At 44.7% G+C, this 71,656-nt stretch overlaps 1 protein-coding gene across 3 annotated transcripts; it reads left to right on the plus strand.

Moving 5' to 3' along the window:
- Positions 1–15,666: 15,666 nt before the first annotated feature.
- On the plus strand, positions 15,667–56,226 carry ANXA2 (annexin A2). Of its 3 annotated transcripts, XM_036440137.2 has the most exons (14): positions 15,667–15,737; positions 18,254–18,304; positions 25,243–25,301; positions 28,604–28,703; positions 42,812–42,906; positions 45,880–45,993; positions 48,990–49,080; positions 49,527–49,606; positions 50,994–51,053; positions 52,410–52,503; positions 53,036–53,131; positions 53,423–53,481; positions 54,541–54,663; positions 55,851–56,226. In XM_036440137.2, exons 3-14 carry the CDS (start codon positions 25,254–25,256, stop codon positions 55,908–55,910), a joined length of 1,020 nt encoding a protein of 339 aa, XP_036296030.1. In that variant the 5' UTR covers positions 15,667–15,737; positions 18,254–18,304; positions 25,243–25,253; the 3' UTR covers positions 55,911–56,226. The 3 variants fall into 3 exon arrangements, with proteins under 3 accessions (XP_036296030.1, XP_036296032.1, XP_036296028.1); XM_036440139.2 differs by lacking the exon at positions 18,254–18,304 and having other exon boundaries at positions 15,676–15,737; XM_036440135.2 differs by lacking the exons at positions 15,667–15,737; positions 18,254–18,304 and adding an exon at positions 19,423–19,512.
- Positions 56,227–71,656: the final 15,430 nt, after the last annotated feature.

The following is a 71,656-nucleotide window of genomic DNA, read 5'->3' on the forward strand; positions in this document are numbered from 1 at the left end:
AAACTGCCTCGTTCCCAGATGCAGAAAAGGAGCACCGGTCGATCCGTGTCTCTCTATTACAGTCACACAGTACAGTAAAACTTCGATATAACCGACTAATTCCAGCGAACGTCCATTATATAATCAAGTTGGTTTCTAGATGCGTATGTTAAAAAAATTGACAAATTAGTTTACCTGTTTTCACTTGTGTAGACATATTTGTGTAATGAAAATTATGTATGAAAACTTTAATCTCACAGAAAAATTTTCTTCATTTATTACATTAATTTTAAATTTATCCTGAATAGATCTAATAAATGCATACATTCACCAGTCACTGAGAGGAAACAAATGCACACAGCTGGCTGTGGCTTAGGACACGTGGGAACATCTGCTTGGAGGCATTCAAACTGCTGCAGAAAGTCACGCCACGTGAAAACAGAACCAGTTACTGTGTCCAATGCAGTGTGATCACGAGCTAATCATTCGCCCAACTTTGTTTAAGAGTGGTGACTCTTAGATATGTAGACTGTAGTTGTAGATATGTAATATTTATTTATGCCAGCAAAATTACTGCAGTATTTTTCCAAAATAATAGCCTATTCACTAAAATTTATTAAAAATAACAGTGAATTAATAACAAAAAATGACCTATTAATTTAATTATAAGCAAATCTTCATTGAAAGCATTTTAAAATTAATAGGGTGTTAATTTTCACATGACATATTGACTGGAAATTTTGTCTGTTAAATCTGAAGTCCATTAAATTGAGGTCCACAAAATGGAGGGTTTACTATTGATATATCCTCTTCCTCCATGTTCTCTATTATGTTGTTCTTTCAAGAAATAGCAAAGCTGATTTAGCATCCTTATTCCCTTCACATCAATCAAGCCTGACCCCCAGGCATTACTTGTCTTTGAGCCACAGAGACAAGGACACTTCAGCCCCACTTGCAGTCCCTCCACCATTTTCCTTGCTTCCCTCGGACTTGCTTCTGTGTTGTTCCTGCTGCAGAATCATGGCTTCATCTCCTGTTCAAATTCTGCTCCTGTCTTTTGGACTTTTTAACAAATCTCAATGTCCATAGCTCCTCTCTTGGTACTTAGTTTAGCTCTACCCCAGCTTCCAATGTCCTCTCATAGCATCCCTACCCCAACCTCTTGGCTTGTCAAACCAGCACCATGCCACCTGCTTTTTGCCAGTGCCCCCTTACAGTGAGGAGGGATGATTGTGCTACATGGATGGTGATAGCATCTACATTTTTTTTTTAAGTTTTTATTGTTCATATTATTACAAATGTTCCTTTTCCCCCCGCACCACCATTGCTCTCCTCCACCAGGTTCCCACCCCACCCTCTGCCCTTTCCCCTCTCCCCATTGTCCTCATCCATAGGTGCACAGTTTATGTTCAGTCTCTTCCCACATCCCCCTCTCCCCTTTTCCCCAAGAATCGTCAGTTCACTCCCCTTCCATACCTCTGATTCTATTATATTCAACAGTTAATATTGTTCATCAGATTTTTTTATTTATTTTTATTTTTTTATTTTTTATTTTTATTTATTTTTATATATTTTATTGATTTTGTACAGAGAGGAAGGGAGAGAGATAGAGAGTTAGAAACATCAATGAGAGAGAGTCATCGATCAGCTGCCTCTTGCACACCCCCTACTGGGGATATGCCCGCAACCAAGGTACATGCCCTTGACCGGAATCGAACCCGGGACCCTTCAGTCCCCAAGCCGACCCTCTATCCATTAAGCCAAACCGGTCTCGGCATGTTCATCAGATTTTTTTAATTTCCTTGGTTTTTAGATTCACTTGTTGATAGTTATGTATTTGTTGTTCATAATTTTTATCTTTGTTTACTTTCTCTTCTGAAAGAACCCCCTTCAGCAATTCATATAATTCTGGTTTGGCGGTGATGAACTCCTTTAGCTTTTTTTTATTAGTGAAGCTCTTTATCTGACCTTCAATTATGAGTGATAGCTTTGCTGGGTAGATTATTTTTGGCTGTAGGTTCTTGTTATTCATCATCTTGAATATTTCTTGCCATTCCCATCTGGCCTGCATGGTTTCTGTTGAGAAATCAGCTGACAATCGTATAGGTGCTCCCTTATAGGTTACTACCTTCTTTGCTCTTGCTTCTTTTAATATTCTCTCTTTGTCTTTTGCTCTTGGAATTTTAATAATGATGTGTCTCGGTGTGGTCCTCTTTGGATTCCTTTTGTTTGGAGTTCTGTGCGCTTCCTGGACTTGTAAGTCTAATTCTTTCACCAGGCGGGGGAAGTTTTCTGTCACTATTTCTTTCAGTATGTTTTCGATATCTTGCTCTCTCTCATCTTCTGGGACCCCCATAATTCTGATGTTGGTTTGCTTAAAGTTGTCCCAGAGGTTTCTTACATTATCTTCAATTTTCTGGATTCTCTTGCCTTCTAGCTTCTGTGGAGGAGTGTCTTCTGGCTCTTTATGTTCCAAATATTTGACTTGATTCTTGCGATCTTCCCTTCTGTTTTTAGGACTCTGTAAAATATTTTTTATTTCAGACAATGTATTCTTTATTTCTTGTTGATCCCTTATCATTTCTTGTTGACTCCTTATTAATTCTAGTTGATCTCTTTTCATATCCTCATAGGCCTTATCCATCTTTTCTAGGAAATTCTTGAAAAACCTTATAAACGTAGATTTGAACTCTATATCCAGATGCTTTTTGTCCTCCATTTCTTTCGTTTGTGATCTATTTTGTTGTCGAATTTCGCAGTTACAGATGGGACGGGGTTTCAGGGTGGAGCCTGCAGCTTTGGCTTCCTTCAGCCCCGCCCTATGCGGGTCCTTCAGTGCTCGCTGCTGGCGCCTCTGAGAGAAAGGTGCCCTCAATTTTTGCCTGCTGCCAAACAGTCTATGCTCTCCCACAATGAGCCCGGTACTGGGGTTCAGTTCAGTTGGAAGTGGAGTTGGAGGTGGCGTTCAGAGCAGTCTGGAGCCCCAGTCTCCTTCCCGTCAGGGCAATCCCGCGGCACAGCCGACCGTCCCTTCTCTGCATGCAGTGTGTGCACCACCACCACTGGGACCTCCTTTCGCCTCTCCCTGGGGTTCCGCCTTACAGCCCAGCTCCCTATGGCTGAGCCTGAGTCCCTGGGGTCTGGCCTAGAACTGGGGTTCAGAGCAGTCGGGGGCCCAGCACAGTCGGAGTTTTATCTCCTTTCCGCTAGGGAACGCCCGCCAGGCACTCGGCCTCCCTCCTCTCCGGCTCCGTCCTCTCTGCAAGCGCCGTGTCTCTGTACCTTGGGCTTTTCCAGCTCCTCCGTGCCTCCTTCTGGTTTTCTCCTTGCTTCTCGCTGTAGAATTTCCAGTCAGTCAACCTTCCTGTAGTTCTGGGCAATGTCCGTTTTATATTTTAGTTGTATTTTATTGAAATTGTTGTGTGGGGCTGTGGCTAGGTGTTCACCTGGGCGCAGCCATCTTGGATCTCCGATAGCACCTACATTCTTGAGAGCAATCCCGTATCTAGCTACCTGAGTGTTAGCACAGGTTCACATTATTAGAAGTCTAAGTTCCTTTGCAACATTAGAGATATTCAACAGTTGCCTGTGGTTTATTTGTATAATATTCTGGACAGCCTCACTTTTCTTTAAAGTGGTATTTCTTGATCACAGCTCTACATTTGGATAATGTAGGGATTAAAACCATGCTAAGGTCCCATGATCCAAAGAGTCTAAATTAAAGTAACAATTTTATGTGGATATTTTCAGTTTCACAAGGGCTATTCATCCCATTTTGGGAAAAAAAAAAAAAAAAAGGAAGACAGAGACATAAGGTCAATAATATTTGATAAAAATTATTTCTTGATCTTCTTGTAAAGAGATATAATTTGGTAATTCCAAGTACTTACATTTAGAAATTTTATTGGGCCTTTTCTAATCTACATTAATAAAAGACTAAGATGCAAATTGGCTGTACCTTTGAAACACCCACCAATCAATCAAAGAGTGAGTATGCAAATTAACCCAAACAAAGATGGTGGTTTAATTTGTGTATGCAGGCCATGAGGGTGGTGGGAGAAGCGACAAGGTGTTCTGCACCATCCTAGTTATTCCAGGCCTCTGGGCAGCATGGGAAGGTGGAAAGGCAGCTCTGGCTGGAGCAAAGGCTATGCCAGCAGCCAGGGGAAGGAAGGTGCGTTCTTGCTTGAATCTTTGTGCATTGATAAAACATGTTATGTTTGGTGATATCCATGTGCATGTATATGATAAATATACTTAAATGTATTACATTTGCATATTAAGGACTGAATATTACAGTTAAAAGGGAACTTAAGATTTTCTAGTCAAAACCCCTCATTTTTGCTCCACCAGTGTGGCACAGTAGTTGAGTATCTACCTATAAACCAGGAGGTCACAGCTCCATTCCCAGTCCAGGCATATGCCAAGGTTGTGGGCTCAATCCCCACTAGGGGGTGTGCAGGAGGCAACCAATCAGTGATTCAATCTCATCATTGATGTTTCCATCTCTCTCTCCATCCATTTTTCCTCCTCTCCAAAATCAATTAAATATATATATATCATCCTCATTTTCCAGGTAAGAAACTTACCCAGAGAGCCTAGGTCAAGCATGTCAAACTTGGCCCACAGGCCACATGCAGCTCACAACGAATATTTTTGTGGCCCAGCCAATATAATGGTATGTAAGAAATGTTTTGATAAAAATTTTGTAGCTTAATTTTTACAATATCCTCTTATACATAATTATTAATAACAAACTACAACATTCGCTAATGACTGATTACTCTAATCATGTTGCATTCATTTCCCTTACGCACCTTACACACAGGTGTACCATTTCTTTCCACTAATACTAGCAGTGACTATTTTAGCAGCTGATTGCCACATCATTAGTCTTGGACTGACTTGTTTGGTGTGTGAAACAGGAAATATTTTGCTTTCGGAGAACAGGAAAAATAGGTTTATTTGCATTATGCTTATTAATTTGTACAGTTATTCAGTGTCTGGTAAGTTAATGTTTTTATATATATATATATATATATATATATATATATATATATATATAGAATATATGTGAAAAATATCATCAAGAAAATTAAAGTTTTCCCTAAAGCATGGCATGGACTATCAATCTTAATTTGTAAGAAGGAAGTTTTTTTTATACTAGCTATATATCTTTTTTTTCAATTGTTTAAAATTATAGAAGTAATATGTATTCATTGTTAACAAAGCTCAAATAATACTTCTAAAAGTGTATATAATAAAAGGTGAACATTCTCCTTCACACAAATAGATCATTTTCTTTCCCCAAAGTAACCAATATTAGTTTGGTGTATATCCTTCCAAATATTTACATATACACACACACACACACACACACACACATACACACACACATACACACACACGTATACACCAACACATACACACACACGTATACACCAACACATACACACACACGTATACACCAACACATATATAAATGTATATAACATAAATATTAATATAGAGTCAAAATAGTCATATTAGTCTAGTTGATTTTTTTTTATTAACTCAGCTGACAAAAGGCCTTCAGAGTTTTAAAATATCCAAAATGGTCCACATGTATATCTAGTGGTTACCTAGTAAAGATAAAAACATTCAAATTGTAGCTACCTTTGTGTGGGTATTTTCATACTCATGTTACATATTTTATTTTATGAAAAATACTGTCCTCTTTTGAGAAAATGCTTATAATTAGATATATCTTTTATTACAGAATTCAGATTTTTCCACTGATAACAGACACTTAGCACTTAAGTATTTGTACATTTTTTTGTGCAACATTATGTGGAAAATGTTGCTTAAAGACATGAGAGAGTCTGGCAGAGTTTAAAATGTCCATCCTCTGCCTTGCCAAACCACAAAAAATGTGCTGAGGTAAGAACTCAGATGCTGAGGGCTCAGAAAGCATCCCAGTATCCCAGCGAGTGAACATGAGGATAATCACAATGCAGTGGGCATTTTTAACAAAATTTATTTTCATAATGTTTTTAAAAAAATATATTTTATTCATTTTTTTTTAGAGAGAGGAAGAAAGAGGGATAGAGAGTCAGAAACATTGATCAGCTGCCTCCTGCACACCTTCTACTGGGATGTGCCCTTGCTCGGAATCGAACCTGGGACTTTTCAGTTTCCAGGTCGATGCTTTATCCACTGAGCCAAACCAGTTAGGGCTTTTGTAATGTTTTTTTATACCAGCATTGCCACCCACGATGCCAGCAAGACACCATCAAGCCCACATTCTGCTTGTCCTTCCAGTTAACACTATTTTTTAAATTCATCCATGTTAGAACATATTGATCTATTCCATTCTCTTCAGCAACTTAATTTTAACTTGGCCTCACTCCTGAACACTAAGAGTCTTTAAACTTTAAAATGCTGCAGTAAAAATCCTTATACACATACTGTTGTGGTCATGTCTGACCACTTCACAATAGCTTTCTAGATTTCAAGGACATGGACATCTTAAACATTGAGAGATACTACTGCATTGTCTTCCCACCATAGCATATGAGAATTCCCAGCTCACCCATTGCCAACGGCACTGGATCAACTTCTTAATTTTTGGCAGGTGAGTGTAAGGAGGAATGAGAGCAATGTAGTTAGTGAATTTGTGGTGAGAAGTCCAGTAGTAACAGGTACTGGTAAGACAATGTCAGCACAATAGGAAACAAGCAAATGGCTCTCCTTAGGGAGCTCCTGCCTGGTTACAGAAACCAATAAATAAAATACAATGGTGCAAGGTGACCCCTGAGAGAGGAGAGGTTTATGAAAATTGCAAAGAGAAGCAGATTAGAGCCACATCTGCCTGAAGGGCTTGGAAAAGACTTTCCTTCATGAGAAAATAATATTTGCTCTAAGCCTGAAGATGAGGCAAGGTTCATGGGAAAGGCATTCCAGGCAGGGGAATAGCATGGAGAAAGGCATGGAGTATGAGTGTGCTTGGCAGTGGTGCATGATGGGAGTGAGGGGGAAATGTGGGAAATAAGACCACCAGGAAGGTCAGACCCCATGGAAAGGGTTTCAGGGAGGAGTCATATAATCAGAACTACTTTTAAGAAAGATAATTCTGGATGCCTTGTAGAGCAAGAATTGAAACGAAAGGATCAGTTACCGCTGGAAAAGAGAGGTTGGAGCTGCTATACTTGGTTTCCATGAAAATAGACATTGGGATTTGTCCACACCAAAAGCTCCTTGTGTGATTTGGGTCATGATACCTTAATTCAACAATAGTTTATTGAATAGTTTACCACGAGTTCAACAGGGCTAGATGCTGAAAATACCCAAAAACTAATGAAATAACCACTGTTCCTTCAATACCTGCCAGGCACTTTTTATACGTTGTCTAATCTTTACAATGGTCCTGCCATATCACAAATTAGAAAACAGGCTTTCAAAACTCCACCTGGCCAGGAAGAGGCAGAAACAGAATGAGAACCTGGGACCAGCTCAGTCCAAATTCCATGTTGTGTTCACTCAGTCTCTGATTATCTTTCCATCCTTTTCTTCTTTCTTTCCTTCCTCTGTTAATTTTTATCTTTAGCCAAGTTATACATGTGAATATTTTTAAAAGCCACATATTTACCCAATAAGTCTATATAGTTGTATATCAGTTAGAGTTAAATTTGTTAGTAACAGAGACTGGAAATAATTTAAATAAGGCATATATAAAATACTAGAAGCCTGGTGCACAGGATTTGTGCACAGGGAAGGGGGTGTCCCTCAGCCCAGCTTGTGCCCTCTCCAGTCCAGGACTCCTCGGGGGATGTCCACCTAAACCAGCAGTCAGACATCCCTCTCGCAGCCCAGGGCTCTCGCAGCCCAGGACCCTTGCTCCTTACCATCTGCTTGCAGAGGAGGCAGGAGAGACTTCTGGCTGAGCGGTGCTCCCCCTGTGGGAGCACATTGACCACCAGGGGAAGCTCCTGCTTTGAGCATATGCCCCTGGTGGTCAATGTGGGTCATAGTGACCAGCCATTCTGTTGTTAGATCAATTTGCATATTATGTTTTTATTATATAGGATATCTGAAGGAAAGCAGTTCAGAGTTGAATTGATGAATTCACAGTCATCAGGGAAATGGTCTCCCCCTAACTTTCCTCCTGTGCTTTTGTTTTTATCCTCAAGTTTTTGGTTTTTCATCCTTCATACCTTTCAGTTTTTCTCAAGGTCCACAGTAACGGAGAGAGCTCCAGCCATCACATCAAGTAGTAGGCAAAGGAAATAGGAGGAAATATAATGAGGGGTGGGGAAGGGAGGAAGAGCAGGAAAGCCATGTCAACTGTTTTCTCTTTAAAGTGGTTTTATTGAAACTATACTTTATAAATTTCATTGGCTTCTTCTTGGCCAGAATTTAGTTAAAGCAACATATCTATTATAATTCCAAAAGAAGCTGAAGACTATAATCTTTAGCTTAGTACATGATAGCTACTGGGGGGGAAAACAACACTGTGTTCGTTGCTAAGAAAAAAAAAAAAGAAAAAAAAAATATATATATATATATATATTGAGTGGGGAATCATACTTTCTTTCATAGCTTAGACACACACACACACACACACACACACACTTCCAAATAGCAGTTACCTTGATCCACAATACCCACAATTTCTGCTCTCCAAAGCCACACATTTTCAACACTTGTAGCTATTTCTTATGGAGATTCACTAATATATTTCTAAATAACATGCCAGGACCAGTGTTTTCCAATTTTTCAGTTTTAAAAAGTATCTATTGTCTACTATGAAAAATACATATTTTTATGTACATACCCACATACTTTAAAAATGGTTGCATCAATTTTATCTAAATATTTTTACAGAATTTTGATTATAGAAACATAACCTGAGCCTTTTAATGTACTATGTTTATATTTCCCTCTCATGTTAACTGTTTCAGTTATATATTGCTGCATAACTATCCAACTCTGAATTTAGTTTCTTGTAACAATAAGAATGTATTTTGCTTGCTAGTGTGCAGTTTGGCTAGAGCTTAGTGGGGGGATGCTTTTCTTTGCTCCATGCAGCTTCAGCTGGGGCGGCTCAGGAGAAGGCTAGACGATCCACTTTCAAGGTGGCTCACATAGCTGGCAAGTTGGTCCTGGCTGTCAGCTGAGGACCTTGGTTCCTCTCCACAGGCTGCTTGGGCTTCCTCATAGCATGGTGGCTGGATTCCAAGGCACATCTCCCAAATAAACAAGATAGAAATGCATCCATGATCTAGCCTCAGAAGTCACAGCGTCACTTCTGCTGTATTCTGTTGGTCAAATAATTCACAACAGGTCATGAAGTTCAAGGGGAGTGGGCATAACTCCTTCTGCTGGGAAGTGGGGAAATTCTAGAAGAGCATACAAGATGGAAAATATCATCATGGTCATCTTTGGAGACTGTAATATGTTGTGTCTTAGTCTGTTCAGGCTGCTACAATAAATCACCATAGATTGCATAGCTTCTAAACAACATAAATTTATTTCTCACAGTTTTGGAGAATGGAAATTTCAAAATCAAGGTCTGGTGAAGACCCACTTCCTGGTCCATGGACAGTCATTTTCTCTCTGTAACTTCACAGTGGCTGGGGTGAGGGTACTAATCCCATAGGAGGCCTAATCACCTGCCAAAGGCCCCCCTTCAAATACCCTCCCATGAGGAGTAGGTATCCATGTGTGAATTTTAGGAGGACACACACATGCAAGGTGGAGCATTCTGCAATAAATTTTTGTTTTCCTTGAGCTTTTCATATGATACTTTTCTTGTCACTCTTATTCATTCCAAAATTATCCAATAAAGCTGTTTATTTCTTCTCAGTACCTTCAAACTCATTGAATAATTTCTTCCTCCTACTCTACTTTGATTATCCTTGTTAGAGCTTCAGTTCTCTTCTCCAAACTAGACTGGTCACTCTTTGTACCTCCTGAACAGCTGTGGGTCCAAGTTCTCTCCTCCCATCATTCTGGGAATTCTAATTTAGTTTTTTATAAAATGTTATTGATTTGAGAAAAGAAGGGAGAAAGAGAGAAGGGAGAGAGAGAGAATCATTACTGGACTGCTTCCTGTATTCTCCCTACTAGGGATCAAGTCTTCAACCTGGAAATGTGCCCTGACTGGGAGTCAAATTGTAAGCTCCTGGTTCATAGCTTGATGCTCAACCACTGAGCAACACTGGCCCGGCTCTACTCACTTATTTTGGAATAATTCCATTTTCTGGATTCAGTGCTTCTTGGAAAAGCTGTATACTAGAATGAGTGGTGGCCCCCAAACATCCTAAACTTCAGGAATTGTGATATATCCGTATCTGGAAAAAGGGTCTTTCCATATATATTGAAGTTATGGGTCTCAAGATGAAATCATCCTTGTATGGGTCTCAAGGTGAAATCATCCTTGATTATCCAGTTTGTTCCTAAATCTAGTGACAAGTGTTCTTGAGACAGAAGTGGGAAGACACAGACGCTGAGAAGAAGGCCGTGTGAAGATGGAGGCAGAGACTGGAGTGACGTGAAGGAACAGCCATGAGAAGCTGGAAGAGACTGGAATGGATTTCCCTTAGAGCCGCCAGAGGGGTGTGGCACTGTTGATACCTTAATGTCAGACTTCTGGCCTCCAGACTCTAAGAGAATGAATTTCTGTTGTTTTAACTACCTGGTTTTTGGTCATTTGTTATGGCAGCTCCAAGAAATCAATACAGGGCATCCTGGCATAAACAGCATCTTTGAGACATATTTATTATGTATTCATTCTTGGTTTATAGTTTGGTTAGAAATGGAATCTACTTGCAAAGTAATGATTATCTTTTCAGATACAGGTAAACGGTAAACGTTGGCATTATTTTGCGAATAAGAGCTTTCCCTATCCCATCTTTTTGTGTATTTTTTTTTTTTACTATCAGTTTAGACTAGTCACTATGATATAATCAATTCCTATTATTATCCAATGCTAAATTATTCCAAATTTTAACCCATGAGAGCCCCTTCAAATTGGCTTTTGTGCCTTTTCCACATGTTCCCATCAGTTGTTTAGCACAAAGCTCACCATGTCTTTTCTGTCTGATCTCTGAGGCCAGCTGCTTCTCCAAAGAGAACTGACTCATTTGCTGGGAATAAGATTTAGAAACCAGGATCTAAATATTGAGTATAATATCATTCCTATTTCTTACCCTTCATATAAGACTATTTTTTCATCTCTCTCTGGAATCTTTCAGGACCTTGCCCCTGTCCACACCCAGTATTCTAAACTTTCATGATAATCTGCCTTGGGACTGTTTTCTATTTATTGTGGCTTTTTCTTCAATCTAAAAACTCATAGCCTTGAGTTCTAGAAAATTTTCTTTAATTATTTCATGATGATTTTCTCCCCTTCCATTTTGCCTATTCTTTTTTGCTAGAATGCTTATGATTTGGTTGTTGGATTATCCAGATTTTTTTGTTCCTCTTCTGGCCACAATTTCAAGTACCAGACATTATTATATACTGATTGCATATAACAAGGCTCAAGGAAATAACAACTTGGTGGTTACTGAGAATCTAACGCATAGAAGGTAGAAGACTTGGAGGTAATTGTGTCTCCCTGAAGCATTGGTGACATGTGAGAAATATGGTGTAATGGAAAAAGCAATGTATTGAAAGGCAGAAAAATATACTCCACAAAAGTGGCCACAAAAGTTCTACCACTTACTATACTAGTTTAAGGATTGTAGTGGATTGTCTACAAAGGTGGTTGCCAACAATTCCTTCCATCTGCTAGTATGCTCACATGTCACTCCCTGTATGAAGAGGTGGGATCTAGTTCCCCTTCCCTGGAGTCTGGGTTATATGACTTGCTTTGACCAATAAATTTCAGTGGAAGTGACACTGTTCCAGTTCTGTGCCTGCAGCTTGTACTTTCACTCTTGAAAACCAGCAACTGGCAGCTGGAGAGAGGCCCCTTTGGGTCTTCTAGCCTCATCTGGGTCTTCCTGGCCAACGCTAACTGGACCAGAGAAGAGCTGACCCAGTGAACTCTGCCCTTTGTAAAGTCATGAACAAATAACTGATGGTTGTTCTCAGCCTTTAAGATTTGGAGCTGGTTTGTTTCAGGAAACAGATAACTGGAATAGAAATTAGTATGTGGAGTGACTGTTCCTGTAACAAAAACCTAAAATATGTGACACTGACTTTACTGCCAGGCAGTCATAGCAGAGAGAAGACTGTTGGTGGAGGTTGGAAGAGTGAAGAGGAAATTGCTATGGGAGGTTGGGTAAAAGGCAACCTAGGTTGTGTATTGGCAGAATGTTCAACAATACTGCTGCCTATGGTAACATGAAGAATAGAAAATATGCCCAATGAACTGCTAGCCAAGGGGATTTTCAGAACGTTTAAAGTGCCAATGGTCTTTTAGCTGCTTATGCTAAAATACAACAAGAAAAAAAATTACCAATGATATGATTGGTTTTCAAGCAGAATTCTACCCAGTGAAAGATTTACAAATAAGTGGAAATTTACAAAGTAAGTATAGCCTCAGGGAAAAGATCAGATCCTGTGTGGCCACAAAACTTTTTATTATTGAGATTTCAGAAAGATTTAATATTACTTTGAAGATGATTTCAGAGCTTTTGTGAATCTTACATGCATTGTTCAATTACAGCCAAATACGTACAAAGTAGAGAGAGGTCTGCTTTCAGAAAAATTAATGAATGTGGACTTTTGAGCATGGAGTAAACCTCAATAAGATTTACGGAAGATCCAGGATTTCTGAGAAAATTGTATTGGACATGAATTTTAGAGCATGGAGTGAAGCTTAATAAGATTTATAGAAAGTCCACATCGTTTTAAAGAAAATTGTTTTAATTAAGGACCTGCTATCTTGGACAGAAAAAAAGTTCAAAATTTAAAAAGATTTCTGGATATTTGAGTTTCTACTGGCATGAAGCAGAGAGCTACCCAGCTACAAACCAGGGCCAGTTGTAAGGAAAAGGAAATACTATCTCAGAGACTGGAGCCAAGACTCCAGAGGGCAAAGCCAAAATCTGATCAGACAATGAATTAAAGCAAAGATCAGCAAACTGGAGCCCACAGTGCCAATCCAGCCTGTTGGCTATATTTATATGGTCTCCAAGCAAAGAGCACTGATAGCTTTTGCTTTTGGAAAGCCAGCTGCCATTACTAACTACCCTGGTACAGAGAGAGAGGAGGACCTAGAGGATGAGAGGTCAGAGAAGAAAAAGATCCAGGCGGCTCTCAGCCATTCTAAGAACTCCAGCTGAGGCCCAGACAAATGAGTGAAGCTACTTTCCATCCTCCACCAGGGGTCTTCAAACTACAGCCGGCCAGCGGGCCACATGCGGCCCGCAGAGGAGTCTGATCCGGCCCGCCAGGTTTTTTGGGCAGTGAGCGCAGCCAAGGTGTTACAGTAGGAATTAGTAGTTCATATAGTCCGGCCCTCCAGCTCTCTGAGGGACCGTGATCTGGCCCCCACTTTAAAAAGTTTGAGGACCCCTGCTCCAGACCCTACTTAGCCAAACCGGCCAGGCCAAATTCTTTTACATTAGCATAATTGGCCCCAGATATCTCCCTTAATTCTAAACCATGACTTCTAATTGCTTCATTTTTATAATAACATTAGTGTATGTTCCGTAGCATGAAGCAAAGTCTGGCCACTGCAAAGATCTGTTTGGATTTGCTGGGTGCCTAAGATACACAGAAACACTTTTATGTGTACATGGTGGCTTTCAAGTATTCCACATGATTTGACTTAGATCTTATCTTCTGCACAATTTGAGTAAGAGGCTCTGCAGTCTGCCTAGAGGAGTAGAGAAAGGTGGTGGAATCCTGTCCAACCATGACTGTCTGTCCCAGAATGTTTATAGAAGTAGGCAGTTTCTGTCCTGGAAGGCTTATGACTTAAATTGAAGAGCTATAAATGTAAATCAGAAATTGTATCAAAATTACTTTCTATTTGTCCTTCTGGTAGGGTTTATCATGGATCATCCCAAGTGAAAGAACAGGGTTGCAAGGAGCTCTGGGTTAAGTGACCTGAGACCCCATTTGCAGTCTGGACTTTGCAGCTAAGTGGCATGGCCATCCATGTCTTTTGGCTTTGCTATCACTTTAGATTCCCAGGAGTGAAATGATGCGCAATTGGAAAGTGAAAATGAATGTTAAGATAGATGGGCGAGCCCAGCTGGTATGGCCCAGTGGTTGGGCATTGACCCATGAACTAGGACCGTGGTCGACAAACTGCAGCTTTCGAGCCACGTGTGACTCTTTAGCCCCTGAGTGTGGCTCTTCCACAAAATACCACGGCCTGGGTGAGTCTGTTTTGAAAAAGTGGTGTTAGAAGAAGTTTAAGTTTAAAAAATTTGGCTCTCAAAAGAAATTTCAATTGTAGTACTGTTGATATTTGGCTCTGTTGACTAAGTTTGCCGACCACTGAACTGTTTGATTCCCAGTTAGGGCGTGTGCTGGTTGTGGGCTCTATCCCCAATAGAGGGTCTGCAGGAGGCAGCCAATCCATGATTCTTTATTATTGATGTTTCTATCTCCCCCTCTCCCTTCCTTTCTCTCTAATATCAATAGAAATATTTTTTTAAAGGTAGGTGGGAGATTAAAACACAAAAGCATTAAGACCAGGAGAAAGAGCTGCATGAAGTGAGTGTGAAAGGAGGGAATCCAAAGAAGCAGGAATTCTTAGCAAAACGATTATGCTTGTTGGACCCCAGTATTTGCGCAGTCACACAAAACCATGTTTGCTTACGTGTTGCCCCTGAGGCCTGTGGAAGCAAAGCAGCAGAGAAGACAAGTGAGAGAGACTGAGCAACACCAAGGGAGGGAGCTGGCTAATGGCTGTGAAAAGAAGACAGTTGCGAAAGCAGGAGCGGAGGAACCTTCTTTGTTGGAAATCCAGGTCCAAAGCCCCGCCCCACCCAGCCTGGGAAGGCCTGCCAGGAGGACGCGTGGGGGAGCTGAGTGGTGATGGGGGGGGGGGGGGGGGGTTAGGGGGGAGCGAGGCCCACAGACTGGGAGAGCAGAGCAGAGGTCTCCCAGGAAAAGGCGCCTCCCAGGGGCGGAGGGGCCTGGGATCTTGGCTCTAGGCTTCTGCACCCCCCGCTCACTCCCCCAAATATCAGCTCTGGCCTCCCGGTGTGCTCGGAGTCTTGTCAGGGCGGGGTCCAAAGGATCGCTCTCCCCGCGCTCCTCCGGGAACGGCTCGCCAGAGGTTAAGCTAACATGTTTGCAGACGGTAACGGGGAGCTGGCTGCCAAAGGCCCCAGCTCAGGGGAATCACGACTTATGTTTCTTGGAACCATTTTTCCTTCCATTGCACTGACGCCAAAAGGGGAAAAAGTTACTTCACTAAGCTCAGCGTCTTCTAAAGTCTTGTTCACGTATTCATCAAAACCGGGGCTGAGGACGCCAGCAGAGCGAGGAGGACGAAGGGGGGAGACCAGGGCCGTCGAGGAAGCCTCGGGGCGCGGCGCCTCGCTGGGGAGGGCAGGGCCTGGCGGGGCCGCTCCAGCGTGGCGGGCAGGGAGCTCCAGGGCGCGGCTGCCCTCCCGGCGGGCGGGGAGGGTGAGTCAGCCCGGCTCCGGGTGGGAGAGGACAGGCGGGAGGGGCGCGGGGCGGGGCGGGCCGGCGGGCGGGGCGGGCCTGGCTGCGGAGTGAGGATGTGGCCGCTATAAATGCCCCACCCAGGCCAGGCGGCCAAGCTCGGCTCCCGGGGACACTCGCAGCTCGCGGCGCCCGCCCAGGTAAGCGGGGCGCGCCCTGCCGTCCGCTATGGCCCGGGGCCCGCAGGACTAGCGGGGCGCGGGGAGGCCGGGCAGGAGGAGGCGGCCTGGCCCAGAGGCTCGGGGGACCGGGACCCTGTAGGCCGTCCGGCGGAGGAGCGGCGGGACAGTCCCCACGGGGGTTCTGTGGGGGAGCGGGGCGCAGTGGCCTGGGGTGTCCGGACTGGAGTGGGGGTCCGGGGTGCCCTGGCGTTGGGGGTGCGGGGCAGAGAGATCGGGTCGTGCATTCGCCTCCGAAGTGCTCTCAGGAAGCCCGGGGAGGCGGCGCAGGAGTGGGGTGCGGAGGGAGGCCCCCCCGGTTCCGGGCAAGGTGGGGGTTAGGGTGTGGCCGCCCTGGGAGGGAGTCGCAGGTCCCCAGCGGAGCAGTCCGCGGGGCATTCACCTCCGCGTCTAAGGGAAGCTCTCTGGCAACCGAGAAAGTAGTCCCCCTCGGTCCCAAGTTACTTTACTTGAAACAAACGCTCATTTGTGGAACTTGAACCGACCGGCGGGAGGGAAGCCGTGGGGGCGGGATGAGGGGTGGGAATTTCTAGTAGCAAACCCCTCTCCCCAATAAAACAAAGCAAAATGGAAACACACACACACACACACACACACACACACACACAAAACCTCAGCTCCTTCTCCTTCGTCTATTATCCTGTAAGAGGAGCAGCTGATTCCCTAGATCTGGAGAGTTCCCACTTGGTTGCCCACTTTGAAGCGGGGAGGCAGTGGCCCGTGCCCTGTGGGGAGGGGTGTCACCAGGATGCACAGTGAGTCAGGGACTGAGCGCAGAAAAGGGTGTGGCGCCCGGGCCTCTCCCTGCAGCTCTGCGGAGTGGAGGCTGGATCCCACCAGCTGGCTGGTGAGAACCCAGGAGGTGAACATCAATTTTCTTATCTATGAACGTGGTTTAAGGATATCCATGTTTACCTCTATTCACATGAGGTTAATTGAAAATTTCAAAAAAATGTTCATTCAAAAATAAATATGCAAAGCATACCGAAAACATTGTGCCATACAATTCTAAGAGTGTCATTTTGGTGTTAGGGTTTGTCATTTTGAAGCTGCGGGTTTTCTGAATTTGTGTGTAAAAGAGCAGCGGTCTTATGGGTGCACGTTGGGTCTTTACCAAGAACTTTAAGTTCTGGAGTCCAGGAGTCAGGGCCCCTGAATTCAGACAGATTCTGCTGAGAAGTGTGTGCACTACTGTGCCTGTCTGCAGCTTGGAGGTTTGAAACGCGGAGTGCACCTTCTCACTGGAACAATGTTAGAGCAGGTGCCTTGGTCCCCAGGCCAGCTCAGAAACACCTGCTTAAGGTGCTCCGGTTTCTAAGGACTGAGGACATGCCTAATGTGAGTAGGGGGATGAGGGGTGGAAAGGTGAGGAAGGATATGAGAAGAATAAACTGTGGAAATATCTTTTCTGGAACGTTTATTAGTTTTAAGTCAACACAGATTAAATTATTTTAACTTGAAAATTATGTCTTTGCCCCCACTTTTCTCTGCCTTCCTCCTTCGAGACCCTCTTTCTGGACATCTGACCAAAGTCATCCAGGCTTATCCACTTCTGAATTCCCTCTCCTTCCCATTCCATTGGCCTTAACACCCAGGTAGAGATAAGCACATGGAATCAATATTCATTAGTATTCAGGATTGGGAGTGGTTGGTGGTCCTAATCTCCAACAACCCAGGGGAGTTGTGTTATGAAAAAAAAAAAAAGAAAGACAAGAAAACCTCGTTACCCAAACACACCTGTAATTCATAGAAGCGGAGGCTGCGGAATCAAGGAGCCACATAACGTTCAGGCATTGTGAGGAAAGATGTTAGTTGAGAGAAAGTTGGGACAGGTCTCCTCTGTGGCTAGTGGTGTGAAGACATTCCCGCTTAGCACTTTCCTCCCCTCTCCTTAGACCCTTTGCTCTCTAAAAGCTTCACGGGTTTCTCCAAAAGGATCCACCGCAACCATCCGCAGTGGAAGGGTGTGACCATCAATATGCATTTTTTCAGTTGGGGGTTTATGATTTGGAGACCGCTTGGATTTTGTAATTTCCTGCAGTGCCAAGGGGCCTGCCTGGGGTATGTGCCCAGGAAATATTGCTGACATTGGCTTTGATCTTGGGTTGGCGTCTCAGACTTTAAGATCCTGTGTCTGAGCTATTAAACTACTTTATTGATTGACTTCAGGCCAGTAGTCCTGGCCATTAGTTTCCTGACTAATTTCTAATTTAAGTAGCTTTGCTGGCAAGATAAGATATCTTCTTGTACTTGCTATTGATCTTGAGGTTTGTAGGCTCTTCCTGCACCATTGGCACGAGGCGCGGGCACTAACACGCTGTCCTGGGCCTTTACTTGTGCAGGCTCTGGGCCTACTGAGGCATTTTTCATTAAATGAGGATGGGTGTGTCACCAAAAACCCCCGGGCTCTGCTGGGCTGCCTTAAACATCCATTGGTTTCACAATACTTACTAACCACTGCTCTGTTCTGTTCACAGTTACAGGCACTGGGGATACAGCAGTGAACCACAGACAGAGAAACAGACAAAGTAAGTGCCTTGTACAGGCGGTTATCGGATTTTGAATGTTCTGTATCCCCAAATGTGTTAGTTTCCAAGTTGACTTGGGCTCTTTTTCCCTTTATTCCATCTGCATCACATTTAACCTCAGGGAAACTGTTCTGAAAGATATTGGGGCTTCACCAGTCTCTCGCATTTGATTGTGAGAATCTCATAGAAATGGAATGCTCTGATAGAAATAGAATGCCTTTTTTTTTTTTTTTTTATTTGGGAATCCACCCTCATTTTCCCTGGTGCCACACCCTATTCTAGTTTTAGGCTAACTCAGAGGAAATTCCAGTACTTAAAAAAAATATCCTTTCCGCCCATTCTCTGTCTGTTCTATTTTTCCTTCTCCTATTGCCAGAGGCAGTCCCCATCTCCTTTGTTGGGGAGCAGGTCAGCAGGAGGAGTCAGCAGGTACCCAGGCTTGTGCTGGGTGGTTCCCGGGAGATTACCTCCCAATCTCCTTTTCAGGGTACAACCTGAAGCTTTTAAACCACCTGAGCTCAGTCTTGTCAGAGAGGTCAACAGCATCCACGTAGCTAATCCCAGGCTGCTGTGGGAAGTCCCGACTTCCGGTGACTGGGATCCTTGCCCTTTGTCTCCTTGCCACACCCAGTCTACACCATCAGTGCAGGGGAAATCAGAGGCCCAAGGCCTCTCCAAATCCCTTCTTCCCACCTCCTTCCTTTCTCCTTTCCTGCCATTGAGATGTGGGTCCCATTCCCACGGGGTCCATTGGACAGAGCTGGGAGAGGTGGGGGGCCCAGCTGGGCTGGGACTGGGCTGCATATGATGAAGAGGAAGAAGTTGCCAGGCTTTGGCAAAGACCTGCTTGGATGCTGGGAATGGAAGCCTCCTGGTCTGAATGAGTGGAACTAGAACTCCATTGGATATATTCAGTCTGTGGGAGACAAAGAAAATTGAGGAGGGTGGGTAGATTGGAAAAGAAGAGGGAAGAAAAAAAAAAAAAGGCCAGAATAAGGAAAGACCCGGTGTGTGTCAATCCTCCAAAAATGTGGCTAAATGCCTAGTATGTGCTAGGCTGTGCTTAGACCCATGAGGAAATGCATGAGTAAGACAGAAACCCTGTGGGTGGGCGGATGGAATGGAAGCTCGCCTATGTACACTCAGCTCTGAAATTTCAGACACACGGACAGCCACAGCCCAGAGCAGGGAGAGGTGCAGGAGAAAAGGTAACAGTATTTTTTTGTGTCCAGAGGTCTTAGGAGGATGTTAGCTGATCCTGATTGAGAGAGCACAGTGGAGGGAACTTGGAGGACCTGGGCCTAGAGTAGCAGGACAACCCTAAGAGTGTTTGGAGAGCAATACCATTGGCATTTGATTGCAATGCTGGTGTGTGTGTGTGTGTGAGTGCGCACGCGCGCGCATGTGCATGCACTCCAGTGTATGCTTGTGTGTAAGAGATATTTATGAATCAGTCAGTAGAGTCCAGAGTGTGGAAGACCTTGGAGGCTGAGTTTAGACTCTTTCTGTTGGCAGCAGGCCCCGTTGGAAATACTGCGTGCAGGGCCACGAAGCACTGAAATGTGAAGGCCTTGATTTCTGAGCTCTGAGAGTGCTTCCTGCCAACTGACCTCATTCTTCCTGCTGGTCTCTATCCACCCACTCCATCTCTTATCAGGAGGCCGAGGACTGAGAAGCTCGGAGAGCCGAGGCTGCAACCTGCCTGTAGGTTAGCAAACAAATATTGACTCAGATTCAGCAACAGGAGGGATAAGCAAGAGGCAGTGGTGTTGTGTCCTCCCCGCCCAGTACAATTAAGGCTTTAGGGCCGAATTCCAGGATTTCTGGGGAATGGGTTGGCCCTGTGACTCAGGCTTAATCAGGACCATAAAACCAAGGAGAAAAGTGTGTGCTTTCAGGAAGTTTCTGTTAAATATAAATGGTAGGGAGTGGGGTGGAGAATGGGGTACGGTGGGCACTCCCTGCCCACCCCCACCAGTGGGTTCCCCCCTTTTCTTTTAAAATCCATTGTCTGGTCCTTTAGACTCTGCATTTTGCACAGTAAGGGCTTTGGTGGGGAAGCCCAAACCTCCACACTATACCCCACCCTCTACTTCCCACTCCCCCACCCCCGCGCATTTTTTTGGTTTAGAAATCCTCTTTTGTGTCATCCAGTCCCTGATTGATTCAGCATGGTTGCTAGGGTTGTGTTTTGTGGTGACGCATCAACACTCCACCGTGAAACTGCAAAGTGGGTGTGTCAGCGAAACTGCTGGATGGTTGTCAGGTGCGCTCTGCCGACCAGCCCTGTTGCAACATGTTTTTGTTTGTCTGTTTGTTTGTTTGTGGGAATTCATATGAGGTATTTCTGGAGCTGACTCTTAATTCATTCCAGTAGAACTTGCTTTTACTATTTGAAGTGTTAACTCTTTTTTTGTTGTTGGTTTGTTTCCACTTGTTTGCAAACTGTGTTACTTTTCTTTTTGGGGAGAAGTGAAAGCCGTTTCCTTGTAACTGTTTTTGGTTCTAAGTCTGTGTTTGAAGTGAAACAATAATGTACAAAACAATTCGTAGGACTTTTTACAGACTCTTTAAATCATCTTTAAGCTAGACCCCAAGCTAACTGTAAATCATTTTGGTTTTTGACAGTGTTTCCTGAATGTCTAGCTTTTCACTCCAATAAGAGCTACTTCAGTTAGGCAATTAAGAGGCCTCCTTTATTGATGTTTTAAAGGCAGAGGAGACCGCTCTGTTCCCTGCCTTAGGGTGGAGTTGAGTGAGTCTGTTCTTACCACAGTGGCAAATTATTCCAAACCAGTTTGAAGCGGGTGTGGCTCTTCAGCAAGTCTATTTTCTTAAAGGAAAAACTTTCCCTGATAAAGGTCTGCATTAATGATCTTATCTGGTAGCCCAGCCCTTCTCTGGGAATGGAAGGTACTAGTATGTAGAGATCCTCACCAACAGATTGAATGTGCTGGTTTTTTTTTTTTTTTTTTTCTTTTTTGCAAGTTGAAACCAGTTGGGGAGGCAGGTGTGGTGGCGTGTGGGGAGGAGAGCTGCGGCCTGCCAGGCAGAGCAGTGTGCAGAGAGGGGGTTCTGCTCGCAGTGCACCCTGAATTTTACTGTGCTTGGGAGGTGGAGGGAAGTTAATCGCCTCGAGGCCCATAGGCTTGATTTTTATTCTCATTTAGAACAACAGGTGCACTAAGGCAGAGCTATTGTTTTCAGTAAGAAAGTCCAGCCTTGCCGAAACAGGTTTGGCTCAGTGGATAGAGCGCCGGCCTGCCCTGCGGACTGAAAGGTCCCAGGTTCGATTCCAGTCAAGGGCATGTACATTGGTTGCAGGCACATCCCCAGTAGGGGATGTGCAAGAGGCAGCTGATTGATGATTCTCTCTCATCGATGTTTCTAACTCTAGACTTCCTCTCTGTAAAAAATAAATAAAATATATATTAAAAAAGAAAAAGAAAAGAAAGGTCAGCCTCCAGAGCAAATGCTGTACACAGAGACCATGCCTATTGGGAATGAATCTCGTTGGCTTTCTGGCCCTCCAGTATTCCCAAGCTTCCATGGGCACCATTCAGAAATGTGTATTTAGGGCCCCACAGTAGCCATGGCTGGTTGTAAGCCTGTCTTCTTGTTCTCTGGACACCCAGGGGGATTCTCCGTCCACCTGCCAGGCTTTCCCACCATTCTCCAGCTCGAATCTTCCAGGAGCTCACCCTTGAGGCTCTCGGGTGACCTCGCTCCTATTGTTTCTGTCATTCTCTTGGTGTCTTCCTCCCTTAGCATGGAGAACAGCTGTGGTGAAGTTGAAAGGGCAAAGACTGAAGAGCTTGGGCTTGGCCCTGTCTCCTGCTCAGTGGTGAGGTGACCTGAGCTAAGCACTCAGGTGTCTCCCTGGGGCGAGGAGGGAAGAGAGCGGACAGCCCTGCAGGGTGGGGTCTGCATGTCATAGTTGTGTGTCTCTCAGCCTTAAGGCCCTGCAGGCCAGTGTGTACTCGTTAGGAGTTTGTTCATAGATTATGTGAATGTCACCAGTGTTTGTAACCCACAGTAACACTGCCAAGGCTTTCTTTTTTCACTTTCAAGAGTAGCAGCGCCCTGACACGGTCTCATTAATCACCTATACTATATTAAGCTAATGTCTTAACAAACATGAGTGGGAAAGCCAGCTCTTTGAGACCAATCAGTCATCCACAGAATGACTTGGCTTTGCCAGGGGAATTGGATGCAATCAAGAAACAGGGACCATAGTTTATTTCTCCGGTGAAGATAAAGTCTGCCATTAAGCTTGCAGGAAATAGGAGGTAGTTACATGGATACGAAAGACATGCATGGAGTAACAGCCAGTTTCATGGATATTATTTTGTGGTTATTGACATATTTGCTTTTTCTGCAGACTGATTATAAATAATATACATATAAATGATTAATTGTGCAAGACAGCAGCTCATTGTTTCAGAACGTTTATTTAGCACCGAGCATGTGCACAGACACCCTTAAATCTGTGGGGAAACCGAGACTTCGGGGGAGATGAGGTACAGCTTATTGCCTGCTGCATTGAATTGGAGGTCAGCACTTGCTGTTTGAATACTTGGTATGTGGCAGGAACTCAGGACACTGTGGTCAGTGGATGAATCTAGCGGCACCAGTAAGTGCTCCTGGCACTGACAGGAGGGAGAGGGCACTGCAGGATGGGGGCTGCAGATGCCCCGTTAGAGCAGATGCCAAAGCAGTGGCGGCCTGAGGAGTGGGCAGGCGCTCTAATCTAACTGGAGCAGCTGAGGGTAAGGAGGTGGGGGAGCAGGCCTGGAGGTGCTGTGGGTTACTGAGCACTGTGTGTCTGGTGAGAAGCAAGTCCACTTTTGCTGGGGAGTGGACAGAGGCGGGGTTCCCAGGCCAATCTTTTTTTTTTTCCCTTAAGTTTTTAATGAACGTTGTATATAATATTACTTTATCCCTGCATCTTCTCAGTTGTGTTTTCCTTGCATTTGCCCCTTTCCTTTCCTACTTGGGAGATCTGGCTTTCTGTCCAAGGATCTTTTTGTGGTCTTTGTCCCGCTTTAGTGCAGCGATGGCCACCTCGCTGGGGTGAACGCCCCATGCCCAGCGGTACCATTAGCTTCCTCCCCTGCACTCCTTCAGTGTAGATGACGGATTTCTTCCTGTAAACCCGCGCTACTTTGCCAATTTGCTGCCCTTTGTAATGTCCTCGGACAACCTGAGAGTCGTCATCCTTTCGATGGGCCTGCATTGTACTTCTCAGCTCTTGGGAAAGAGGAGAAGCGGTCATCTTTCCACGGGCACTGCTGCGGTGGCCCCCAAAGGGACCCCTGTGAATTGTGGAGGGCTGAACTGAGCTGAGTGAGAGGCAGCCACTGACGGGTGGATTTTGAACACCATCAACTAGAGGAACCGAATGGGGAGTAGCACGTAGGGCTGATGGGATGAAAGGGCAGCACTGCTTGTGCACCGTAAAACAGGAAGGAAGTTTGTGGGGCTTTTAAACATCCCTGCTTTCTATCTCTCCTCAGCGTTGACCTATGAACCAGGAGGTCACGGTTCAATTCTGGGTCAGGGCACGTGCCTGGGTTTTGGGCTTGATCCCCAGAGTGGGGCCTGTAGGAAGCAGCTGATCGATGATTCTCTCTCATCATTGGTGTTTTTACCGCTTCTTCCCTCTCCCATCCTCTCTGGAATCAATTAAAAAAATGTGTGTGTGTGTGTATGTGTGTGTATATATATATATATATATATATATATATATATATATATATATATTTTTTTTTTTTTTTTTTTAAAGAAAACCTTGCAGAAATGTACCCATAATCGCAAATAATGGAGAATCCCCTTCTTTTACATTCCCTCGCCTCCACCCCACATGGAGCCTGGAATCGGCCTACTTCAAAGCCTTCTGATAAGTTAGCAAGTGTCTATGTCAATACTCCCTCAAGCCGGTTTTATGAAAATATTTAGACTAAGCAAACTGTTGGAAGAGAATAGAAAGCTGAATTTGCATGGACACAATTTCCTTGGTCCAAGAATATTAAGAAGAAGAAAAAAAACCAGAGCAGGAGATACTGCAATTCAAATGTCATTCCCACTATTTCGGATGCCGCTCTGCTCTATTTCCTTCATTTGGGGGATGCTGCTACCTTGGCTCCGTTAAGATAAATTTAATGCCCGCTTAGCACTTTTTATTGGCAGGAGTTGGCGTATCGATTCCGAGAACTGTGTGATTGCAGAGCTGGGAAGCCAATCCATCAGACGCTAGTGGCACAGCGCCATTAACTGTATTAACTGGAAGATGACTTCATTTTAGCCATTTTGAATGTTAAATACAAGGATCAGTCTCTTTATGGAATGAGATAATGTCAGAAAAATCTACCCACTGTCTTTCTCATTAACAGTTCGATATCTTCTAAGCTCCGGTGAGCTAAGAAAGTCATTAGGGGAGTAGTAAAGGCTTCCCTTTAGGAAGGGGTCAGCCTAAACATGCCACTGATGTCAGTTCATACCCGTAGTTTTCAGGTCCCTTTGCATAGGTCAGATTACTGGCGAGAATAGCAGAAGTGGTGGCCGGTTTGACAAGCTTGTCGCTTTGTGTGAGAAGTGGGAGACTCGGTGTTAACCTGTTGGGACAAGTTGCATGAGCCTAGGAGGGCATTTTGGTTTCATGTTCACAAATCCGTCTCCCCAGGGTCTGTTCACACAAGGGCAAGGGGAGCCTGGCCAGCTTGGCAGCCCCTCGCAAACCTCAGCAAACCTTCTCAAGCTCTCATTTTTCCCAATCATGAGGTGGAAATTGCATGTATTGGTAAAAATTATTCTCATGTCCTCAGATGAAATGGTCCAAGAAGTGGAGATTAGTGTAATGAATACTGTGCTCCGGGGAAAGGAAAGCCTCTTCCTAAAGACATTTTTTTTTTTAATTTTTTAATTTTTTTTCTCCCCAGCTTCTTTCAAAATGTCTACTGTTCATGAAATCCTGTGCAAGCTCAGCTTGGAGGGTGATGTAAGTATATCTCTTTCACTTGGTGTCATTTTTGCAAATTGTACGTCTCTCTGGATGGTATCAATACTATTCCCTTTCCTTATACAGCTAAGAAAATGGGACAAAGTTCAGACAATCACTCCCCCTCTTGGTTCTCTGTTCTCCCCCAATCCATTGGTTGCTTCTCAGTGAGGGAGGCGACCAATCGATGTGTCTCTCTCATGTCAATGTCTGTCTCTCTCTCTCTCTCTCTCTCTCTCTCTCTCTCTCTCTCCCTCCCTCCCTCCCTCCCTCCCTCCCTCTCTCGTCAGTGTTTCTCTCTCTCTTTCTCTCTTCCTAAGCCTTCCTCCCACTCTTTCTAAAAATCACTGTAAAAAATATCCTCGGGTGAGGATTAACAACAACAAAAAAGATCCTGAGAGCTTGGGACTTGTTAGTGTCCAGGAAGTTTTTCCACACAAGAACTTATACCTTTAAAAAATTTATTTTAGTACCCAGGAAAGCTTTTTTCCTAAAAAGCTAGGATGTTTGTTCTTTTTTTAAAGAAAATGAATTAATGAAAGCACTGTGACTCATCATGTTTCCTTTTTTGCTTTGGCTATCCGGGAACAAAGAATTATTTTTCATTGTCTTTCCCAGGAAATATGTGAATCTATAAATCTGGTGCATTTGCTTCTGTTTTATAGTTAAAATTTGTTCCACTCCATGTGAGATTATATCATTGCAAACACTTTTAGGGTCAAGTTAGAATATGAATTATTACAATGTAACGTATCTAAGAACATCAGACATCTTTTAGGTCATCTTGCCTGAAACGGCTTTTACAAAAACTCAGCAGTGAGTGACACTGGTTTGCCGGCATGCCTTGGAAAATTTTCATGACATGCTCTCAATCAAATTAAAACACCCAGAAGCGCTCGACGTGGGTCAACTGCAGCCCAGAGCATGTGGGCACAGAACCCTCTATTGTCCGTGGTGCTGTCCATCAAAATGTCCAGATGGACAGTGTCCATGGAAGCACAGGTGTTATGGTGTGGAGAGCCTATATGTACTTCTAACCTTCCCTTTTGCAACTGGTGCCCACTGCTGTTGGCAACAGTACAAGCTGCACGCTGAGGTCCAGGAGCTGAGAGATTTCTCTCTTTAATGGACCCGATTGTTAGATCATCTTCAGACGCAGGCTTCCTGGCAGGGCTTTTCGAGCAGCCTCTGAGGTCACTGCACTCCAGAGTGATGCGTTTCTCCGTCTGGGGAGATGGGCCTGCAGTAGAAAATGTCGTGTTTCTCTAGCGTTTTGAGGGAGGATCACTTTTGCCTCAATAATTTGATTTTCAGATGAGTGGATTTTACAGGTAACAGGTTCAGTTATCCATTTAATTTTGCTTCTGTGGATACTATAAAGTTATGCCAAACTTTGCCCTTCTCATGTTTGGGAGTAGGATGGCAGAGCACTTTGTAAAAGAAGCCACTCATGATGGGGCTCAGTGACCAGACCATCTGCCTTTGTAAATCATGGATGACCCTGCCATTCCACAGGAAGATGTTTTTCCGTAGATTTCCACCCACGTTTTGCAGCCACCATGGGAGATGGCTTTTCAAAAGAGCACTTTGTTCTTACCTTGCCCTGAGTGTGTGCTCGGTTTTCATTGTGTCCATCTTACTGGAAAGTTCAAGGCGTGAAATGGGGTGGAAAACCCCTGAATAGTTCGTTGTGTTCCAGAATTATACATGTGAACTGGCCTGACTCGGCCAGGAGAGTTGCAAGTGCACTGTGAGAGGTTTTGTCCAATTCTGGACTTAGATTTCTGGCTTGTCCTGGGACACATATTCAAGAGGATGGGCTGTTAGTTGCTTACCTATGTAAGCTCCCCTCTAACACACCAAGTGGTGGGAGAGGGAGCAGGTGCCCATAACGTAATGTCTGTAGGTGGAGAGGTCAGTCAGGGCGCCTTAGTCTCTGCCTCTTTCCAGGAACCGAGCCAACACAAAGTGCATTATTATGATGGGTTTTATGTGCTGAGGGAGGCGGGGGTGGTTCAGGATGGGGAACCCTGGCATTGGAAGTGGGACAGTTGTGGGTGGCTGGACAGGCCATCAGCCAACCAAAACCATATTGTCTGTCCTCTTGTCTGTCCTTTGTGCTGGGGGAGGGAGCAGGGAGCAGGAGAGCTGCAGGAACATCAAGGGGAGGGGGCTGACCCTGGGGGAAGGAGCAGGCTGTTGCCCTCACCTCAGTCTCAGGTCGGTGGGGTTGGCCCATCCCATCAGGAAGGGCAATGGGCTTTGAAAAACACTGCGACCATGCACTCTTCCTGTGAAATGTTTTTCAAAGCCCATTACCCCACGTAGCTCAGTGATTGAGTGTCATTGATCTATGAACCAGGAGGTCACGTTCAATTCCCAGTCAGGGCACATGCCCAGGTTTTGGGCTTGATCCCCAGTAAGGGGTTATGCAGGAAGCAGCTGATCAATGATTCTCTTTCATCATTGATGTTTCTCTCTCTCTCTCTCTCTCTCTCTCTCTCTCTCTCTCTCTCTCTCTCTCTCTCTCTCTTTCTCTCTCCTCCTTTCTTTTCCTCTCTCCCTGAAATCAATAAAAATAAAATTTAAAAGAAGATCACTGTTTAAATAAAAAGGCAATAAGAAAAAAAATACTAGTTGAGTGGGTTGAGTGGTAAGCAGGGGGAGATGGTTATAACACCGCAGAGGGAGGGGACAGAGAGGAAAGAGAAGAGCAGGAGGAACTTGGCCCACAGGAAGGAGGATGTAGCCACGTGGCCTGACCACCTTGGTGTCACAGCGGTGGCCCAATCGAGGGAGCTTCCTCACTTTAAGAGGCGAGCAGGAGGCCGGCGTTTTACATTGACTTCGAAATGAATCATGAGCTCAGTCAGCAGGCCCAAGTGGAGATTCGTGAGCCTGTAACAAAAACTCGGCAGAACACACTTGCATTTCAGACATTTTCACATTCTCAAGCTTGTTTTGAATTGTTGCCAGCCTAATGTGGATGCTCTTTCAGACCTTCCCAAGTCCACAGGTCGTTTCCAATGCTCAGCCTTGTGTTGCCTGCTTTTGAGCGTAAACATATAAACAGCACATTCTAAACGCACCGGGCCTTTGAGGAAGAATTCTCACTAGAAACAGTGTGGTTCCTTATCTTATATTTGGTAGCTTGTTCATACTTCACTCGTTCCCTAGTCTAAGAATGAATTGAATTGTTAAAAGAAACAATAGAAAAACTAAATCGATTGTAGAAACCGATGTTTTAACAAAGGGATCTTCAGTGTGCATGATGTGATTGTATGTTTGCCTTTTGCCCTTAGCACTCCACACCCGTAAGTGCGTACGGGTCGGTCAAGGCCTACCCCAACTTCGATGCTGACCGGGATGCTTTGAACATCGAAACGGCCATCAAGACCAAAGGTAGGCAGTGCATTTGCCCGCCTCTTGCCAGGCTCTGGCAGAGGCATTTGTAGTTCTCTTCATTCTGCCTGGAATCTGCACACATGGGCATTTGAAATTGTTTTAAAGGAGCCGATTCAACCTTACCTTACCCCACACCTGCTTGTTCTCATCTCTCCCTCCTTTTCCGCCTCTTCCCTACTCAGTTTGGAGAGAAGATCTTAAACGTGAGAACATAGTTTAACCAAACAGCATAGCAACGTGGCAATAGGCTCAGGACCGGTTCCCCGGGTGTGTACTCTGGGCCCAGCCCCTCTCTCTGAGGTGTAGTGCCTCTCTGGTCAAGAAAGAATTCGGTCATGTGATCCCTGAGGGCCTTTCTTTTTGTCCCGATTCCCCTTGAATTCCATTACGTTTGTTGGGGGGAAAAAAACGCTGGGGAAATCTTACTGCCTTGCTCTTAGATTGATCTAAGGAGAGAAAAATTCACACTTTTTTCTTTTTGTGACTCTACAAGTTACGCCACTCCTTAGGCCTGGAGCTGGAATTGGAAGAATTGTTGGAATGAGAATGTTTCCTCGAGTTCCAGGATGAGTAAGAGGAACAGGAGGCTAAAAGCCTCGCTATCTAACTCCCGCAGACAAAGCCCTGGACTGGGTAGAATTGAGCAAGAGCGTGTTCCAAGTCGTCATCACGCTGTTCTCTGTGTCCATGAGAGTAAATGTTCCCATTTTTGGGCTCATGTTAATGAAGCCTGGGTCTTTGGGGTTTCCCCATCCCGGGAATCCCGGGAACTGTGGTGATGCTGTGATTTCACCACTCGTTTCCCCTTCTGGACTTCCTCTTTGCTGAGGGGAACCTTTTACGTGCTGTGGTTCTAAAACAGGGGTGGGGAACATCCAGCCTAAGGCTCCTATAAGGCTTGCAACATCATCGGGTCTGGCCCTTCCAGTGCCTTAATTAAATGTTTGACCCATGGTAGCAGGCTAATGGTACGTGGATAATTTTGGATGGCCCAAGAATGATGTCATAAATATCCCAATGGCTATTGGCAGATGAGAGGTTCTCAGGACCCCTGTTCACAGGACCTGGGGCTTTGTTTCACCTGCCTCAGAGCAGCCTGGCGTGCGTTCCAGGGGGACGCCCAGGCACTTCCCAGAAGGGCTGCCTGGATCACGGAAGGGAGAACAAGGAAGCATCCAGATTTGACCTTTAAAGAGTCTTCTTTTTTTGGTGTTTGTAAATGACCATACTTGTCAAAGGCCAGGTTGGGAAGTCAGAAAGTCACTAATGAGAAAATAAAATCTGCAGGGCTTATCTCATTCCAGCCAGTACTCCTCTGGGGAGCGTAGTGGATGAGTGTGTGCGATCATGAGTTCAGATCTCGGCTCTGCCACTAATTCACTAGCTATGTGACTGGAAAATTATCTAACTTCCTTAAGCCTCAGTTTTTGTTTTTTTTTTACTAGTAAGTAGGGCTCATCAAAGCTTCCACCTCACAGGGTTATTGTGAAGTACCACTTACCATCTTTGCTTAGTGCCAGGCATTTTCACATTGCTCAAAATAGTTTCCCTTAAAACACACACACACACACACACACACACACACACACACACACACACACACACATATTCCACTTTCCTAAAACTCCACCTGTCTTGTTAGTATTTGGGTGAGTCTACATTCCTGGGGCTCCCCGTCATGCCATCTTGTGGGAACACACTCAAGGTTCCACAGTTAAACTCATCTGACGAAGATGGTGCCTTTCACCAGCTGGAGACAAAGAAGGCTTTTATCCCTGCATGGGAAAGCTTTTAGCACACTGGAATGTAAAGATTGCGCAAAGGAGCTCTGGTATTGGCTGAAACTCCCATGGCAATAAAAATACCTTCAGGCCCTTTCTGAGTCCATAGAAAAAGCCTGTAGTTTCTAAGCAGAAATGTCTGCAAGGCTGAGCTTTGGATTCCTGCCTTCTCATTTGGTCACAAGCTGCTGACATCACCATCCTCCGGTTACAGCTCTTTATTGAATTTATTGGTGCTCCTTATGAGCAGGCAATGCACCAAGCACATTCAGAACGCTCATGTTAGGTGGACTTCAGACTCACCCTCTGACACTGTGCGCCATCCTCCCACTCCGTGGGGGACATTGAGGATTAACATGCTCTAGGTCTCTTGGCCTTGGTTCAAACGGGTTTGAACAGAGTTCTGGCCAGCCCCAGGCTGTGTGTCTGAGCATCCTGACGGGACACCAACCTGCCAGGACTGGACTCTTTTCCTTTCTGAGGGAATGTCAGCCACAGAACACGGGATTCTGTTGTCATCAGACTCCTGCCATGTTTGTGGTCCTGCTTTAGGTTCCTCTCTTGTTCTCTTTGAGACTTATAGCCCAATGAGATCTTTTAGGAGCTAGTCATTGGTGCCTAATGATTTTACAGAGTAATTAGATTTTTCTTGAGTTGTCAGTTGGTCCCTTAAAATAATTTCTGGATTGTCAGTATGTTTAAAATCTTAAATCCTTCTAGGAAACTATTGAGAAGGAAGACTATGATATGCATACAGAGCTCAGTATACCTACCAATCATGTGAAAAACCCAGATAGCTTCTAGCTGGGAGGTGCCTTAGTAAATGGTGGTAACTCATGCTACATGACAGAGAATGTCTGCAGAATGTTACAGAGACTGGAAAATAAAGTTTCTGAGCAATTTTTTTTTTATGTAGTTCACATGCCATATAACTCGCCTATGTGAAATGTACAATTCACTATCCATCAATTTGAACAGCCAGTATCATAATTTTTCAACACTCATTTTAATATATTTTTGCCATAACTGAGACAGTTGCATTTAAAAAAGGACAAAAAAGAGTATGTACAGTATGATTACACCACAACTTTTTTATGTCAAAAAGGAAAAAAGGCATTATTAACTGACATATAGAATTATGGGTAATTGGTCCTTTTCCTTCCTTGTGCTTTTAGTATATTCTCTATTTCTAAAATTGTCTATAATGCCATACCATCATAATGGAAGGCAATACATTTAATTATGAGCAAAAATGAAATCATTATTCAGGAAGGTAAAATCGCTTTTGTTCCTTTTATTTCCCTTTGATATCTATATATATAAAAGCCTAAGTGACCATTACGACTGGTTGACCAAACAACTGGTCAACCAATGGCTATGATATGCATTGACCACCAGGGGGCAGATGCTCAATGCAGGAACTGTTCCCTAGTGCTCAGTGCGCTCCCACAGCCAACCTCCTGTGGTCCCTCCCCATGGCCAGCTGGCCCCCATTACCCTTGTTTGCTGGCCAGGCCAAGTGACCCCTCCTCTACACAAATTTGTGCACCAGGCCTCTAGTTTTTAGATAACTAACATCACTTAACAAATGAGCTAATTAAGCTCTTAACCCTCTCTTTTAGAATGCCTTCTCCCTTCAGTTAAGAAGCTGTGCCACACCTTGCCCCTACTCCCTCCTCAAACCCTTAATGTGAGGACACCATACTAAGTAATTGGTGTTTCCTTGACATGAAACAAAAGGTAAACCTCAAATGCTGATACAAACAAAAGCCAAAGGACCGTAAAAAGGAAAGATGACTTCTCTCCTAGAAAGGATGCTCTAAGTGTGTGTGCACACATGTGCACCAAGTGCAGAGCATGCTGGGAGGAGCCTGCTCTATTGGACACAAAGTCTGCTTCCTTGTTGTGTGACCAATCACCTGTGGTGGAGAGTTAATCAGTTGCTGTTAAACACAAGGACTGCAAACCCTGAGCAGGCCAGAGTGGAGAGGATTACTAGGAGGAGTCGGCCTGGCTGAGATCTGTGGGCTGGCATGGCCTGGGCTGGTCAGAAGGTCCCAAAGCGGCTCTTACCCATCTCTTCCCCTCCACCTTTACCATCTCCCACCTGGCCTGGTGTGGCACCTGCCCTTTTCATGGGCCTCCTTGCCTCACCCATTGCAGATTTGTTCCTGTCTTCATCTCCAGGCTGCTCGGTGCCCCAAACAGAGCCTCTGCTCTGGTAGGAGTGAGCCACCCGCTTCTAGAGCGGAGATTGTCAACCTTTCTCATCTCGGGGCACACATAAAGTGATTATTAAAGTTCCGTAGCACGCCACAAATATATTTTTGCCAATATGATTTAAAAAAAAGTATAGTTTTGATTCACACTGGATGGCTATTGTCATTTTCTTATTTGACCATCTAAGGGGAAAGAGGTCAGTGCCCATGACTAAATAGTCAGGTTTTCCATGTTTTTAAAATTCTCACGGCACACCAGCATGCCTCGGCACAGCGGATAAAATCGCTGCTCTGGAGGGAGCATTAGCCCACTCCTGACATCCAGGTGGCTCCCCCTCACCCCTCCGCCCCAGCTGATACACAGCCTCTCCTCCAAGCTGTCTTTGAGGAGGAGGCAGAATCCATCACTTCTTGGTCTGTCTCATAATATTTCCTATGCTCCTACATAGCTCTTGCCACATTGTGTTATAATTACTTACATTTGGATTTATTCTCCCACCAGAATGTCAGCTCCTTGAGGGCAAGGCCTTTATTTCATTAGTTGTAGTTAATCTGATTTACCCAGCCCTTGGGACTGTGTGAGAAGGTATACATTTCACCCAAATAGTCTAGTGTACACAGACACAGAGCACACAGTGAGGGGGACACTCGGGTGGCAGATAAGGTAGCAAAGAACAGTTTCAGAATCTGGATAGTATCCGGGGAGGGTACCAGTCCCCTAGTGAGCTTTGATCTGTTTTCACAGAATGAATTTAGCTCACTCTCCTAAGCCTGCTTTGTTTCTAGTTTGACAGTATCTCGGTAGTTCTTGGGTATGTTACCTACACCCATTCCACAATTACTTGGTGGTGGTATGCTCTGGCTTGAGGTAGACTGCGCAAATACTTACCTTAATTTAATGTCTAGTTAGAAACTGAATAAAGCCGTGCATAAGTAGTAATATTGCTTAATTAACAAGAGGTTGCGGAGACTTAAATCTGTAGGAGTCTCTTAGTCTAGATTGGCCTTGGGTTAAATATATACCATGGCGTGTACAACACAGCTGTGAATGGTTTGCCATATGGGTCCAAATAACTAGAAAGGAAAGTCAGCTAAATGAGAAAAGGACGAATCTAGACTACATCAAATAGATTGTAATTAGAGGCAGCACAACCCCGGAGTTAGTGTAAGTGCCAAAAAACTGGCACAGCTTGGGCCTCTCTCTCTCTGGAAGGCGGGTAATGAGTGGCCCTGTTATTATTGCCAGTTTTGATTTCAGCAGTATTTGTGTTCTCCGGAAGGAATGCAAAAGCGGGTATGTTCTTCCCCCTTCTCAGAAGCATAAGTATAGAAGCGTAACTTAGCAAGTTTTTGCACATTTTTTCCTTATGTTTGAAAAATGGGACCACTTAAGATTTATTTCCGGCATGGCCAAAGCACCAGCAGCCTGTGCCAGGGGAGGGCAAAGCAGGGCATGTGCCCTCGGACTCACCTGCACACCGGGGCACAGTCATTTAGTTGAGAGAGCTATTGGGCAGATACTCTCTAGAACAGTGTTTCCTAAACTTTTGATATATGTGTGCCCCTTTTATAATTTTCGTAACACTGAGTACCCCTCGTACTCATGAGAACGTAGAATTAGGCGCAGCTAAGCACGGTGCAGTGCATATCCCCACCAAACTCCGGTGCAACGCGTACCCCCACCAAACTCTTCCCATACCCCTGGGGGTATGCGTACCACACTTTGGGAAACACTGCTCTAGAAGATGCCTGGAGGCTGAGTGGCTCTGAAAAGTAGCTTCTCTCCTCTCAGGCTCAAACCAGCGAGACCCCCTACGTCAGAGGGAGAGTGTCCTTGTGAGAAAGGCCTGTGACTCGCGTTGCCCGGGGTTTCACGCTCCAGGAGGGAGCATTCCTGCAGCTGAGGCCTTGCCGTGTACATATTTACCTTCGATGGAGTTCTGCTCTTACAACACTGCCGGGAACAGAGAGGGCCAGTGCTGAGTCACAGCCACCTACCAGCACAGGTTTTCTGATTTTCTTCAAAAAGAGCTCTGTCTACAGGGACGGGGGCGGGGTGCAGAGGCCCAAGGGGAACTAAGATGCTGGTAAACATGGCTGGAGGATCTGTGCTCCCTTTCTAAGTCTCAAGGATTGTTGCCTGCCTCTCCCTGTGGAAATCCAAACACCACACCACCCAGGGATTATGGGAGGATCCAGATTCTTCTTTATTAATTTTTTTTTAAGGTTGATAGTCTGGAAAAAGTGGGAAAAGAATGTAAGGGACAGAGTCGGGGAGCTTGCCTGATGGGTCAGTCAAAGGGGAAAGCTTTTTATGTTAACTTTTAGGTTTAGTTTCAGATCTGTAGAGTCTGAACAATATCTCTAGGACATTGTGTAATGTTTGAAGTGTTCCGCTTATGGGTTGAGTTCCCAGGGGCCCCAGATTATTACCGGTGTCACTGCTGAGTCAATATACAGCCAGTTCTCTGTGGGTTGAGTTCAGGATAGGGATGTTCGGTCCCTTTGCATCTGTTCAGATATCTAATTTTCTGTCCCCAGACGCTGGTTAGAGGAGCAGGGTACAGAATGGTGATGGCCCTGAATGCATAGCCCTTCATTGGTGACTCTATTTGATTTGAATCCTGAGTGCTGGCCTGCTTTGTGTTTTTCTGCTGGTCCTGTAGAGCAAGCATGTCAAACTCAAAGGCTAACATGGGCCAAATAAACGAGGCATGTGGCTCGCGGGCCGCAAGTTTGACATGCTTTTGTAGAGTATTTCAGACATACTGTTTTGCATGGAAAGCAGACAGGGGCCTAGATTAAGTATCCAGTGGAATTACCAAATCTAGGCATTTAAATATTTCTAAGGGACTCAACGGAGGAGAGACCAGAGTAGAATGGAAATAGAAATCTGATGTCTGGCCTGCGCCTTCTTGGGTACTTAGATAAATGATGCTTTTCCGGAGTGGGAGCCAGGTCCCCTGGCTGTGGCAGACCTGGGAGAGGGGCCGAGCGTCCCGGTCTCCTCCCACCCTGTGCAGTGTTTGTTTTCTGTCCCATCTCCCAGGCAACTGCCAGAGTTATCATGAAACTGGACTCTATGCCCTAGTTTTTCAGAACAAAAACCGAATACCGACAGCAGCTAGGCCTGCAGCCAAGAAGCTGAGTGGAGAAGGCAGGAGACACGCTCCCAGCGAGTCCTCGGTGCGTCCCAGTAGACTAAAATTTCTCATGATCTCTGTACTACAGGGTGAGAAACTGAGGCATAGGGAGTTCTGAGTCCCACCTCGCTACCAGAGCACTACATCTGTTGCCTCCACTTACACAGATGCCACCCCTTGTCATCTGTCGCCCACCTGGATGTCTGGATCCTGGTGAGCCGCTCTGGAGAGAGAATGCTCACTTCTGCTGAGTGATCCTGAGAGGTGACTTTGAGAGCAGGATTCTGGCCAGACAGCTGGCTAGTGACCGGGAGGATACTTTTGGGCAACAGTGTGTGCGTGTGTGTGTGTGTGTGTGTGTGTGTGTGTGTGTGAGAGAGAGAGAGAGAGAGAGAGAGAGAGAGAGAGATTTGTTGCCCCTTTCCCACTGAGTTATTAATGGCTATCTTCAGAAGAAAATCTAGCTCTTTCTGTTAAAAACAAAACACAAAGGACAAAACAAAACAAAAAAAAATCCCAGCTGGGTGGTCTCGTCAGTGGCCATGTATTGTTACTTAGTTGGGCAAATCACTGTGTACTGATTATTAAATGTGCTCATTTTTATGTCCTAAATAAGTTCAGTTCTGTAGATATATAGACACATTACTATCCCGAATCCTTTCTAGGAACTGTGGGGGCTGGAAAAGGTTGTGGTATGAAGAAGTATAATTTTTCAAAGGTACAAACACGCCCTGCCCAGGTGACTCAGTTAGTTAGTTGGGCATCTTCCTGTGCACCAGGAGGTCACCGGTTCAATTCCAGTTAGGGCACATCTCCAGGTGGTGGGCTCAGTTCCCTAGTAGGAGGTATGCAGGAGGCAGCCAATCCATGCTTCTCTCTCTCCCTCTCCTTTCCTCTTTCTCTAAAATCAATGGGTAAAAAATCTTTTAAAAGGTACAACCGAATTCATAAATATAGGATGATGATCACATGTCAAATATGTATTTAACTCAGATAAGTCTGGTTAAAAGAGACTGGGTGTTTATAGGCATTGAGTAAAGAACGTTGGAGGAAGACTGCTGGGGGGGATACAAGCCCATTCCCGTCCTGCAGGCTCTGAAGCCAGGGCCCCTGGGGCTGCCCTTTCGAGTGGACCCAGATCTCCAGTTACCAGGTTACTAGTCAGTGGTTAAATAATAGTAAGTGAGTGGGAGCACGCACCTGCGCAGTCTTTAATGGGCCTCTTGGCCACACTGGGAGGACTTGCTGTCTTCCTCTTGCCTTACTTCCAAGTTTGGATAATTTTCTGTAACAGGAGGCAGGATAGCCCGATTCAGTGACCCTGGGTCTTTAGCCCAGCTTTGAACCCCAGCTCTGCTGTCTGACCTTGGGGAGCCCCTGCCTTCTCTGAGCATTGCTTTCCCCCTGGGTAAATGGAATTGACATTATCCCCCACCTCCCCTGGATGTGGTGAAATCACATGACAGGATTATAGAATGCACCTAGCAAAATGCCTGGCCCATGGTAGGTACTCAGGGAATGGTTTGATGTGATAATAAATAAAATATGTCCACACCTATGTAGATGTGGCCCTCTCCTCTCTCTGTGGCCTGCCTGCAACCTTGTTGTAATGATGATTTCTTCCGAGGTTTGATTCTGATATCTCCAGTATTCTAAGCCACGTTTTCGCCAGGATCTAGATAAGGAGAGGATCTGGGCAGTTCTCCCTTAGTTCCTAATCAGTCAGTCCTCCCCTGAGAGCCTCCGAGTCCTTCATCAAACAGATGAGATCCATTTTCTTTGTGCAGCCAGTGTGTCTTGGCAGATGTGAGTCAGCATCCTGTTCGGAACGGCCTCTTGGTTCCCTGCCCATGGACAATAAAGACATTTTCCATGGGTGCCAGATGCCGCGCTGACTCGGGGTTCCTCCCGCAGAGAGGAGGAGGAAACTCCAGGAGGCTGATTTTGTGGCTTGGGATTCAACCACTATTTTAGACTGCCAGTGTTCTTCATGTTTTAAAAATACAGCGGTGGTTTAAGGCACCCACCGCCCCCGCTCCTCTGCGTGAGCCCCGCCATCCGCGGCGCCTCCCTGTGGCCTCATGTGGTTGAGGTTGACTGGCCCTTGGGACGGCGACTGACCTTCCCAAGGCCCAGCTCAGAGGGCTGGAAACAGCCTGTAGTTAACCGATGAAGGCAGCCAACCGTTCTCATCCAAGGCATAAATGCTCACAGACTTCATGGCCCTAGTTCCCATCAGGAGCCAAGGAAGTTTGTCTTAGGTCCTCACCAATCTTGAAACTCTTAATCTCGATTCATTTTGTTTGTTTTATTTATTTATTTTTAATATATTATATTGATTTTTTACAGAGAGGAAGGGAGAGGGATAGAGAGCTAGAAACATTGATGAGAGAGAAACATCAACCAGCTGCCCCCTGCACAGCCCCCACTGGGGATGTGCCTGCAACCAAGGTACATGCCCTTGACCAGAATCAAACCCGGGACCTTCTCGTCTGCAGGCTGATGCTCTGTGCACTGAGCCAAACCAGTTCCGGCTCGATTCATTTTGAAAATAAATTTCTAAAAAGCTGCTTGGACCACAGGATTTCTGTGTTCTCACTCACGTTCTGTGCGATTCCCCTGCCCAGCTCACTGGGTGCCCGTGTGAGCCTTTGCTTGGAGCACTTTGTGACCTTCCACATCAAACACAAGCACAGTGGGCTAGGAAAGGAACGTTACCTGGATTTGTTGTTTTCTCCAGATTTTTTTGCGCAAGCCACACAGTTTTGTTTAGATCCTGGGCCCTACCTTCCACCCAGCAAACACTTCCCTACACACTGGAACGAGAGCCATCTAAATAAAAAGTGCAAATGCCTCCTCCCCCAGGCATCTGCGCCTGGGTTACCTTTGTTAGAGCTTTCCCAGCGGACTGCACTCTGCCCATTGTTGACGGTGATTGTGCTGGTGTAGGGAGCCCAGTGTCCAGTCCTCATCCTTCAGCTGCATCCTGGGCAGGAAGGGTGAGTAACCGGATGACCCTTGCAGCTTCCACCTGTCCTGGACTGTTTTCCACAGGAATAACAGTCTCACCCATCATGATGGCAGGTCAGGAGGAAGCAGCAGCGCTCTGAAGATAAGATGCTTAAGTTCCACCAGCAGATATGCGTATTCTGGTGTTATGACCCAGGACGTGCCTGGAGTGCCTGGGAGTAGGCAGTTGATTCTGGGCTCCATGGTTCTTTCATGTTTCCAGCTCAGTTTGAAACTTGCAGACAGCAGTATAGCAGAACTGGCTGGCATAGCTGAGATGCTCATAAGGGGAAGCGGGTTTCCACTTGAAGAAATATCTCCATTTAATTCCTCCGAGTTAGCATTTTTGTCAAGCGCCTGAGTGTTTCCTGGCAAGGCGTCCCAGCCTGTCGGGAGCTGCGCCGCAGCAGGCTGTGTGCTTGGTAAATAATTTAGGTAAAATGCATTTAGATTTCTTCCGGCCACAGCACCGGCTGCCTCCTAGGTGAGATGCAGGTTAACTACCCAGGCTCTTCATGGGGATTTCCAGTAGTTGGATTGAATTCCGACTCACTGAGCCGGTGAAAAGCCAAAGTCGGGTTGACTTAAGAGCATGACTGCACTGCCGTCTGGGTGGCAGGCTCTTTCCAGGGGTGGTTCCTTCCCTGAGTTGTTGGGACAGAGTAAACATTTCTCTCCCTAAAATTATAGGCGAGCCTGCACCTGACAGAAGCAGTTGGTAGAAGCATACGTGAGAGTCTTGGGCGTGGGCAGATTTCTAAAGAGCTTCCAGTCCCTCCTGATGCTCAGCCATGTGATTCTTAAATTATCTACAGGGAGTGGCTGAAATGCTGCTTCCTGGGTTCAAAGTCCCAGAGAGCCTTTACTCAGTAGGTCTCAGATGGGGCCCAGGGGACTGTGATATTAATAAGTGCTCCATGGGATCCTACTTCAGGTGGGCCTGGACCACATTCCGACACAAATGTAGCTGAGTCTGTTCCCAAGGGAGGACTGTTTTTTATGGGTCTGTGTTCTTGGTATGTGTTCAGATCAGCAGCCCCAAAATTGATTTAAGAAACTATTAGAATTGAGGTTAGAGGATATAACTCTATTTTGCTGTTGTTCCCCTGCGTCTTCAGACTTGGGTAAGAAAGTTAAGTACAAAGAAAAAAAAATGTACATAACAAGTGGTGTTTCTGATTTAGAGTTAGAATCCCAGAACAGAGACAGAGAGAGCCCTCAGGGCAGGGAGCACACATGTGTGGTTAGGCATGCATGTAGGTGCCCGTGCCCAGACCCACATCGCTAAAGTAGCCCTCGGCTTCAAGGAGTCCTTGAATAACTCTATCCTGCCCATATCTGACTGAATCTAAATATGTGAAAGCTTGATTCGGTCTGTGAGTGTTTCGTGGAAGCAAAACTGGAGGTCACTGTGCAAGCTTCTTACCTGTGCAGGTGTGGAAAGTGAGACCCACGGAGGGCAGATGTTCACACAGGTGACATTTGCATGGCAGGGCCTCAATCTCCAAATTCACTGTCTTCATCTATTGACTAGGAAGAGCAATAGCTCTCCCCATAGGTGTTTGCATAAGACAGATGTTAGGATGTTTTAGAAACCAGAGAGAATTTCATAGATCGGGCTCCTATTTATTCTAGACATCGTGTTTTATTAATTAATGTATTTTGAACCATGTCAGGAATCTGTTGAAGTGAAATCACTAGTTGGTGTTAGAATAATGCATGCACGTCACTCATAGTATATTAAAAACAAAAACACCTTTTCTGGTCATTATGGTGAACTTGGAATATATATATATAATATATATTCTATTTTTATATAATATATATATATAATAAAAAGAAATAGAATCTTAAATCATCCATAATTCCATCACTCACATGACACTATTAAAATTTTGGTATAAAGGTTTTTATATTTTGGTATAAAGGTTTTTATATTTTTTCTTATACATGCATTATGTATCTTACTAAAATTGGGTTATACTGGGTATACTGTTTTGCAATCTTTTTTTCATTTTATACTTAATGTACTGTGAGCATCTTCCCATGTCAATTAATATTTTATTTATTTACATTTTAAATGTTTTTATTGATTTCAGAGAGGAAGGGAGAGGGATAGAGAGATAGAAACATCAATGATGAGCTGCCTCCTGCGCTCCCACACTGGCGATCGAGCCCACAACCCTCACATGTGCTCTTGGCTGGAATCGAACCTGGGATCCTTTAGTCTGCAGGCTAGCACTCTATCTACTGAGCCAAACCAGCTAGGGCTCAATTATTATTTTATGGCATCATTTTAATTGACTGTGTAGTATCCCACCATATGAACAAAAAAACATTTATTTAATCAGTCTCTTAATGGATGTGGGTTTTCCTCCTTTTATTTTTTGACATTACACACAATGCTGAAACACTAGTAAGCATCTCTGAAACTGAATCTCCCATACAGCAGTTGGGTTTCTACGTTGACACTGGCTACTTCAAACACCAGAGCTAAAATAACAGATGCTGCAATTAACATAACTGACTCACTTATTGGTATGAGCTCACTTTTTTTTTTTAATACCCAGAAATTCTAACTCTCTGTTTTTTTTTACCTTTCTGACATGCTTGAGAGTTGAGGAGACCTCTGTCAGTCTGCTCATTGACTGCCTCAGAGCACCCCAGTTCTGACCTTTCTAGGGCTTTGGGACTCCTGGCTGCTTCTGGGCTAGGCTGCTTACAGTTGGCATGTGACCTTGTGCGTATAACCGCTCTGCTCTCTCACCCAAGAAGTACCTGTCCAGTTATGGCAAAGACTCCATTAAACAAAGTTCATATTGCAATCAAGAGAGAGACCTTTCACTCTCTGAATCCTTAAAATTGTGCTTTCTGAAGGTAAATGGCCTGTTAGGAGTATTTCTCACATAAAATGAGAAACTTTCAGGCACCAGAAGGCATTGCTTATCTGTGTAAATACACATGTTCCAATTAAAATAAGCGCTAAAATATTTCGGTGGCACTTCAGAACTCCCAATTTAGATTTAATTTAGATTAAAACACTTATTCTTTTTAATAAAGTTATAAAATTGATTATTAAAATTGCCTGTTGAAGATGAAAAGCAGTGGAACATTTATTTTCCTTACAAAACAATTTAGTCTTCAATAAGTATGATTGTGTTAATCAATTATGCTATTAAAATACAACTGCCATATTAAATATGACTCATTTGTCATGACAGCTCCTATAATTATAGAAATTATACCTAGCTGCTTATACAGTCATACTCCCACAATAAATATAAATAATTGTCTCTATTAATTCGGTTCCCAGTTACTATCTATTAAATCCTCAGTTAAATGGCAATTTGGGGACCTTCATTTAAAATCCTCCTACCTCTTTGTGTTCCATCCGACTGCCAGAACCCTGCAAATGCACCTCCTACTGTTGATTCCAGAAGCCTATTTATGAATCAAATAGTTTTTAAAAAAATAAAAGTATTTAAAAGGACCACTTAGGCTTGAGATGTGAAGTTGTCAGGAAAAAATAGAAAAGGGGGGTATAAATATTGGGTGGAGGGTGCTGGCAAAAAGAGAGAGAGAATGAATTTTGATGTCCTGGCATTTTTGTTTGGAAAAGAGTTTTTATTTTAAAAATTCTGTTTAGCCAAAACTGATTTGGCTCAGTGGATAGAGCATTGGCCTGCAGATTGAAAGGTCCCAGGTTCGATTCTGGTCAAGGGCACATACCTTGGTTGCAGGCACATTCCCCAGTAGGGGGTGTGCAAGAGGCAGCTGATCGATGATTCTCTCTCATCAATGTTTCTAACTCTATCCCTCTCTCTTCCTCTCTGTAAAAAATCAATAAAATATATTAAAAAACAAAACAAAACAAAACCTCTGTTGAAAAGCTTCTATATAAGCCCAGAGGATTCATGCATGTGGTTAACTCTTCACAACTTGTTTGTCCACAGGGGTGGATGAGGTCACCATCGTCAACATTTTGACCAACCGCAGCAATGAGCAGAGACAGGATATTGCCTTCGCCTACCAGAGAAGGACCAAAAAGGTATGGACAGTTTGGGAGGTTGGGGGCACTCCTTACTGAATTTCTTTTTAATGTTATTTTTGCAGCCATTGCTTTTTTCTCTTCTTGAATTCTGGGTTGTACCAGCAAGAGCCTTCTGGAACCCTTGGGCACACGAGGTTTCCCTCTCACATCCTTGTAGGAGTCACCACTTGCATACACATGGCCCTGGAGTGCTCGGAGCCTTTACACGAAGACCACGCCCTCCTCCAATCCAGGGCGTGTGGAGGGAGCCGCTCTGGGAACAGAAAGTTAGAAAGGAATAGGGAGTAACCACAACGGGTGCCACTCATTGAATGCCTGTGTGGTGCCAGGCATGTCGTTCTCCACATATAGCAGCAACTCCTTTCATCTCTGTGACTTCTGTGTGCTCCTGATAAGATGTTTTTAATTTATCTTTGGACACTAGCCTCCACCAGGTATTGATCCTGAGCCGTTCCTCTTGTTTTTTAAAAACATCACTTGAATTCTCGGAGCTTTGCCATGAACGGGCTCAGTGCTTCCTTTGGTCTCCCAGGCTATCTTCAGCGTGCCATGTTCCCACTCTGGAAAGGGTCTTTGTGTGCTTTTTCTTCTGCGTGTCCACCGGTGATTAAAGAATGACCCGGGCTTATTCATCCTTTATTTTGTCACAGTGTTAGGAAATTTTATTTTTAAGGATGGGCTGCTTTATTTTTAACTTCTTACTATTAAAAGCTTTTGATTTATTCTGGGATGGTGCAGTAAGTGTGGCTTCCTGTGGCTCCTGTTTGACTTAGGGCTTTCACTCGTGGCCAAGTGGAGCTGAGCCGGGTGCATTCTGGGAGACGTGTCTGCCCTCGGGGTTGACATGACCATCAAGGGTTCCGGGAGTTGCAGGTCAAGCCCTGTTACCACTTTCCCCTTGCCCCTTGTCACCTCCTGAACCGGTCAGAAAAGACATACATAGGAAGGTATCTGGCTTCTTTCATCTCATTGTGCTTTAAAATTCTTCCAGTAGATGTATAGCAATCTCTAAAATAAATATAGATCACTTTTGCAGATGGATAGTGATCTTTGTGTAAAGGCTCCAAAGGCACGAGGGGAGCGTATCATTTCCCCAGTTTCCCAATGGGATCTGCGAGCTGGAACTGAGTTTCGGTTGGCATAGAAGGCCCACCTCTTTGGACAGTGTGCCTATTTGCTCCTCAGCCGTCACCCACAAGGTGGGGTCTTGGCGCACACATAGGGGTGCACAGAGATATAGAAGCCTGAATCTCGATTTTAAATTAGATAGATGGAGGACCACGCTCTCTGTGCCCTGCTGGAGGGAAGAGATTGCCAGAGCCATGATGGGCTCAGTGGCCTCCCCGGCTCTTCTGTGTGCCCGGGAGAGCTCGCTGTCCTGCTGCTGCCTGGTGCTCCTCGGCCCTGGGCTAAGAAGAATGCCCATCTTTACAGAAAGATGTGTAAACTGCTTGTCCTTTCTTTGAAGGAGTCTTTTGCATAAGAAAGGAGAAAGCCCTGTAGTGCAGAGGACTTTAGGGCTATGGGGCTTTGAGGTGATGAACTGGAGCAGCTTGGGCAGAACTGGTAGGAGCTGGGAGAGAGGGCTGGTGTTGTGTTGCTTTCACGTTCCAGCAGATCCAGATGCCGGGTTTCTCCGTAGAAGGAGAGATTATGTTTTATTTATCAGACGTTTCTGGAGATTCTGTTCTTGCAGAGCCTTGTGCTAGACATTAGGCACAGAGGAAGCTGGACTTCAGCCCATAGGTGTTTATAATAGAAGCGGAGGACGTCAGTAGGTACACAGATGCTATTTGAGGTTTGAACAGAGAACAGGTAGAGAGAGGAGAGTGACGGGGGTAGGCTAAGTTTGGAATTACCTAACCTCAAAGTTCCAAGTTGGAAAATTGGTGCTATAATTGGGAGGTGTTGCTTTTAAAGTCCCCTCCTACGTGCTGTGTGTAACTAGGCCGGCGGGAAGCGGGAGAATGTTGGTGTTGGAAGGGGTGGGCCGGATCACGCTAGGATGATCCATCTCCGTTCTCAACCTCTGTGAGTGACGTGAGAAGATTCTCTCATCACCTCTTAGCGCCCACAAGCACCTCTAGGGGCTGGTCTGCGTAGGGGCCATGGGTGCTGTTGGCAAACAGGAGAGACAGGAAGAAGGGAGAGAAGAGGAGGGGAAAAGGGAAGAGGAGAAAATGATTAAAACAGCAGAGTGCATTGTCCCCCAGTGCTCATGATTTGTAGGAAATGCAATCCCGAGGAAGCATCATCAAAGAGCAGCATTGAATTTTGGGGTATCTGTCTGCATCCATGGGTGCCACCAACTCATGACTTAAAATCTGTGTTAATGTAACAGTGGAACCCTTGAGAAATAGCATGCAGTGGGGAAGTCAGAGAGGTAATCAGGGCTAATTTAGTCTCCCTCGTCACCACCAACCCATCCCAATGTGGCATGAACAGACCGGCATTTTCTCAGTCTTGGGCGAGGTGTTTGCATAGGAAGGCTTCGTGAGCCCCTTCCAGCCCCGGTCCCTTCTGGAGCCACCCTTGGCACAGCTGTACGAACACCTTTCACAGGATGGTATCCACAGGTCACAACTCCCTGCTCTCCACTCAAACCAGCTCCTTCTTAGCAGAGGCCCCTCTTCCACCGGCTCTGGCCACGTGCAAGTGTCTGGGAAACTGCCCTCGTCCCTTTCTGAGGAATTGAATCCTGCTCTGGTTTCCTTGTAATGTCCGGGAAGGAAGGCACCATCAGCTTAGGTTTGAAGGGGTTTTGTCAGAGCAAGGCCTGATCATTTGGTTTCTGACACCTGCATCTGTTGAAGGGCCTACAGCTGAGGGATAGTTTGATCCAAGACCCTGAATAGTCACAGAATCACAACCTGCTTCCCAAGCACATCCCTCTTTTGTTTTCCTCAAGTTTTAAAGTGCATATTGGTTACCAACCAAGTTTTCCATGTTCTTGCTTGTTTTTTCCTGAAGGAACTTGCATCAGCACTCAAGTCAGCCTTGTCCGGCCACCTGGAGACCGTGATTCTGGGCCTCCTGAAAACACCTGCTCAGTATGATGCTTCCGAGCTGAAGGCTTCCATGAAGGTACGCACGTGTGGGATGCAATCTCAGCCGGCCGAGTCTGCCGTTAATATTTGTGAATTACAGCTTTCTGAGGATAAGTGGGTGATTTTCGGTTTTGTTGAATTCTCATTTGGAACCATTTTTTTTTTTTTTGAATGAACTGAAGCAATAAGTCTTAAGATTTGTACCAAAAATATTCCAATTACTTTTTTTTTTAAGCCTGTAAAGAAATTTCATGATGCTGAGAAGTCAGTTACCAGCTGCTACTGCTTGGCACCTGGGCAATTGAAATACCATTTGGAAAAACTACTTCCTTGATTACACTTCCTCCTTAGAAAAGAGTTGTTGTGATAGTGAGGCAAAAGTAAAACTCGGAGCTTTTGTTAAGTGGTGCTTGCATATTCTGCCCCTCTCCTGGGTGTTCCTTTGCCTGACCTCCTTGTGAACCCTTTTGTTTAATTCCAATTCGGGCAAAATCAGACCATCATAGTATGCATATAAAGAGTGATTTCAGATTGTGAATGGTACCTGCCTCTTGTTTAAGCATTGTAGCACATATTTCCTCTTGTTTTTCTTTTTGAAATTATTTTGAACATGGAATTTTAGTTTAAGTTAGAGCGTCAGAATTACAGTTTGGAAACACCCTGTATTTTGTGTGCACTTAAAACATTAAGCAGTATACAAATGTAACAGATGCATAGACATAAATGCATGTCCCAGCAAAGCACAAAACGATCCTTTCATAGTGTGTGGCTGCTCCACTTTGAGTAATCAGATACTGCCCTCTGCTGACAGACCTGGGGAAGCCTCCGCCTTAGGGACAAAGCCAAAGCTCTGATTTTTTAATTCTAAGTCCGAGTGCGTTTTCTATGGTGCCACTGTTCCTGAACTCTGAGGAGTTCAAGCCTGTCACCAGAGCTGATGTCACAGTTCGATTGTCATCCCTTTCCCCAGAGAGCCTCTCTCGAGGGAGACAGATTCCCACACCAGGCATGTCCAGGGTCCCAAACTCCATAGGTCGCTCCAGGCTGCTGAGAGATTTGTGGTGAGATCTTCCTTTCTTCTCTAGTTTATCTGAGCAGCCTTGCCCCGAGTTTCCTAAGTCAACTAAATTGCAGGGGAGATCTGATTAAGAATGATAAAAGTCAACCACAGGTCATGATCCCGCTTGATAAAAAGAACACTCCTGAAAACCAAGCCAGGGACCTTTGGAGCCATCAATGAGCTGCCTCTCCTAGGTGTCTTCTGACCATCATCATTGCACCTCGTGTATCTTATTTTCATCAGGAACTCATTAGTTGTGATTCATGCCGTTTCGCTAGTATCTATTACCAAGATTAGTGACATGAGACGGGCCTGTTTGAGCTGCCAGTCACTGTGGTAACCTGAGTGATTGGGCTCAATGAAAGGTGCTTTGACTTCGAAATCTTTGACCTGATGCCAGCTCTCCCATTAGCCATCACAGCCGAGTACTCCCCTGAAATCCATAAGGCTTGAGTGACATCAGCTGAACCGTGCTTTTGACAAAATTCTGTTTTGACTTCTGGCGATACCAGTGGCACTATCTGTCATGTGTTACAGTAGATGTTACCCTTGTGATAGGAATTGTGGACAGTCTGGGGAAAGCTGGGCCCAGTTTTAGAAACTGCCAAGGTCACCTGTGAATATAGAGACAAAACCACTATTGGAATTTTCAGATGATAGCACTGGTCTCTCAGGGGTGGAGGAAAACAGAACCTCCAATGCCTAAGTTGTTTTTAGATGGAAAAACAGCCCTCTGCAATATTTGAAGGTGCTTGGTAGTCATTCTATAGCAGTTGTGTAGAATGCTTTGTAGGCCCTTGGCTAAGAAGAAAAGAAATTTTGACTTTGTTGGAATCACTGTGAATTGTGATTAGAAACTCTGGAGGAAGAGGCATTGGCTCACAGATTAGACTTAAGAATAAAATTCAAAATTAACCATTAACCTGAGGCTTAGTTTATATTACACAAACCACTTTTCAGGGGCATATAAACTCTAATAAGTTTAATTAATAGTTGACATACTTTTCATGTGGATCAGGAAGTTTCTTATTGTAGTAACACCTTATAATTGATTTACATTTTAAACAGTTGTAATTCCACTTAGTTCAAAGTGATATTTCCATATTCAGAAAGACAAGTATTAGAGAGTCCTGATTATTAAATCTTGGCTTTGATCATGAAGCTAGCTTTGAAATACATGTTTCATTGCATCCTTTCAAGCTATCTGGCACGCTCAAAAGTGTATATATTAAATTTGAATACATCACCCGGCAAATTCTTATTCCTTAATAAAATGTTGATGTCTAGGTTTATTTGGCACTTCATTATTTCCTTTTGCTTTTCCTAAAATGCCCGAAGAGTGCATAGTAATCGAGCAAAAATGGAAATACAAGAATGAAATTTTTAACATTAACCCAATTTTACATTTCAAAGAGGTGAAGCTAGAAATTTAATCTTATCTATACCTATCCCTAGTTTAAAAAAAAAAAAAAGACTTAATTTCAATCTGACGATGCTGGCTGGAAATGATAACATGACATCTCTGTATTCCTTTATTTTTAAATTACTGAGCAGAGTTTTTTAGTAAAGAAAGTTGTTTTCCCATCTATTAAAATAATGGGTGGTTATAGAAATCGAAAAAGAAGAAAAAAAATGGGAATAAGAAACAGTTACCCATTTTATAAACCCTTCGTCAAAAGGCAACCACTTGTAACATTTTGGTGTCTCCCCCCATTCACTATAAAAATAGATTTAATATAGTTGAACTCAAATATGTCATACCATCTTATATTCAGGTGAAGCATTTTTTTTTTTTTTAAGAATAGAAAATAACATTAGCTTGTGCTGAGGAATAGAGTACAGATCCCTCAGTAGGATGCAGCAGGGAGCATGTGAACAGACCTGGTCATGTCTGCAGTTTATCTGGTTTAAGTCAGAGAAAGCTAATGGCCCGGGGACCTTGCCTGCTGACATTTGTCCTGCCTGGTTCACAGGGGCTGGGCACTGATGAGGACTCTCTCATTGAGATCATCTGCTCCAGGACCAACCAGGAGCTGCAGGAAATTAACAGAGTCTACAAGGAAAGTGAGTAGCCCTGCTTCTGTAACACACCCTCTCAGCCCAGCTTCTCTGCCCCCATCATAGCTCTCTGGGCCACTGCTCAGTACACGAGGCCTGGTTACGGATGCAGAAATGCCTGCCCTTTGTCCAGGGGTTTGCTGTGGCCCAGGTCCCTCTCCTCCATCTCTTATGGCCCAGGTTTTGATTATTACCTTTCACTAGAACTTCTACAGGACAGACAGGAGAGAAATCAAATCTATTATAAAGGTCAGAAGGGGCCCTAGCTCAGTGGTCGGCAACCTCATTAGTCAGCAGAGCCAAATATCAGCAGTTCAATGATTGAATTTCTTTTGAGAGCCACATTTTTTAAACTTAAACTATATAGGTAGGTTCATTATTATTAACTTAATTAGAGTGGCTGGCTGGGATGCACAGGCAGGAAGCATAACCCACATGTGTTGCTTTCCAAGTGTACAAGACTGACCTGGAGAAGGACATCATTTCCGACACATCTGGCGACTTCCGCAAGCTGATGGTCGCCCTCGCGAAGGTTGGTTTCCGGTTTATTTCTTTGTCTTTGCTTTGTCCTAAGGCAAGTCCCATACCTCATTTTATACTTGAGAGTGAATTCACTCAATCCTCTGTGCCCGCACTAGAAATGGCATCTGCATTTCCTTCCGACGGTGGGTTTGCCCTGTCCCTGCAGAGCTGTCATTTTTGTGTAATGGGATTTTTTTACCCAGCAAAATGGCATGGCCAGGTGGACTTGTGGGCCAGAGGAGGTGGGGGGGGGGGGCCTCTCACATCCTGGCCTGGACTTAGGTGCCAGCTCTTGTGACATAAGGAAGGTCGCTTTGCCTCTCTGTGGTCACCTAGGACCCAGTGGAAGTGACCCTGTTCCTTTCACCTGCTCTCACTGCTGATGAGGATTTGCCTGTGTAATCTTCTGCCTGGCGAGGGGAGGAGAGGGGAGGGGAGGAAGGCCTTAGCTTGTCTGCTGATGTTAGCACATTCATGAGGGTGAAAGGCATTTTCTTTCTGAATCTGAGTTCTGACCAGTGTGAAGCTTAAAGCCTATGAACCAGGGAGAAAAGAGAAATTCCTTTCTCCAGGAACTGATGACAAGTGACCGATTGGGTGCTGCCTCCTGCCCACTGGCATCTCTGCAGGGGCAGCTCCGCGCTGCCTCCCCTCCCCACTCCCCCCCCCCCTTCCTTCCCCCGCCTGCCGCCATCCACTGGTCTCTTTTGCAATTCATTTCCACCATTTTATCCCCCTGATCAAAAGCCACTTCAGCTGCATCCAATCCAGGCGTGGCTTTCTGCTTCTTGAAAAAGTCCTCTGTGCGCTGGTTCTCCCTGACTTGATCTTCCTGGGATTCCCTCCTCTCCCCTGCTCTGGCCAGGCACCTCCTATCACCTCCCTCCCCTGAGCTGCAGGGTCTCAGCCTTCCATGCTGTTGCTGCCCTGCGGAGGGCTTTCTCCCCTGCCCTTCACTAGCCCGGCTGACATCCTTCCAGGCTCTCCTCCACCGTCCCCACTGTCCGCAGACCTTGCTGGCTCTGCTCTCTGACAGACTTTTCTCTCACTTGCATTTCACGTCTTAGAGCCATAGATGGCTGCGCCTTCCCACATGGGCTGTGCTTATTCTCCATCGGGACTGTATGCTGCTTGAGGGGAGAAACTCACTATCATTAGCTTCTTATTCTTTTTGGAGTGGGGATATCCTGTAAGGGGCTTAGCCCACGACAGCGTACCCCACTCCACTTCCTCAACTATTTTATTGATTCTTGGTCTGGTCTAGACTTCAAAGTTAAGGAAAAATTTAAGTGGTATTTGTTCAGTGAATTAAATAATGGCTTACATGACTTGGAGAGAAAAACAGCATTAAAACGTGCAAAGGAATACGCCTGATGTTGTTCACTTTTCCTCTGTAGGGCAGAAGAGCAGAGGACGGCTCTGTCATCGATTACGAGCTGATTGACCAGGATGCCCGGGTAGGTGCCAGGGTGTTGCTGTGGGTTTCCGCTTTCTAGGAAGCCTCTGGAGAGTTTGTGTAGTAACTATCTGTGCTGGGTAACAGGTGACCTCCAAACAGCGGCTTAAAACTGTAACCATGTATTACCTTTATTTATTTATATTTATTACCTTTATTATTTATTCCTGTGGGTCCGGAATTAGGGAGTGGCCTGGCTCAGGGTCACACCAAATGTTGACCAGGGCTGCTGGCACCTGAGGGCCACCCACAGGACTGTTGGCAGAGGCCTTGGCATCTCTCCACATGGACTCTGCATGGCTGCTTGAGTGTCCTCACAACATGGCCGCCAGCTTTCCCTGATTGAGTGGTCGTGGGAGAAGCAAGGAGGAAGCCACGGGCTCTATGACCTCATCTCGGGAGTCACACAGTCTCTTCTGTCCTGCTCTGTTCACATGTCACCGTGTCCGGACCACAGTCCGAGGGAGGGGAAGGGAGGAATGTCAGAGAGTCTGTGGGCTTCATTGGCACTTCCTGGGAGCACTGGTTATCAGCGGGCATTCCTTCACACCGCTGGTGGTAATGACAGGATCCATACCCGACTCACATGATAGTTTAGGCTTGGCTGACTCCCATCATCTGAGCTGTGTGCCTTTCCCAGGGGTCGACAGCTACCTCAGAACTTTCAAAAGGGCTGCAGAAGGAAACTCATTTAGATTCATTTTAGTTTTTAAGTTTCAATATATTTTGCACTGTGCTTTTAGCGAGTGGTAGAGAAGGTTTTAAAATAAAATAATAAATAGAAGGAGGGTTTTGCAACTTCCGGATAATGGATGGTCACGGATGAGTATCGACCCTTGCATATGCCTCTCCCCCACCCTCCCCACCATTGTTAGCGTTATTTATAGCCTTTAAATTTTCCAGAAACTGAAGATTAGGTTGGCCTGGCTCCTTTCTCAGCTCCGTCATTTCCCGAGTCTCTAAGAAGCTTGGGTGTGGGCCCCAGACTTTCCCTATTTGGCCACTAGCATACTTGCTGTTACGGTGCCAACAAGGAAGGAGGGCTGGATGTGCTACTGAATGCTTGTGTGTCCTTCTCTGTGCGCATAGAAGCTCCCAGTCCTTCCGGTGTCCAAGGAAGGAGATTTGTGCAGCACAGGCCTCATGAGCAATCTGGTCTCATGGAGATCTGTCCGTGTCTAAGGAAGCCTGCTCTTGATGAAAACGTGCGCCCTCCTATCATTTCCCCCGAGTCTGTAGTGCCGCCGTCCTTTCTCATTTGGTGTTTTGAATGTGTAGGTTCTGGTGTTTTTGAGTGACGTTTTTATGGCCTGGCTGTGGGTCCTGTAGTTACCTTTCCCGGGGGTTGTGCTCGTAGGATCTCTATGACGCCGGAGTGAAGAGGAAAGGAACTGACGTTCCCAAGTGGATCAGCATCATGACCGAGCGCAGCGTGTTCCACCTCCAGAAAGGTGGGTGCCGTGCGCTCCTGGGGCCCCCGGTGTCGGTGTTGGGGCTCCCATCTGCCAGAGCCAAGCCCGCTCTCTACATCGCGCCCCCTGTTTCCCTCACCAGGCCCATTTGCCCTCTCCCACTGTGGGTCCTTGCTTCCCCTATGTAGCTCCCATGGGTTGGTGCTTTAACTTGCTGCCCCTTCCTGTCTGAGGATCCTTCTGTTTTGCTTCATGTGTTGAAGTCATGGACTCTGCTGGGTGCTGTGTATTGCTTCTTGTGGCTTCCAGATAGAATGGGTTCCACTCAGGGGATATGTCCACACATGGCCCGGGCTGTGCCATTCAGGCCAAGTGCATGGGACAGCTGCCCCAGGGCAACTGGTACCATGTCAACTCTGGGTACCATGGCAACCCCTTAGCCGTTAGGATGCTGTGATTGTCCTTTTTTTTCTTTCTTTTTTTTTCAAATGTGGTATACAATGTTGTGGGTGATCATTGACAGCTTTGACTGGAGGCTCCATTTTAGTAATTACTTGTTGCTTTTCCTTAGTATTTGACAGGTACAAGAGCTACAGCCCCTATGACATGTTGGAGAGCATCAAGAAGGAGGTCAAGGGAGACCTGGAAAATGCTTTCCTCAACCTGGGTGAGTAAGTGTGGCCCCCCATCCCCGGCGGACGTCTGCCCTCGGTAAACTGACACAAAAGTAACCAGAGAAAGGGCTCTGTGGGAGATGTTCTCATTGACCCCAGGTTTCTGTGGCCTCGGAGTTCCCAGTGTTCAGCCTCAGGGAGCTGAGTGCCGTGCAGGGTCCCTGGTGTTCTCTCAGACCCTCCCGTTTTGTGGCCCATTCAGGTCATCTGGTGTGTGCCCAGCTCAGAGCCTCATCCCCACTGGTGGACAGAGGAGTAACTGACCCCTTTGCTTCTCCCCACAGTCCAGTGCATCCAGAACAAGCCCCTGTATTTTGCTGACCGACTGTACGACTCCATGAAGGTAAGGGCAGCGGCTGAGAGGTCTAGATTTCCACATTAGTCTCTTCTTTCATGTCCTCAAACTAAGTCCCCCTGCCTAGTGATGGAGAAAGGAGCCCCAAGGTCTAGGTGCAGGGTGCACCAGCCAGCAGGAGCACATGTTTGTGTACGGGTAGAAAACAAAGCGCCGGGGAGAGAAAGCCAGGGAAGGTTGCACCTGACTCCTGCTCAGGTTTCTCAGCAATTCCCTCCTATTATCTTTGAGAGAAGACCAGCAAGGGAGGGAGAGACTGTGAAGCAGCCACGATATAGTAGACATTGTGCAACTTACTTGAACTTAAATAATTACCAAAGAACCTGAGGCTTGCTGTTTTGTTGTCATTAGTTTCTTTATAGGTGAGGAGGCTGGAGCTCAGAAAGCTTCAGCTTCCTTGAGGTTCCATAGCCACATTGGAACCCGAGTCTACAGACTCCAAAGCCAGCCCAGCAACTGTCCCGTGAATGAAGCATCTCTTCCCACAATCCCATCCCATTTTTCATGCCTCACATGTGCCCGGGACTTTATATCTTCCAGGCCCGCCCACATCCTCCTGGGTCACCCCCTTGTCCACACTGCCTCTCCCATCTCTCCTCAGGCTCATGTAAAATATGACCCTTACCTTGGCACCCATGGTCTGAGGCTCTGCAGGTAAACTCAGTGGTCTTTCTGTTCATGCCATGCACGCTGGCACAGGGCCACAAGGAATACGTGACAGTGTGGCCTCTCCAAACTCCGGAGAGCTGGGACTTATTTGTTACATGTGTAAACAAACCTGCACACTCATTGAACCGAGCCTTGCAGTGCTTAGTGCTCCGCCCACGTTCATGTGAATGCACATGTGGGAGTCTGTGCAGACGTCACCCTGCTGTGTTTCATGCTCATTTTCTCTTCAGGGAATAGTCACAAATGGTTCCATTTGGGATCTCTTAGTGAGCAGCATCTAGAATGCAGATCAGTTCCAGCAAGAAAATGTGCTCAATTGGTCTGTGATTAGCATTGCTCTCAGTGGATTGTAACTTGGAACATCACCTTGACTTTCAGGGCAAGGGGACACGTGACAAGGTCCTGATCAGAATCATGATCTCCCGCAGTGAAGTGGACATGTTGAAGATCAGGTCTGAATTCAAGAGGAAGTACGGCAAGTCCCTGTACTATTACATCCAGGTGAGCCCACGCTGCCGCGTCACCCGCACTGCCATTGAGGGGCCCGGGCCCGGGGGAGGGTCTGTGTTTTCTAAATCACTGGGGAAGAGATAGTCACCAAATTCCAGGGGTTCATTTTGAAAGTGTGATTTGTCCTGGAATCCTATAGAAGAGGCAAATGTTTTCCGTTTCCCACCTGAGTTATTCCACAATGATAATTGGTGTTCCTGATGATGACCCCTTAAGAGCTGCTGACAGCCTCAAGAAATTTAGACTGATTACATTTTATATTAATTGTATTTCCATTTCTTGGAAAATCCTCTGTGATTGGCCCAGAATGCCCATCTCACCCAGTTTAGTCTATGTTTTGGAGAGATGGAGAATTCATGTGTAACCAGCAATGACCTTCCCAGCAGTCCACTGTGTGTAGTTCAGACAGGTGTTGCAGTCCCTTTTTATAAAAGATCCTGATGTTTCCAAAGGCATGTCAGTGGTTACAAGGATGAATTTAGAAGTGGGTTAGATGTGCCCAGGCTTATTAGGGCATCTGTGTAAAGTGTAGGCCCTGATTAGACTCGGAGTCATTGTTTCTTCACCTCACCAGCTTATTTCCGTGTGACCTTAAGTTTAGGAAGCAGCACTGAGGCAGGCAAGGACGCCGCCTTCTCTGGAAGGGGAGGACCAGGGAGAACATGGTGGTGTTGGCAGGACCTCAGGGCAGTTAGAGCGGTCACTTAGCATATGAGTCCCCAGTACCTCGCATTCACTCCTCCCCTGTGGTAATAATTTGACTTGAAAGTCGCCCTGAGGCCACACTCCCTGAGGGTTCTCTGATGGTGATGATGGTGGTGGTGGTGGTGGTGATGGTGGTGGTGGTGGTGATGGTGGTGGTGGTGGTGGTGGTGGTGGTGGTGGTGGTGATGATGGTGGTGGTGGTGGTGATGATGGTGGTGGTGGTGGTGGTGGTGGTGGTGATGATGGTGGTGGTGGTGGTGGTGGTGGTGGTGATGATGGTGGTGGTGGTGGTGGTGGTGGTGGTGGTGGTTTGGGTGTGGCGTTCTGGGCCTTTGTATCTAGACAGGTCCTGCAGAGTTTTCTCTTGTTAATTTGGGAGAAGCTCTGTTGCAGTGGCTCTGCCTGTATATTATGACAAATTTTGGATCTTCTTTTTAATACTGAATTTCCTTTTTCTCTTTGACCATTTGCAGCAAGACACCAAGGGTGACTACCAGAAAGCGCTGCTGTACCTGTGTGGTGGGGATGACTGAGCCCACAGCGGCCTGAGCGTCCAGGAGTGGTGCTCCTATGCTTCCAGCTAATACTTCTAGGAAACCTGCTTGTGACTAGTGCCCATCCCTTGACCGTCCCTGTGCCCGTCCCTGTGAGGATGCTGTCAGCGTTGCTTCTGCCTCACCTTCTCTCAGTTGCCTAAGCACTGCCAGGCTTTCCCATCTAGTCTCTCATTTTAGCCAAAGAAATGAACATTCCGAGAGTTGGAAATGAAATCTATGATGTGAAACACTTTGCCTCTTGTGTACTGTGTTGTAAACAGATGAATAAACTGAATTTTTACTTTAGAACCAATCATTTTGTTGACCTTGCTTTTATTTAAATTGTTTAAAAATCAAATATCCCTGAGGGCCATATGATTCAGCTGGTAAGCCTGTCCCTAGAGGATGAACCCTCTAGAGCTGAGCAGTCTGACATAATGGCCACTATACAGATATGACTAACGAAATAAAACTAAATGAAAGAGAACAAATTCATGTCCTCTGTCATGCCATCCGCATTTCAGATGTTCAGTACCATGTGTGGTGAGCAGCTAGTGGCTGCACAGCACAGGGAGAGAACATGCTCATCCTATATAATAAAAGGCTAATATGCAAATTGACTGAATGGTGGAAAGACCAGTCACTATGATATGCAATGACCATCAGGGGCAGATGCTCAATGCAAGAGTTGTCCCCTGGTGGTCAGTGCGCTCCCACATGGGGAGGGCTGCGCAGCTGGAAGCCAGACTCACCACTGGTAAGGATGTCCAACTGATGGCTTAGGGGTGCAGGCCTAAGCAGTCAGTTGGACATTCCCTGAGGGCTCCTGGACTACAAGAGGGCATAGGCTGTGCTGAGGGACACCCCTGTCCCCGCTGGGTGCAGGAATTTCACACCTCGGGCCTCTAGTTATAATAGAAAGTTATACTGGCCATCTCTCCATACCCAGGAGATGATGCTGCCTATGGGGGAGTAACCCAGAGTTACCCCTCTTCTGCTCATCTTTCTGCAGCTAAATAAGGTGAAAATAAGCATCAGTGGTGGCCTCAAACTAGGAAGGGGAGAGGGGTCGGTGAGTTCTGTTTAGCAAATATTTTTTTAAGCCCTTAGATTTATAGAAATAAGTAGCATCCTGCCCCAACCCCCCGGACCACTTCAGTGAGCCAGGCCATAGCATTCTGGTAAAGGACGTAAACGGAAGTTTCCGGATCAGGACCGCAAAAGTGATTGCTTTTGGCTAGGAAGGAAGATGACCCAGAGGGGAAGGGAACATTTGAGCTGTGCCCTGGAGTCAAAGGTTGAAGTTTTATAGCTGGGAGGGAGCTCTCCACACAGTCTTAGGGTTCTGGTAATGGAGAAAAGGCAATTCATACAACTGGTTTGCATTTCAAAAGATACAAAAGATTACATACAGTGAAAACTATGTCTCTCTCTCTCTCCTATCAGCCAGGGGCCTTCCGTAGCCACATGGTTTATTGTCCTTGCATGAATAGACTGTACAACAAGCATGTGTCTATTACTTATGTATCTATGTTTATAATGTAAAGGTGGTGCTCATAGGCTTACCAGCCTAGGACAGGGCTTATACAGGCACTGCAGACAGCTTGCTTATACTTACCCTGAGCAGGGTGTATGGCTGGGTGTGGGTGCGAGGAGAGGGGGGAGGCAGTGGGGGCTAGTTGAATTGCCCGCCCCACACCCTTAACACTGCATTCTCTCCTCATTAGAGGGTGCTGTATCAACCACTAATTCTTGACACCTGCTGATCCTGGGTGAGAATCAATGACTCTAGACCAGTGTTTCCCAACCTTCTCTCATGATGAGAATCACCTGGTGGAGTTGTTAAAACACAGATTCCCGGATCCCAACTAAGAAGTGCTAAACTAGAATTTTTGGGAACATATAGGTAAAATTGTATACCTAACTAGTGCTCTAAGACAGATTTTATATACAGAGCACTAAGTTAGGTATGCAATTTTACCTATATGTTCCCAAAAATTCTAGTTTAGCACTTCTTAGTTGGGATCCGGGAATCTGTGTTTTAACAACTCCACCAGGTGATTCTCATCATGAGAGAAGGTTGGGAAACACTGCTCTAGACCAGGGGTCTTCAAACTTCTCTCATTATGAGAATCACCTGGTGGAGTTGTTAAAACACAGATTCCTGGATCCCAACTATAAGAAGTGCTTTCAGGAATCTGTGTTTTAACACCTCCACCAGGTGATTCTTATAATGAGAGAAGTTTGAAGACCCCTGCTCTAGACCCTGAGCAGTTCACCTGTACCTTTCTTGGCAAATTCCAATAAATTCTAGGGCAAATTCTGTAGTCTGCAGGGGCTGGCAGGTAATACAAATACATGTATGAAATGGGCTGGCTGGGCAGAACTAAGAAGTCTGGAGAAATGGAAGATGCCTGCCCCACTTCAAACATTCAAATTCAATAAAAACAATATCCTGTTGACCAAACATAACTGTGAACTGATTGACTTGCTATTTTGATCCTGTGGTAAACTGTAGATGGGAACTCTGGGGGAGCTTAAGCCACTAGTGGCCCATAGGGTCTAAGCCAGTGGTTGGTAAACTCATTAGTCAATGGAGCCAAATATCAACAGTACAACGATTGAAATTTCTTTTGAGAGCCAAATTTTTTAAACTTAAACTTCTAATGCTACTTCTTCAAAATAGACTCACCCAGGCTGTGGTATTTTGTGGAAGAGCCACACTCAAGGGGCCAAAGAGCCACATGTGGCTCGCGAGCCGCAGTTTGCTTACTATGACTCTATGTTCATTGAGCTAGTCTTTAAAAAGCAGATTATGGGGGGAAAAAAAATGATGTTTTCTCAAATATACCCCCCTATGCATATTAGAATTGATGCCTCAAATCCCAAAGTGTACTTTTCCATGTGTGGGGGGCAGAGTTCAAGGAACTGTGTAAAAACCAAGACCTTTCTGTTTAACCCCGAATTGTTGAATCGAACTCAGCTTTGCTAGGGCTGGGCAGGGGCTGTCAGGAGCTGTGTTTCAGATCAGGGAGGATCTAGGCTTAGTTTCCTCCCACCATGCAGTGTGTTTCAGGCGGCAGAGGCAGGTGGCGGAGGAGAAGGCAGGGCTATATGGCCGGCGTGAGGCAGGCTTCTGCTCTGCCGGCCCAGCACGGCCCAGCCTCTGGTCTGGCCCCTCCAGCAGGCATGAGGCAACGTCCAAAAGGCAGGCTGGTCCGAGAGAGGCTCCTGGAGAACCATTCCCAATGTTTACCTGCTGTCCCTCTTGGTGCAGAGCAATGGTTATTTGGTGTTTTCCAAAACTGACAGAAAGGGCACCTGCAATTTGGTCTCCTACTCTCCTGGATTCCAGCCAGTCTTCCTCAGTCAAGCCTTTCCTTAAAGAACCATCTGAAGATTTGAGTGTTCTCCCATACAATTTTACTTCAGAAAGGAACGGAGACACACATTTTGTCCACTAATAAACTGTGATTTTATTCTTTGAGGAGGTAGGTAGGCAATGCATGCAGTATAGCCATGAAAGTTTACTGAACCATGACTGAACAAGTGGACCCACCCCCACCCCCACACCCCGACCCCCGGCCATCAGTGTGGTGGTGCTGGGCGGAGCTGTCACCTTGCACTAATCCCAAATGGTGCCCTCCACACTGTAGTCTCTGGGAATGGTGTCTCCCCTGGAGCTGGACAGTGCACAACCTGAGCAGCCATGCATGAGGGCCCTTAGGGTGACCCTATGCGTGTGAGAGATGGCCTGTGAGACATTTTGTCACAGAATAGGCTTCTAGATGGAAGCTGGAAGACAAATCTTACTTGGGGACAGATGGATAAACCTCACAAGGCCTCATCTTTTGCATGGACTGGTGATCTTTGGGCCTGTTTTTCAGGGCTATGCACAAATGACGATGCGTAGGAGTCTCCCCAGTATGCAGAGCTCCCGTGGCATAAACTATTAGTAAAGATAGCTAAGGCAGGGGAAGCCAGGTTCACAAAGTGGCTACATTTAGCAAGAAAAATGACTTGAGGACAGAAATCTTTTAAATCAATTTTTAGTGTTTAAATGACTCCAGGCCTCTCCCCGCGTTTTGACAAACGGCTTTGGCTTCCCATCCACATCCGTTTATTTGACCTCCTTTTTCCATCAGCTACCGGAATGAAAGCTCTGCTGCCGGAGAGAGAGGGAGCAATTTTAAACATCTCTTAGCAATGAGGCAGAACATGCTATAGCCATCAAGTTTTAGTTGTTCATTCTATTTATTGAAGAAAGCCTGTAGCCTGATTTCTTTTATGCGAGTACATTTGAGCAAGCAAAGTTTATAGAGATGACTTATCTCATTACATTAGAAGAGTGATTTGCTATCTCAGCATCTATAAGCAATTTTAACAGACATTTCTGGATGAAGAAAAGCTTTTGTAAATATATGCGAAAGACACAATTTCATCAAGCATTAAATTGGAGGTGCCCTGGAAAAAAATATTACATTTGTGCATTCAATTAGCTTGATTGTGGCTGAATTTTGTCCATGGAAGACAGCATTTCTGCAGAAAAACAGAAGCATTCCCTATGTCAGCAGGTTTTCGAAAACAGAAAAGCACACTTTTCCCCTTTGCAAGTCCTCTTTTGCATTTGTGCTGTTCCCAGCTCTGCGTCCCTAATCAGGCTGCTCAGTCTTGTTCTCCACAGAGGAGGGTAAGGGGAGAGTGAACCAGGAGCCACTTTATTTAGGCCTTACGGAAATCCAAACCCAGCAATTCCAACTTTAAATAGCCTGTGTTTGGTGTAAAAGCTAGGTGAGGCCTGAGCAAAATTGGGACTGAGGAAATGGAGAATGGTTGGGGCATAAGAGAGCTTTCTAAAATCACCATAAAGAAATGAACCTGTCCTAACCCTTTTGGCTCAGTGGGTAGGGCGTCAGCCTGTGGACGCAAGGGTCCCAGGTTCGATTCTGGTCAAGGGCACATACCCAGTGGGGAGTGTGCAGGAGACAGCTGATCCATGTCTCTCTCATTAGTGTTTCTAGCTCTCTATCCCTCTCCCTTCCTCTCTATAAAAAAATCAATAAAAAAAAAATATATATATATATATATATATATATATATATATATATATATATATTTTAAAGAAATGAGCTAATTTTTTAAAGATGATCACCAGCCTACCCATCTCCTCTAATTTCTGTTCTATATAGTTGAATCATCAGCTTTCTACAATATTAGCCAATGAACCAGAAAAGACATATGTCAATAGAACCTGGCTGCCTCCTGCATGCCCCCTACTGGTGGGGGTAGGAGGGTCAAGGACACAACCCAGTCATGTTTCCTTGGCTGAAATCGAACCTGGGACCCTTTAGTCCACAGGCCAATGCTCTACCCACTGAGCAAACTGTCTGGGGCTGTTATTTTTAAACACTAGGTGAGGACAAATCAGGACTTCCCCAGCTATAATCCATTGTAGCCCAAGGCTATCATTTCTAAAGATTAATTAATTCAAGGATAGGCAAGGAATTTGAATCACGAGTAGAGAAATGTTTCAAGTAAGGTTTAGGTTTTTATGTCAGCGATGGTGCCAGATTTCAAATTTAACTGTAGATTCTTGAGCTCTGAGGAACCACCTTGGTCTTAATGGATGACCTTTGTCCTAAACAGCGGTCGGCAAACTGTGGCTCCCGAGCGCGGTTTGCCGCTCTGTTGACTGAGTGTGCCGACCACTGCATAAGGCATTACCCTTACCCAGAAGTTTTGACTTCAGGTTAAAGACATTAGCACATTATTAAATTGTTTTTTAGGTGTTTTTCCCTAGCAGTGGTTGGCAAATTCGTTAGTCAACAGAGCGGCAAGCTGTGGCTTGTAAGCTGCATGCGGCTCATGAGCCGCAGTTTGCAGACCACGGTCCTAAGAGATATGAACTCATGTATGACTAGGAAGATTTTTAACATTTAGAGTTGAGCAGGTGATATAGCACCTCAGTCATTCACTTATTCATTCATCAATGTACTAGTTAATCAGTGGACAGGCCTGCTCTGTGCTGGCCTTTGAACCAAGCACTGAGGATTTGAGGAACAAGGCAGCACTGAAAAAAGTTAACTGCTGAGATGGAGGAAGGCACAGGTGAGGCGCTTATGGGTCCAGAGTAGGTGATTCTCACCCAGGGTGAAGCATCTGGCAGGTTTCTGGGAGAGGCAATACTTAAAGCAAGATGTTTATTTGTTGTATTTTTCCTGATGTGCGAGAGGAATAATCACTGGTAGAAAAACGCAGTGAAGTATAAAGAAGAAAATATGAATCACCCGGAACTCCAACCAAAACCAGTCACGGTGAGCACGCTGGCAGGTTGAGCTGTTTGAGAATTAGCTCTTGTTTCCTTGGAGTAAGCTCATCAGGGAAGAGCGAGAGGCAGGTTTTCCTCCCCCTGCTCAAGAGGACAGGCCGAGCGCTAGGCAGTGAAAGTCAGGCTTCCTTTGCCCCAGAGAAGAGGTAAGTGGCTTTTGATTTTTCAAAGTCTGGTCCAAGAAGAAAGCCTGGATTGCACCAAAAAGGGCCCTGGGGTGAAAGGAAGTGTTATGCCCATATTTCGTGATCCCCAAGGACCACCAGGGAGCCAAGTCCAATGCAATAGCAGAAAGCCTGTATTCCATGCTAGCATGAGCTCTGTCCCACTTACACCAACAGCTGTGTGGCCGATGAGCAAGAGCTTCAACAGATCAAGGGATTTTATAGGGGTGGTGATGTCACTGCTTTGGATGACCCTGATTGGTTGGGTGAGGGCTAGGGTCCAGTTACCAGGAGTTCTTCCCTGCCCTTTCAGAAGAAGCAGGTAAGCTATCCGTGGGACAGCTGGGTTTCCAGAGCCTGAGCAGGCAATGCCCAGGTGAGGGGGCCAGTGCCCTGCCTCCACAAAGTGCCTGAGTGCCCTTTGATGGGAAACTCTAGGTGCTGGCAGGGGATAAAAAACTGCCCACAGCAGCGTTGCCTACCTCTGGGAACAACTTAGTGATCGGGCGTGGCAAATGGGGAATGAGGCTCTGCCAATGTGAAAATCTAATTTCTAACCCTGACCTGATTCTGTACCACTTCTTCCCCCATCACCAGAACTGCCCACGCCCCACCATGAATCGCTAGAAGGGAATAGTTTTATGTTTTCCTTCTGATGTATTTTACCTTTTGACATTTATGATGTGTAAGATCTATCCCAGATATATCATAATAAATATTCTAGAACACCTCAGAGCTTTAGATCTAACTCTGCGCTTTGAAGAAGTCTCAGTTAACTAAACTTTGTGTATCAGGAGGGGAAACAGTTTAGAGTCATACAACAAGAGGAGGAACATGAAGGATGTCCTCCTGATATCATAATTCCAAGTTGCTGGGAACACAAGAAATAACAGAAAATGATTTCAGAACACAGACGAAACAAAAGAAGAGGCAGAATCAAAACGTTCCAGCTCTTCAGTGGGATAACTGCTAGCTCTGTTTTAATATGAGGTTTTCTTGGCATTCACATCTGGCTTCAAAAATGAACCGATACCGAGTAAGATATACAAATTCGTCTGCCTTATTCCTAAACTGGATCCTTTGTTTCTGCCCTTGGTTGAGGCCCCCAATCCCTGCATGGAAATCCAGACTGACGCTGGCCTGAGCATGGAATGTTTAACCAGCGTATCTCCCACTGCTCTGGGCGCTGATGGGCTCTGTTCTGCTCTGGGAAGCAGTGAGCTCTGAGACCTTTGAGTGGGTGGGCACCGGTGCCAGCGCCCAGGTAGGGAATGTGCAGCAAGAACCCTGTGCACCAGGGTTCAGTGTCTGAGAATGGGCTGGAAAGGCAGAGCTGGGTGCCTCCTCCTGGCAGGAGGGAGCCCTGGGGTGGGCATGGAAGGCTGCATGCTGGCATTTGAAATCCACACTGCAGGGGCTCAACAGGAATTGGCGAGTGGGAGATCGCGCTCGCAGTGTAGACCAGGACCTTGCCTCCTGTTCCCTGCCACAGGCAACGACCTGCATTGCTTTTTTAAAGGGGGAGCTAATGCCAACTGTGTGGCTTCTTCCCGGGGATCCGTGTGTGGTGCAGGAGGCCGGTGCAGGCCTCAGAGGGCCGCCAGGAGCATCCAGCAGGGCCTAGCTGTGCAGGTGGGCAGGACCTCATACCTGGATGTGCATGGTGGGCACTTCCAGGGGAGTGGACCGGAGGGGGATTTCAGCTCCGCCACCTTCCTGCTAAGCTGTTAAGCCGGCCTTGGCTGATGCTGAGCACTGGCTTCCGGCTCCAGCTGATGCGGGGTCTCTGGGTTCTAGTCTTCTCTGGGGAAGTGGGGCTTATAGGCGTGCAGTGCTCAGGAGATTCTGAGTGCAGGGTCTCACATCCTGGTTTGAGGAAGCCGATGGGGGGCAAGCAGGCAGTGGTGTAAGCAAGATGCTGGCACCTCCCCTATACTCTCCTAATCTTATATAATAAAAGGCTATTATGCAAATCGACCCAACAGTGGAATGACTGGTCGCTATGATATGTACTGACCACCAGGGGGCAGACTCTCAACACCTTTGTTGGTAATCAGCATCAGAATTTTAATAAAAAAAGGAAGAAAAATGTGTTCATCAGTTGTATGTAGGTGAATTGGTAAAAGACTATCGACATCTCTTAACAGTTTAGTTTCATTTTATAACAGTTTTTAGACTTACAAAATCATTGTGGATTTGGTACAGAGAGTTCCCATTTTCCCCACACCCAGTTGCTCCTTTTTTAAACATCTTATAGGAACATGATGAATAAACCAGCTTTGATACATTGTTATTAACTAAGGTTTTTTTAAAAATATATTTTATTGATTTTGTACAGAGGAAGGGAGAGAGATAGAAAGCTAGAAACATTGATGAGAGAGTCATCGATCAGCTGCCTCTTGCACACCCCCTACTGGGGATATGCCCACAACCAAGGTACATGCCCTTGACTGGAATCGAACCCGGGTCCCTTCAGTCCTCAAGCCTACGCTCTATCCATTGAGCCAAACCGGTCTTGGCTAACTAAGGGTTTATTTACATTTCCTCAGTTCTCCCCGTGTGTCCTTTTTTGGTCCCAGGATCCCATGCAGGTTATTACATTCAGGAGGCAGGTCTCCCTCCTCAGGCTCTCAGCTGTGGCAGGTCCCCCAGCTTTCCTTGTTTTGGGGATCTTGACAGTATTGAGGATTACTGGTCAGATATTTTCTAGAATAGTCACTCCACTGGAATTTGTCTGATGTTTCTCTTGTGATTAGATTGGGGCAATGTTTTTGGAGGGAGACTATAAAAGTAAAATGCCATTTTCATCCTCTTACATCAGGGTCATGCTGCCAACATGCCCTCTTGCTATTGTGCTGATGTTGATCACCTGGCCGAGGCCATGTGTGTCCCCTTGTGAAGTTGCTCTTTCCCTGTTTTCATGCTGCCCCCTGTGGAAAAAAGTCCCCATGAACAGGCGACCTTAAGGAGTGGGAGTAATGCACCCCATCCTGAGGATGGAGTCGCTGCACATGTCATTTAGAATTTAGCACCGTAGAGGTGTCCCTTTCCTCAGTCATTCATTAATTCATTCATGTCAGTATGGACTCATGGATTTTTATTTCATGCTTTGGGTTACAGTCCAATACATACATATCTTGTTTTATTGCACTTTGCTTTATTACACATCACAGATGCTAAGTGTTTTACAAATTGAAGGCAAGACCTAAAAGATTACAACTCACTTGATCATAGTACTTTCTTTACTGTGGTGGTCTGGAACCAAGCTCCCAGTATCTCTGAGGTCTGCCTTTGCCACTGTATTTTTTCTCTCTCCTTATTTTACTTTAGTTTTTTTTTTTTTTTTCCCCATCACCACTTATCCTGCCATACCCTGCTTCCAGCTTCACCCACTCCCTTCCCCACCACATGAGTTCTTTCTGTTTCTTTCCTTTTTAACTCAATCTTTCCATGCCCCCTTCCCAACACCTCCCACCAGAGCTGTCTGCCTGTCTGCTCTCTCTCTGAGTTTGTCTATATTTTGCTTAGTATTAGTTATTTTTGTTCATTAGATTCCACATATGAGTGAAGTCACATAGTAATTGTCTTTTTCTGACTGGCTTATTTCACTTAGCATAATATTCTTCAGGTCTATCCATGCAGTTGCAAAGGGTAAAATTTTCTTCCTTTTTACAGTCAAGTAGTATTCCATAATTTAAATATACAATGTCCTTTTTTTTTCTTTATTGATTAAGGTATTACATATGTGTCTTTATCCCTCCAATGCTCCCCTCCCCCCCTCATTCATGCCATCCCCTCCCCCCAGTGTCTGTGTCCATTGGTTAGGCTTATATGCATGCATACAGTCTTTTGGTTGATCTCTCCCCCTTACCCCTGCCCTCCTGTATCTTTCCTCTGACGTTTGACCATCTGATCTCTGTCTCTGGATCTGTTTTTGTTCATCAGTTTATGTTCATTAGATTCCACAAATGATTGAGAACATGTGATATTTATCTTTGACTGGCTTATTTCGCTTAGCATAATGCTCTCCAGTTCCATCCATGCTGTTGCAAATGCTAAGAATTCCTTCTTTTTTACTGCAGCGTAGTATTCCATTGTGTAGATATACCACAGTTTTTTAATCCACTCATCTGCTGATAGGCACTTAGGCTGTTTCCAAATCTTAGCTATTGTAAATTGTGCTCTATGAACACAAGGGTGCAAATATTCTTTCTGATAGGTATTTCTATTTTCTTGGGATATATTCCTAGAAGTGGGATCACTAGGAGTTCCATTTTAGTTTTTTGAGAAAACTCCATACTGTTCTCCACAGTGGCTGCACCAGTCTGCATTCTCACCAGCAGGTGCATGAGGGTTCCTTTTTCTCAACATCATCTCCAGCACTTGTCATTTGTTGATGATAGTCATTCTGACAGGTGTGAGATGGTACCATATTGTTTTTTTAATTTGCATTTCTCAGATGATTAGTGACTTTGAGCATGTTTTCATATGTCTTTTGGCCTTCCTATGTCCTCTTTCAAAAAGTATCTATTTAGGTCTGTTGCTCGTTTTTTGATTGGGTTGTTTATCTTCCTTTTGTTAAGTTGTATGAGTTCCCTGAAAACGTTGGAGATTAAACATTTATCAGTGATAACATTGGCAAATATGTTCTCCCATTCAGTAGGCTTTCTAACTTAGCTTTTTTATCCACTTATCTACTGATGGATACTTGGGCTGCTTTGAAATCTTGGCTGTTGTAAGCAACACTGCAACGTACATAGGGGTACATATATTCTTTCAAATCAGTGTTTCTGGGGATATATTCCCAGAAGTGGAATAACTGGGTCATGAGGCAGTTCCATTTGTAATTTTTTGAGGTAACTCCATACTGGCTGCACCAATCTGCATTCCCATCAACAGGGTACAAGTTCTCCTTTTTCTCCACATCCTCACCAGCATTTGTTGTTTGTTGACTCATTAATGATAGCCATTCTGACATGTGTGAGGTGATAACTCATTGTGATTTCAATTTGTATTTCTCTGATGATTAGTGATGTTTAAAATCTTTTCTAATGTTGATGGTTTCCTCTGCTGTGCAAAAACTTTTTAGTTTGATGTAGTCCCATTAGTTTATTATTTGTTCTTTTGTTTCCCTTGCCCAAGGAATTACATCAGAAAAAATACTGAGATTTTATTGCCTATGCTTTCTACTAAAATTTTTATGGTTTTGAATCTAACATTTAAACCATTTTGAGTTTATTCTTGTGTTTAGTGTAAAAAGATGGTCTAATTTCTTTCTTTTTTTGCATGTAACTGTCTAATTTTCCCAACATCATTTATTGAATAGTCTATCTTTAGCCCATTGTATGTTTCTGCCTCCTTAGTCAAATATTGACTATAAAGCAGTGGGTATATTTCTGGGCTCTCTATTCTGTCCCATTGATCTACATGTCTGTGTTTATGCCTGCACCATTTTATTTTGTTACATTACTTGTCCCAGCTTTGGCCACTGAGAGCTCTTTCAGTTGGCTCCTGTGTCCCTTTGATACATCAACTTATATGTATATATTTTTAGTACATCCCTACTTTCTGGTGCTCCAAGATGCTCCAAGTTCATCTTGTATATCTCCTGTCCCAGTCTTTGAACCTGACATTTCTCCAAGAAGCCCTGATTCCTTTCCCTGGAGGATAGCATTAACAACCTGCTCATTGTTGCTGGAATGTCATTGCTTCTAGGTCCTATTAGCTGGAGGAACAAGGACATATGTGTGTGTATGCTAACCTGTGTATGTACACATATCTATAAAATTGTCCCATGTAACCATCTATGTCTAAAGTAAGTTAAACATGAGCTCATACTGAGATCTCCAACTCTGATCCATTATTGCATCATTCTAGCCTCCTCCCCTGTTTATCTGTAAATTCCCACTCCAACAGTGAGAAACATGGGTCCTGCCATTTGCCACCCATTGCTTAATTGCTCAATTCCAGTACACCTGTATAGCATTACGGTGTTAACCTGTATCTCCAAGGAAACAACCTTATCAACTTGAGTTCAATACTACAAGCAGTTCATCTTCCCTTTGGTATGAGAGGTTCTGTTCGTTTGCAATGATGCTTAGATCAGCACCATTTTCACCTACTGCCTTCCATATATTTGTAATATAGTTGGGTTGTCATATTTTGTATGCCATCATGGCATTCCCTTTTCCTCCTAACTATATATATTTAATTTACAGTATCACACAGGATAGTTTCCCCATCCCCAAATCCACTGACTTCATCTACTCAATCCCATCCCCCTAACTCCTGGCAACCACCGATTTGTTTATTAGCTTTACAGTTTTGCCTTTCCAGGCAAATAATTAAATAATTGGAACCCTAACAGTAGGCAGCTTTTTCAGACTTAAATCTTTCATTTAACAATACGCATTTAAGATGCATCCATGTCTTTCAATGGATTGATAGCTTGTTTCTTTTTCTCACTGGGTAGTATTCCATTGTCTGGATGTACCAGTTTGTTTATCCATTCACCTATTAAAGGACATGCTGGCAGCTTCCAGTTTGGGCAATTATGAATAAAACTGTTATAAATGCCTCTGCAGATTTTTGTGGGGACATAAGCTACAGCTCATTTGGATAAATACAGATGAGTACAATTGCTGAGTCTTATGGTAAGACTGTTTAGTTTTGTAAGAAACTGCCCAACTGTCTTTCAAAGTGGCTGAACCATTTTGCATTCCCATTAGCAATGAATGAGTGCACCCATTACTCTGCATCCATGCCAGCATTTGGTGTTGTCAGGTTTTCTGGATGTAGTCAGTCTAATAGTTGTATAGTGGTATCTCATTGTTGTTTTCATCTGTAATTCTCTAATGACAAATGATATTGAGCAGCTTTTCATATACTTATTTGCCATCTGTATATCTTATTTGGTGAGATATCTGTTCAGATCTTTTGCTCCCTTTGTATTCTGTTTGTGTGTTTTTGTTGTTAACTTTTAGTAGTTCTTTTTTTGTGTGTGTTTTTTATTATAAGTTTATTTTTCAATTACAATTGACATAAAATATGTACAACATAGTGATTAGATATTTATATACCCTATAACATGATCACTAAAGGGTTCTCTCATATTTTATATGTAAGCCCTTTATCAGATATTAGAGGCCCAGTACATGAAATTTGTGCATGGGGAGAGGGTCCCTCAGCCCAGCCTGCACCATCTCATAATCCAAGACATCTTGGGGGATGTCTGGCTGGTGGATGTCCCTGCAGGATCAGGCTGAAACCAGCAGTTGGATATCCCACTCACAATCCAGGGCTGCTGGCTCCCAACTGCTCACCTGCTTACCTGCCTGATCGCTCCTAACCACTCACCTGACTGATTGATCACCCTTAACTGCTCGCCTGCTTGCTTGATTGCCCCTAACTGCCTCTGCCTCAGCCCCTACACCCAGGACCCAGGCTTCCCTCCTCCTGCCAGCCTCAGGCAACCAGGACCCCGGCCAGCTTTGCCCTGGCCCCGGCTTTGTTTATAGAGAACCCTGTTTATAGAGAACCCTGAAGATTCCACAAAACAAAACAAAAAAAACAAACAAAAAAACCCCCAAAAACAAACAAACAAACAATCAAAAACCCTACTAGGACTGATAAATTAATTCAGTAAAGTAGCAGGATACAAAATAAATATTCAGAAACCAGTTGCATTTTTATGCACCAATAATAAAAGGGAAAGTAAGGCAACAATCTCACTTACAGTTACATCAGAAAATAAAATACCTAGGAATAAATTTAACCAAAAATGTAAAAGACCTGTACGCAGAAAATTATAAGACACTGCAGAAAGAATTTGAAGAAGATAGAAATAAGTGGAAGAAAATACCATGTTCATGGATAGGAAGAATTAACATCATTAAAATGTCCATGCTACCCAAAGCAATCTATAGACTCAATGCAATTCATATTAAGATATCAATGGAGTATTTTACAGAACCAGAACAAATATTTCAGGAATTTATATGGAACTACAAAAGATCCCAAATAGCCTCAGTAATCTTGAGAGAAAAACAAAATTGGAGAAATAATACTACCTGATATCAAACTATACTACAAGGTCACAGTAATCAAAACAGTATGATACTTGCATAGAAACAGATATATAGATCAATGAAACAGAATAGAGAGCCCATAATTAAACCCATATCTTTATAGTCAAGTAATATTTAATAAGGAAGGAAAAAACATACAATGGGGTAAAGATAGTCTATTCAACACATGGTGTTTGGAAATTAAGACAGATATTTGCAAAAAAGATATGAAGCTAGATACCCTTTACAGCATACAAAAGAATAAATTCAAAGTGTAGTAAAGACTTAAAATGCTAGGCTTGAAACCATAAAACTCCTAGGAGAAAACACAGGCAGTAAAATCTCAGACATTTCTCACAGCAATATTTTTTTCTGATATATCTCCTTGGGCAAGGGAAACAAACAAAAATAAACTAAAAAGTTTTTGCACAGCAAAGAAAACCATAAACAAAATGAAAAAAACAACTGAAAGGGAAAATATATTTGCCAATACATCTGATAAGGTGTTAATATCCAAAATTTATAATGACTTATAAAACTCAACATAAAAATCACAATTTAAAAACGGACAAAGGACCTGAATAGACACTTTTCCAAAGGGGATATACATATATCCAATAGAAATATGAAAAAATGCTTAATGTCACTAACCTTCAGAGAAATGCAAATTAAAAACGACCAGGAATTAGCACCTCACATCTGTCAGAATGGTTATCATCAATAACTCACCAAACAAGTATTGGTGAAGATGTGGAGGACAGGGAACCCTTGTGAACTGCTGGCGGGAATGCAGATCGGTGTGGCCACTGTGGAAAGCAGTATGGAGTTACTTCAAAAAATTAAAAATGGAACTGTCTTATAACCCAGTGATTCCACTTCTTGGAATTTATCCCCCAAAACACTGATTTGAAAGAATATATTCACTCTCTGAACATTGCAGTGTTACTTAGAATAGCAAGATTTGGAAGTGCCCAAGTATCTATTGGTAGATGAATGCATAAAAAGCCATGGTACATTTATACCATGGAATGCTACCTGGCCATAAAAAAAGGAGGAAATCTTACCCTTTGGGACAGCATGGATCGACCCAGAGAGCATTATGCTAAATGAAATAAGCCAGTCAGAGAAAGACAAGTACCATATGATTTCACTCATATGTAGAATCTAATGAACAGAATACACTAA

This window comes from Pipistrellus kuhlii, unplaced genomic scaffold (assembly GCF_014108245.1).
Source record: "Pipistrellus kuhlii isolate mPipKuh1 unplaced genomic scaffold, mPipKuh1.p scaffold_m20_p_1, whole genome shotgun sequence".
Taxonomy (NCBI): Eukaryota; Metazoa; Chordata; class Mammalia; order Chiroptera; family Vespertilionidae; genus Pipistrellus; species Pipistrellus kuhlii.

Excerpts from the sequence above, each read along its gene's own strand:
- ANXA2 (XM_036440135.2), top strand. The coding sequence starts at position 19,425 with ATGGAAGCTCGCCTATGTACACTCAGCTCTGAAATTTCAGACACACGG. Across the intron at positions 19,513-25,242 it reads GGAGAGGTGCAGGAGAAAAG|CTTCTTTCAAAATGTCTACT; the intron begins GTAACAGTATTT and ends TTTTCTCCCCAG. Across the intron at positions 28,704-42,811 it reads AACGGCCATCAAGACCAAAG|GGGTGGATGAGGTCACCATC; the intron begins GTAGGCAGTGCA and ends GTTTGTCCACAG.